Source organism: Astyanax mexicanus, chromosome 1 (genome assembly GCF_023375975.1).
Source record: "Astyanax mexicanus isolate ESR-SI-001 chromosome 1, AstMex3_surface, whole genome shotgun sequence".
In the NCBI taxonomy this organism is placed as follows: domain Eukaryota; kingdom Metazoa; phylum Chordata; class Actinopteri; order Characiformes; family Acestrorhamphidae; genus Astyanax; species Astyanax mexicanus.
In genome coordinates, this window is record NC_064408.1 from 87,134,442 (window position 1) to 87,188,646 (window position 54,205).

Sequence of the window (54,205 nt, forward strand, 5' to 3'; positions counted from 1 at the left end):
AGATGCAGAATTGTGTGAGTGGGGAATCTTGTTTGTTACTAAAATGTAAGCATGTATAAAACATGTTAATTGAATGTATATTGTGTGATAGCAACATGAATTGTATGAACAGTATAGTCCCCAACAGACCGACGTTGTGTTAAGTGTATTTAGAGTTTTGAAAATGTGACTACAGATTGGACAAAAGCATGTTAGCGACTGTAATTTTTTTTTTAATGAATTTTTCAGTCCCATAGCAACCACCTAGCAACACCCTAGCAACCACCTGGTATACTGTAGCAACCAACTTGCAACACCATAGTTATCACCTAGTAAGTGCCACAGAATTAAATCAAAGCAACGACTAACTCCTCTACAATACCACAACACTTAATACTTCTTAACACCATAGCAAAAGTCTAGTAACAACTGGCTGGGATACCGTAGCAACATCGTAGCTACCATCTATCAACACCATAACATCCACCAAGGATACACACTAAGACAAATAGGTACAGATTACTTAAAAGAGTACAAAGCTTATCACTATATTGAGGTACAATAGAGTACTATTCAGTGAAAGTATTTTTTGTACCCATGTTTTTTTGTACCAGTAAAGATTATAAACATTATAAACATTATTATCAACTGAATATGTGTCAAAGACTTGATAATCCAAAATTGTCTGGCAAGTCAAGTCAAGCCAAGTCAAGTAGTTTTATTGACAATGCTGCATATGTACTGGACATACAGATAATTGAAGTCACTCTTTTCCCCAAAGTTACAAAAAGTACAGCAAGGTAAGATTAAAATAAAATAAAATATAAGATAACAAATAAGATATAAATGAAAGAATGTACAACATGTACAATACAACAAGGTCAAAGATATAGACATACGAGAGACAAGAGACACAAGACAGTGATGGAGGATTAAAGAAGGAATGGCAGTACCAGTATTAACAAAACATGTACAAACAGTTGTCCAAATATAGGGCTAACATGTATATTTATTAAAATGTAAAATCATAACGAATTTATATATTATAATATACTAATTATAACAAATAAAAATGTATAATTAAAATATATATTGTTTATTAATACAGTAATACAGAATACCAAATATAAATTTTGGCTGGTTAAATGGTACAAATATGTACTTTCTGCTGTTAGTAAAGACTTTGTACTTTAGAGAGAACACATCTGACCCTGTAAATATTATACCTTAGAGTACAAGAAAGTACTTATATATTACCTCTCTTTTTTAGTGTGTAGAAACCACACATTTTGCTCTTTTCTTATGTAGTATCATAATGTCATAATGGACTAATCTGACTATTGTAATAAAGGTGAAATAAGAAAATTATTGTTCCGTTGTTGTGTTTATTAATGTCTTATAAAGGGCTCTGGTGTTGTGAGAGACACTGGGTCCTGCTCAGGGAAAACACATGGTCGTGTGCTTCCTGGAAGTAAGGAAAATAAGATCACTTTAATTACTCCACCAACCACATCTGGCAGCCCGGTTGAGGGGCAGATCTGTGTGAATGGAGGACGGCGAGCGGGTTTCCTTCACCAGCATTCGGAAAAACAGGAAAGCTGTCCGACTCTTCAAGGTGGAACTCGGAGATGGCTTAATATTCCTTTCCCACAGTCAAACAAAGAAACAAACAATAAACAACAAATCTGTTAACAGAAACACACACGCGAGGGCAAAGGCACACACGTTAGAAAGACGAGCAACGCCTCAGGACACAGATTCAAATTACTGAGTACAAAAGAGTTACTGTTTGTGTGAGGGGGTATATGTGTTGTACATGTGCAAAATGTGTGTGTGGAAAATGAAAGAGCAAAATAAAGACAGAAGCCAAAAAAAAGCAGAGAAGCAGAGTGGAGGATAAGAATTGAAAGGAGATACTGTACTTTGGTGACAGATTGTGAGATGTTTTAACTGCAAATGTACATCTTTGTATTCATGCAAACCATAAACTCATGCAGACACAGTCCAGCATCTTTAGATTTAAATGGTAAAATCAACCATCAGAAAGAAGGAAAACATTTGATTGATCAGTGATTTAGCATGAGGTTTGTTTCCTGGTGTAAGATGGGTCAAGGGGATTTTCTGACCTACTTATATCGATTGGTTAGGTTTATTGATTTTAACACAAAAATATTTTATGATCAATAAAACAATTAAGTAATTTGTACTGTGATAAAGCAGGCCGAGTGTATGTAGCTCACCCTCATCCTTAGCCATTTCCACCTTTTATCAGGCAGAGATACATGTGGTTTTAACAATTTGTTTATTTTAAACAAAACGTTCAGTTAGTAGTTAGTAGTAGTATTAGCAGTAGTGGTAGAACTAGCCAGTAGTTGTAGTTGTGGCAGTATTGGTAGTAAGAGCTACAATAGTAGTACTGGAAGTACTAGTAGTAGTAGAAATCGTAGTCATAGTTTCAAAGGTGAGATTATTTGCAGTAGTGGTGGTAGTACCAGGATTAGTTTAAGTATGAAATGTAGAAATAATAGGAGTAGTTAGAAGTTGTAGTATTGGAAGTAATACTTGTACTAGTTGAAATAGCAGTGTAGAAGTATTAGTAGTTGTTGTAAAGGTGGCAGAGTATTTGTTTAAGTGGTAGGAGTAGCAGTATTAGTACTAGTGTTAGTAGTAAGGATAGGAGCAGCTGGTGGTTGTAGTAGAGGTAGTTTTATTAGTAGTTGTTGTAGAAGTGAAGAGTATTTGTAGTAGGAGAAGGAGAAGCAGTATTAGTACTAGTATTAGTAGTAATGATATGAGCAGCTGGTAGTTGTAGTAGAGGTAGTTTTATTAGTAGTAGTTGTAGAAGTAGGGAGTATTTATAGTAGTATTAGTACTAGTATTAGTAGAAATGATAGGAGTAGCTGGTATTTTTAGAAGCTGTAGTTTCATTAGTAGTAGTTGTAGAAGTACAGAGTATTTGTAGAAGTATAAGTACTAGTGTTAGTAGTAATGATAGGAGTAGCTGGTAGTTTTAGTAGAGGTAGTTTCATTAGTATTAGTTGTAGAAGTAGGAAGTATTTGTAGAAGTATTAGTACTAGTATTAGTAGTAATGATAGGAGTAGCTGGTATTTGTAGTAAAGGTAGTTTTATTAGTATTAGTTGTAGAAGTGGGAGTATTTGTAGTAGTATTAGTACTAGTGTTAGTAGTAATGATAGGAGCAGCTGGTAGTTGTAGTAGAGGTAGTTTTATTAGTAGTTGTAGAAGTGGGGAGTATTTGTAGTAGAATTAGTACTAGTGTTAGTAGTAATGACAGGAGTAGCTGGTAGTTGTAGTAAAGGTAGTTTTATTAGTATTATTTGAAGAAGTGGGGAGTATTTGTAGAAGAATTTGTACTAGTATTAGTAGTATGATAGAAGTAGCTGGTAATTGTAGTAGGTGTAGTTTTATTAGTAGTAGTTGTACAAGTGGGGAGTATTAGTACTAGTATTAGTAGTAATGATAGGAGTAGCTGATAGCTGTAGTAGATATAGTTTTATTAGTAGTAGTTGTAGAGGAGGGAAGTATTTGTAGTAGTATTTTTACTAGTATTAGCTGTAGTAGAGGTAGTTTTACTAGTAGTAGTTGTAGAGGTGTAGAAGTTTTAGGCACCTAAGCAAATTACACTAATCCATTTATCTTAGCAATACAAGTGTTTTTGTCTGAGTAAAAAAAAGCATCATGTATGATTTAAAATAAATTCCAAATAAACATAAATACAGTAAAAGGTAACAAGAATTTCTCATTTTTAGATAAGTGGGTTGTACCTGAGCCAAGCTGTAGAACAAAGTTTAGTTCCACACTTCTCCTAGATGCCCTGAGCCAGCATGTGCATGTTCAGTTCCATCAGCAGCTCACCCAATTTACCAAAATTGGTGTTGATAGGACAAGAACTAGAAATAACACTTTTAAACTCAGACGAGAAGAGATTAGGAGATGTTTTAAGTGCTGTAAAGCACTGCTTTTTGTAAATTGCTGTTTTTATTGTAATGCTGGTGTTTTACTGAGCTTTTTACTGTTTTACTGCCCAGATGAGAAGCTTTTTCTTTACAACAAATTTCCACAGGTGCCTAAAACATTTGCACTATACTGTATTTTTAGTAGGAGTGGCAGTATTAGTACTAGTATTAGTAATATTGACAGGAGTAGCTGTTAGTTGTAGTAGTTTTATTAGTATTAGTTGCAGAAGTACACAAGTTGTAGCAGCAGTTTTAGTGGAAGTACAGTGTCTGGCCTTGTGCTAGCAGTCTGGGTAAAGCTGTGGGGCGTGTTCAGGCATGTGTGGGTGTGGTTTCTGTGTTGTGTAGTGTGCTGGCTGCCTTTGATTGTGGAAAGTTGAGCTGAGCAGCTGGATGAGTTTACTGATCCTGATCTCTCCCTCAGAGGAACAATATTGAGGAAGTCCTGATTCAAAGAAAGATCATTACTTTTTTCTCTCAGTAAAACTTCACCTGGTTCCACAGCCCTCCAGGTGAGGAGGTGTCTCCTGGGGTGGATCACTCCTGAGTGGTCGGCTCTTACTTGTTCTTCAAGACTTTTCCAGACTTTGGTTCACATTACCAGTCTGACCAGAACACGTGCCTCTATCTTCACGCTCCCGCGTTTTAAAAGGCACATAGGACACGAGGAGTCGCGAGGAGCCGCGCAGCCTGGCGTCAACAAAGAGTAACGAAACTTTCCCCGCAGTGGAGAGAGCAGTTCACAGCCTCGATGGTCTTTAGGGGTTCTGAGCTGGTCAGAAAGCTCGTGGCATGGCTGATAAAGGCTCGGTTCTGACTTCAGTCATCATCTTCTACCTATCCATCGGAGCTGCTATATTCCAGATCCTGGAGGAGCCCAGCTGGAAGGCTGCAGTGGAGGAGTACAAGCAGCAGAAAAACCTTCTCCTGCAGAAATACCACTGCCTCAGCAAGCAGGACCTCGACAGCATTATTGAGGTACTTAAAGCCACGGGTTTTGAGAATGAAGATTCCGTTCCACCTTAAACGGTGCTGGAAAACTTTGTTGGACAGCCTTCAAAAGTTAAAATAGACTATTTTAAGGAGTGTAATTTCCTCACGCATTTTAAGTTATATGTAAAAAATATATTAGTTATGCAAATGTCACCCTGAGGGCCAATGTAGCACCGCTTTTTTTTAAGGTGGAACAGAAATTCCGATTGAGCGGACTTTAGTTAACTAGCGTGTTTAGACTGTGTGTTGGCGCTAGTTAGTTAGCTAAGTTAATTAACTATTTAGCTAGAGTATTTTCTTAGAAGTTCTTTAAATAACGACATCTTAAACAATGAATCTTTTTTGACTATATTAAAGTGAAACAAAACATTAAAAAATAGTAAAAACTTAATTTAATAGATTTTTATAGTTTTTTTTATTATGTAATAAAAATAAATAAATTAGGTTGGTTTATAATTCGTTATTAATTTACATAAAATTACACCTAATTTTCTCATAATTCAACATAAAAATAATGACAGTAAGCTAAGTTATCTAAAATACGTAAAAAAAAAATTAAAACGTTAAAAAATATTAATACATGCCAGATCACTATTTTTTAAACAAAAAAAGAAAATAATTTCTGAAAATAGTAACGACATTTTCTTAAAAATTAAATGTAGCATTCTAAAATGTCCCATTTTCTAAAAAAATATGTATAGTATCTCAAAATAATGTTAAATTTTCTCATAATTAATGTAGTATTTTAAAACAAAAACTTTCCTCATACAATCTGTGCATTATATCACAACAGTGATTTATTTTATCAGAAAGTCTGTGGATTATTTTAAAACAATAACTTATTTATAAAATGTAGTATCTCAAAGTTGGCACATATTACTGACAAGTCCAATTGTTACTCATTTCCTCATACATTTAATGTAGTTTCTTAAATCAGTGTCTAACTTCTATAAAAATTCAATATAGTATCTTAAAATAATGACAAGCTAATTTCCTTACCATAATGCTTACCAGTGTATCTCGGAGTAAGGACTATTTTTCTCAAAAGCTCTGTGTAGTTTCTCAAAATAGATATTTGTCTCAAATATTTAAGTTATTATCTCTAGAAAAAATATATGTTCTCTGTAAATTAATTTTCAACATGATTTATTGTTTTGATATAATATTGTCATAAATATTTTGTTCCAGTGACCTGAATAAACTTGAATGAATAAACTTTAACTTATTGTGTCTTAAAACTTTTAAAGGTGCTGAGTTAAGGTAGGCTTGGGTAATAGGTCTTATACTGTGAGTGTAGCTTCATTTTTGTTCCCTGCCTGATGATGCAACCTAACAAGCTGGGACACAATCCTAGTCCTACACACACAAACCTGTAATTATAGGGGGGCAGGGCAGGAAAATGTACCCAGAAGGCATAATTGGTAAAAATTAGTTGTTTACAATTACTGGAAATGTAACACTAGAACACATGCTCTGCACTTACTTGAATGAATAGAATACTTAGAACAGTAGAACAGAATAGTAATAAAACTCGAACTTGGCTAAATAACATAAATCGAACACATGCCAATGCAATGGAGCTTCTTACTCCAACTACCACTATGACTGATGTTTGTTATTGTTCTTCTATTTTATACAGAACTCAATTTCAATCAGGTAGGAGGTTACAGCAGCTATATTCCAAACAAAATAAACATTGCATTATTTCTTTAATATTTAAATACAAGTTTACTTTTTTCCTGTTTAATAAGTTTAAGTTGTTACTATTATATTGAGGCTAGAAAATTACAAAAAACTATTATCCAAAAATAATTTGGAAACTAAATAAATCATATTAAAAAAAATTAAGATAATACATTGTTAGATTGAAAAAATCAACATTCATTTTTAGACGCTCAATTCAATTTTTAAAAGAAAATAGTCATTATTCTTTTATTCTATTATTTTTTAACCAGTTTTTTTTTTTGGGGGGGGGATTAGTTAAAAATGAAAAAGTGTCAGGATTTTGAAAATCTGTTCTTTTGAAATACTGTGTAAAATGTTGGACATACTTAATTATCATGACTAATATGGGACTGAGGACAAAGTCCTGACTGATATACTGGGGTTGGGGTGAAAGCTTTACCATTTGAAAAGACTCAGGAGAGTACTGAAGATAATACACATTAATGTGAAAGAGATAATTCACACGTTCACACGGAGTCCAGACTCCTGCTGCATTAATTGCAGTACACTTATCAGTGTGTGATTAACACAGAGTTTACTCTCTCTTAAGGGAGGGCCGCTGGCAGATGTTTAAATTACTTTGCACAGAGGTATTACGTGTGAACTGGGGTGTGTGTGTGTGTTTTGCCACCTAACAGGTCTGGGTTTGAGTTGTGACGTTGCTGGGAGCTTTCGGTGGAAGAATGCTTCTTTTAGAAACAGACTCTGCCGGGGAGGAAGTTGTAAAAGTCTGAGATCATAAATGTGATTCACTTTCCTCCTCCCTTCCTGCTGCTGCTGTTGTTCTGCTGAAATTGTAACCGCAGAGTGGCATGACCTTCAATTAGCTTCAGTTAATCTGAACCTGTCCTCTGTTCTGCACTTCAGACTGGACAGTGCGAATCTGCTCCTCTCTAGACAAAAGCACGTCTTATTCATTACGTGGACAAAAGAGCCGTGCCAATTGCAGGGTGGATCCCACAGATCAAAACACACTAACCACGCAGTGTACGATAATGGAATGTCCAGGCTGAGTGCGCCAACCAATCAGTGTATAACAGCACTGTTGACTGTGATATGATTCATCTATTCATCTAAACCATGTGTAAAGCAGAGCAGCACAGAACCTAATTCAATCAATAGTATAGTTATTGTAGCTCCTTAAAATGCAGGCATTTTGTTCATTTAATGTTTAAACATATTTAGAGTATGAATATGTTAAAATACAATATTAAATATCTTATATATCAGTAATTAACATAAATTACTCTATATCTACAATATACTATTATTCTCCATTATTTGTTCAGTGTCTGTTAAAATTTTTGAGTATCTAATATGAATTAATAAATTATAATTAATTAACTGTTTATAATAATTTCACAGCAATACAACAAAATTCAGCTTTTTCCACCTATTTAACCCTTTAATTAAAGACTAGCACACACACACACTTGTGATTATGGGCAGTAAAAACACACCCAGAGCAGGAGGCAGCCACCTCAGTATACAAGGAGCAATTGGGGGTTATGCTCCCGGCTCAAGGGCGCCTCAGCCGTGACCATTGAGGGCAGATAAAGGGCTGTTTGTTAATTCCCCCACCAACCCCCCAAACACCGCTTTTCTAACCTTTATGCTACTGCTGCTAGAAGTCTAGTGTGTGTTAAGAATTTTTAAGCTTCCACCATAGATTCAACATCCACTAGGAATTTATTTGTATATACCATAGGTTATTCAGTAACAAAGGTTTTTTTTCTTTTATTTATGCTAAATTATTTTGTGCTCACTATAAATTCTTAATTAGTAGGGGTGTGCCATATCATATCGTACTCGATAATATCTGGAGCATTTTTGAATATTGTGAACGATATATACCCTGAAATATCGTCCCATATCATCCACCCCTAATAATCACATCAGGGTACTACTTTTTTCTGTTTTTAGCAAATAAGAAAAATTCACACTATTCTCATTTCTTATTATATATCTACTAGAGACAGATTATATTTGTCCAGTATGATTCATTTTACTTTAATTCTGGATATATAGAGATATGTGGAGTGCATTTTTAGTATCATGACTTTGTGGATTATTGACTTCTATTACAAATCTGATAAAATTGTTGTATTTTTAGTATCTCAGTTAGGGGTGTGTCATATCATATCATATGCCATAATAACATTTAATTTTCATTTTGTTTCAGTAGTGTATTGAATAGATTGAATAGGTATTTTTAATTCAGTGTTTTGTCGTCAAGAGTATCATTATCGCAAAAATACCATGAAATATTGTGATATTATTTTGTGGCCATAACGCCCACCTCTACCCTATAGATTACTCAATATTCACTTTTTATTCAGTAACTACTATGATTTTTTATTAACTACTAACTTATTCAGTAACTAATGTAACTATCATTTTTTCACCATCTATTTTAAATCATTCAGTACTTTCTGTCAGTTATGAACAAGAATTATTCAGTACCCACTATGGATTATTCAATATCGCTTTAGGGTTACTAAAGATGAAGGTAATTAGTGCACATTTTTTGTGTGAAATATTCTGCATCTACAATTAATTATTTATCTACATTAAATTATTTAACTAGTTTCCACTATTCAATAGTAAGGGTTCAGTGTTCACTAGTGTTTTATGTGTGAAAATGTTGTTGAATATTCCGATATCGATGTGAAACAGGATGAATTAAAGTTCTAAATTAATTTAAGAACCTCAATTTTTTTTCAGGGACTGGTTTGCCTGCAGTAATTTTCCCTCACTATGCCTCACTCTACCTCATTTTACCTTACATTGTCTCCTCTGTTGCTGCTTGTGGATAATGTTATTGTAGCTTTTTTGATGTATGAAATGTCAAACTCATATCACAATAATGTTAAAAAATATTCTTTATCTCAAAGCCCTAATGAAATATTTCTTGTATGGCTCGCATACCCTACCCCTAACAGTGAGCCTGTTGTTTCTTTCAGTTGTTTTTACACATACAAACACGTTATACATGCTAAACATTTCCACAGAACAGCAAACACGAATGTTTACATGAACCTCCTCACCCCCTCTTCCTCTTAAAAACTTATAGAGCTGCTATATTTACACTCAGTTCACATTTTATGAGCTCCACCTGCCTTATAGCTCCAGTATACACTGTAGGGTGTACAGTTACAGGCTGGAGCTCCACCTGCTACTGCAGTTTATCAGCCCCCCCTCCACCCTATTTATCACGGCTCAGTTTCAGTTGCACAGTTCTAGCAGTGATACTCTAGCAGCAGTAATCAGTACGGCCTTTAAAACAGACTAAACAAATAAACAGTGAGTAGAAACAGGCAGGGCTTGATATCTGCCCACTCTAAAGGCACACCTACAGGAAACGAATACAATGTACAACTGACTGACCACTAACAGATTTACATCAGAGGAATCCAGATTTAGCTTCAGACCTTCAGTCTCAGACATTATCATCATCATTCACATCCTGTGGAAATGGATAAATCAGGGATGATAACTGTGTTTACTGTGTGTGTGGGAGGGCAGCGAAGTCTTAAGAGTTTTTGAGTTGTGTTTGTTTACTGATAATTTTGTTGATTACGCACACACACATATTGTCAGTCTCTCTTAGAGTTTGTGAACTTGAGATTGTAAGAATTCATAGTAGTTCGGTAAATCCTCACCTTATTCACAAGGGTAGGTAATTTGTTTTTGACCTCCTTTGCAATTAAGTTTTCAAAAAAAAACCTAAAAGTCTGGACCAGAGTCTAAACCATGACTTATGTGTTTGTTGTATTGTACACATTTAATTCGGTTAGTTTTGGTTTCACATCTTTTGAGTTGTTAGTTGTGGAGCTGTTCACACCACACAATTGGTTGTGCTGTAATTGTGAGTCCTTCGGATGTTAAGGCTTTCACACTACATGACTGATCGGCGAAATGTGGTCCCAAATGACACACTTTTTTTGCTGTGGGAAATCGCAGACTCACCGACTGCTCTACAGAAACACGTTTATCACTTCAGGACTAAACACACAAGAACTAGCAATAGAGGGTGAAGAATACCACATGCCCCCTCAAACACATGTGAATTCAGCCACCACCTCTTTTCGAAGTAGCATGTACGCTCGGAGGAAAGCGCAACAACTTAATACCAATACATCAGGCACCTTGTGCTGATTGACATCACCCCAGATAGGGCAATCGTACTTTCTAAACTATGAAGGAACTGATCGATTCAAAAACTGATGCTTTAATTTATGTAAACATGAAGTGGAATTGGGTGTGGCTTGCCATAAAAGTGAGCAGGAAGGGGTGTGACCTAAACATGTGAGGTGGGCCTGTGCGTAGGGTCAAAACACTTTAAATATTGAAAACCAAACTCAGTTTTACACATCAAAAGTCACGTTTATTCCTGGCAATGTTAGACTCCAGTAATTGCTATTCTCTAATTCATTCTACACCCTTTTTACTGCAGGTTGTGGCTAAAGCAGCAGGTCAGGGTGTGACCATCACAGGAGAAAACCATTTCAACAACTGGTCATGGCAGAATGCTGTAATCTTTGCTGCAACAATCATCACCACTATCGGTAAGACACCTGGGCTTATATATTACATTTTAAAATATTATTAGATTATGAGTCATTAAAACATTAGTTTTAATGACTCACCACTGTCGCACATGATTATTACATAATGACCTGGTTGCAATAATTTCAGCTGACTGTTTGTTTCACATCCATTTTTGTCAGGAAATCAAGAATTGAGAGCATTGTCATTACCTGGACTAAAATAAAGTTACATGAAAAAACACAAATGTCTAATGAATATGACATTCTGTAAATATGCCCATAATTACAGACACACTAGTAAATGTTATTGTCCTATTCAGTAAATATATAAACAAATAAATGTTAAAAGATTCAGGTCAACAAATAAGTTCCCATAAGTTTTGTTTAATTGTAATATTATACAAGTTGGCTAATACTGCAATAAATAAGCAAGGCTTTAACAACATAATGTCATACAATGAACTGAGGATAATTTGTGTGATGACTAGTGATCTACATTACCCAAAACGTGTGTGTTTTTCCAGGTTATGGAAATGTTTCTCCAAAGACGGTGGGAGGACGGGTGTTTTGTATCCTGTTTGGGCTCTCCGGGATCCCGCTCTGTCTCACCTGGATCAGTGAGCTGGGCACATTTTTTGGAAGCAGAGCAAAACGCCTTAGTCAAGTGCTGCTCCATAAAGGTCTCAGCGTGGTACGTCACCCCAATCAGGCTAAACACTCGCATCCCTGTTTGGACTATTACCACCATACACACTTAACAGATCTAAAAGGGTTTAGAAGAAGTTTTTATTCAGGATAGACCATAAATAGACAATCTGTTAGCTAAATATTTTTGTATCTATAGGTATATAAACCTGCAGGTGCAAACACAACCAAGCCCCAATTAAATTTGATTTAAATCTGATCACTTAAACCCTTTCAGGATGTCTGAGACACATTTAGCCAACCAAAACAATATTACAATCCAAATACCCCTCAGCACAATTATATGTTCTTTCCTATACAATCAAAATGATTCCTGCTTTGACCTAAGTCCCAAATTTATACAAACACTACAAATGTGCACATGCTGTAGAACCAAAACCTTGAAAAATGTGGGTGTCCCCTATCAAAGTAAAGTAGACTATGACAACAAGGCCTGCGTGTAGGATCAAAACAAAACAAAAAACAATACAATCACAGCACCTTTGCTTGTGTTGTGCTGCTGCTCATGCTGAGCGTCACCTGCTGATAATGAGTAGGGTTTTTGAACCCTGGTATGCTGTGAAGCTACAGCATCTTTTTCTCATCGTCAGAATTAGGGCTGCCACAAACGATTATTTTTATAGTCGACTAATCACCGATTATTTTTTATGATTAGTCGACTAATCGGATCATACGTTAATTGAATATAAAACACAGTTTATCACAATAGAATGCAGCTGCTATTATACAACCAACATTAGATTTCAGCTATATGCTAACTAAAAATAAAAACAATTAAAATCATAGTTCATTAAACCTTTAATGAAATATGCAGCTTGTTTACTTATTTTACTGTTTAGCATAAAGTGTAAACAACTGTGTAAAATAAGGATAAGGCACTGGCATTTATGAAACATCTCAACCGTGAGGTTGTTTGAACTATTATGAAAAAAAAGTGTATTAATAAAAAATGCCTCTCTGTTCAGATATTGTGTACATTACACAGGGCAGCGGTCTGCACAGATCTGATTGGCAGAGGAGAGCGTTTGGTGATTTTACACCACACATGACTGATCTGTGAGTTTACTGCACCGAAAAGCACTGAAAACAGAAGCCACTGTCAGAATGAAATCCTTCTCTGTAGTTTATCGGTTTGGGACGGCATTTGTGACAACGTCTGGGTCCGGATCCGGATCGCGGTCCGCCTATTAGTGACCTCTGTTTTAAAGCTATCAAGATGAGTAAGTTAAGTACTAAGTTAACGCTCTGTTTACGCTAATTTTAGCAGCTAAATAGCAATTTAGCTTCTTCATCATTTAATCAGCCACAACATGCCTCCTTTTCAGGTGCTTGTGCATCGCGGTTGTGCTGCCGAGGAAGGCAAGTTCTTCATTGCAGATATTGCATTGCACGCGTTTCACTTTTATTTTCTTGGTGATCCCACACTTTTGAGTTCTGTAGCGGGGTAGCCATGAAACCAGAGCCTGTCTGTATAATGTCCTGAGATGTCGTCCACTACCTACCCTGGTTTCCACTACTGCGCATGTGCGTCCAGGACAGAAAGGCAGTCGCAGCAGTTTGGAGAGAAAAACAAAGAAAAAAAAAAAAAAAACAACTAATCGACTATTAAATTAGTCGTCGACTATTTTAATAGTCGACATAATCGTGACTAGTCGACTAATCGTGGCAGCCCTAGTCAGAATAAAGATTCTTGTGTTCCTCCCCTTACCTCTTAATGAGTGTAGGAAGTGTTGTACAGCTCAGGGTGTTCACTAATCATTAATATTAGGCGTTTGCATATGGATTTTGTTGATTTGACTACAATTTTTCCTTTGTTACATAAGTTCAAGTTCTGGGTTTTTCTGCCCTGCAAGCCGTAGCATGGCAGAAATGTGGCTATGGGCTGCTCTGGTGCTGGGGAAAACATTAAATCCAATAGGGATAAGCGTACAGCAGCGCTGCTACTGCGTGCAATCTGAAAGCACCTTAATGGGAAATGCTTATGAGTGCCCAGTATCTTATCTGGTTATAGCCCAGATACTAGTTACATAAATCAAGCATTTGTAATGGATATCTAAAAATGATGTACTGATCTTTGCTTGTACTTGTCTTTTAGAAAAAAGTCCAGTTTATCTGCACAACTGTCTTCCTGCTATGGGGTCTGCTGTTTCACCTGTTAATCCCACCCTTCATCTTTATGGCCGTGGAGCAGTGGACATACCTGGAGGGCCTTTACTTTTGCTTCATCACTCTAACTACCGTCGGATTCGGGGACTATGTAGCAGGTAGCTGTAATATCTAGCTGCTGATTTATAGGAGCACAATGATTGGACAACAGTGTTAATTAGGAAAAACTGTTAAATTATAGGAAGTGTATTTAGATTTAGATTTATTTGTACTGGATGTAGGATATCAAAAGGACATTTTTGGAATGACATTAATTGGATTTCCATAGTAGTTACACCTTTCTCTATAAAGTTTACAAGTGTAGAAAACAATGCCACTGGAAATTCCTGAGCCATTTGTTTTTTTTATGAAGTCACATTTTCCTCTACTCATTCTTGTTTATCTAATCACGTTTTCTGCAAGCTAGGAGTCACATTTCTTTACTATATTGTCCCATCAAAACACTGTATAGGTACACCTCTGTTCACCAATGTAAAAACAGTTCAAATGTAGCCTCAAAGGTACAATATGATCCTTTAGGCCTGGAAGGCATATAATACAAATATGTCTCTAAACTGTCCCTAAACTGAAAGACATTTCTTTGTTGGTAGCGCCCCAGTGACAGTTTTGTAAAAAGAAATTCTGAGAGTGTACAGTAGAGACCTAGGAATGCACGCAAATCTTCATCCATCTGAAACTTTTCTCTTTCTCTGTGTGCAGGCGTGAACACAAACATCCAGTACCAGGCACTGTATCGTTTCTGCGTGGAGATATGGATCTGCATGGGCTTGGCCTGGCTGTCCCTGTTCTTCAGCTGGAACGTCCACATGGTGGTGGAGGCCCACAAGGTGTTGAAGAAAAGGAGGCAGATGCGCCAGAAGATCTCTCCGTACAACATAGACTACGTCCACAAAGGCCCCCTGCCCCATGTCAACAGCATTGTGGATATCTTCAAGTTCATGTCTGAGAAGGGCGAGGACTACAGTGATGTCATCACAGCCATCGGTAAAGCAGAAAAAATGAAGAAGCAGCAGGAAGAGCTGACCCGCTCTAAAAGCTGCAGCGACCTTCTCAAAGAGTTGGTTGTACCACTGGATCAATCTCCTCGGCAAAAGCGACGGTTCAGTATTGGGGACAACGTGTACATGGTCATCTCCCGAGCTAGGGGATCCACCGGTAACCTGGAGGAAAAGCATTCCCTTCCGGAACTAAATAGAGATCCAGAACTTGGATTGGAAAAGACGGAAGCTTTCGAAAGACAGAGGCGCTGTTCATGGAACTCCAAAGAATCCTATACCCCCCTTTTCCAGAACCCCAGGATAATGCTCAACTCTCAGGAGAGCTTAGCAAACCAGAATGAATCCAGATTTTCTGTCATCAAAGTGGAGGAGGCTAATTTGCTAAAAAGTGGCAACGGCCCAGGGTGAAGAAGATTCAGACCAGTGACTAAAAGGCTGTTAATGAGTGGGTTTTCCTCACTGCTAAAATAGCCAAATTAGTTATTCTAAGTTTTAGCTAATTCCTTTAACCCTTAGAAATCACATTTATCGCTGGCGATAACAAGTGCATGCTGTAGTTCTATGGAAATGATTTTTGACTCATAGTTTTACTTAAGCGAGAAGAAACTGTGTGAAAGTTTGAGACTATAAGTGTTTTGTCCATGCCACATTAATGTATGTTGGTCTATAGGGAAGTGCTTTGGTATGAATTTGAAAGCATTATATTGCAGGTAAGAAAATCATCCTTGATATTTTTGCTGGAGTCAGAAGTACAGACTCAAACCGGTCCATACAAAAAGAAATTTAATTGTAAATGTAATTTACTGCATAGATATACATAGTATAGCAATGCAAACATCATAGTTGATGACTTTATGTCTGAGGGTTAGTTAAGTAGATAGGACATAACAGTAGGTTACCAAATAAATACTATTATTTGTTTATTGTTTTTATATGGTATGGAGCCTGTTCTTAAACAATGGGGTACTTGACAAACTGATATGGGACGGGGATCTAGAGTGCGCAGTTTAAGTGTTTACACACTGTTGATCAGGTTCTAGCTTCTAGTCACCAGCAGCGAGTACTAGTCCACATGCTGTGAAAGCAGAGAGCCTTTTAGAGCAACACTGGATTGAAAAACAGTTTTGATGTTAACAGAGTTTTGGCAGAGCCAAAGAGGTTGTTTTGTATATCAGTCAAATGTTCTTTTTCTGCTGATAGGCAAAAGTCTGGTTTATGAGATAAGCCCTGTTTCAGTACTGGTTTCAGTGTGTCCTTGTTCAGATGTCCTTACCATTTCTTTGCAGCCATATGCAACCGTAAAAACTGTTCAGTAATGAATTAACTGAAGCAACATTAGTTAAATAGGAGGTATGTTGACTTGAGCATCTTAGAAATCATTGCAGTCTGACTCATTTTCCTTTTCAGCATTCATTTTTTTCTGTTTCTTAAACATAGTAAGAGAGTGTGTTTTAATTAGTATTTTTCTAATGACTACCGTACAATTCTCCGTACAATTGCTATACTAAATGCTAAGAGCCACAATATGCATGTCCACATTATTAGTGTGTACTATTCACTGTAGAAGACATGGATGACTATTCTATAGAAATGAAGGTGAAATTATCTGCCATGTTGTCAAATTGCCATTAGTAAACTCATTTGGTAAACCCACTCACTACAAATCATGTAATTAAAAATGGCACAATATAGGTCCTGATGTTCTTTTTCAGTCAAGTCTGTCAATCGCGCCATTCCTAAGTCCTAATCTTATAATATAGCATATTAACATTTTAAAAACTGATTTGTGGGGGAAATTATAAAACTGTGGCAATAATAGTGTTGACAAAACTAACTGGGAATTAGACACTGGAGATAGAAAGACAGATGAAATGTTTAGATTACGACAATTAAAACATATGAGGATGAGCTACACATCATCCTGTACCCAGCAAGGAGAGGTTCTAGACCTAATGTGGTTTTACTTTTGCTTTGAATTTTCTACAGTAATTGTTCTGTACCTTTTATATTTATATCATCCATGTATTCATATCCTCCATCCTCTAGTTTTAATCACAGAGAGACACTATTTTTGCACTACATGTCCTTAGTATTTCCTTTCCATGTGTATTGAGAGTACAGAGAGCTGGTCAATCTGTTCAGCCCACTCAAATGAATGTTTGAGTTACCCATGTTTGAGTTTGCTGGCCAACGTGACTCAGCATTCAGATTCCCCCTCTGAGTCAATATGAACATAGATATGTAATACGAGTGCTAACTGGAATTAGCAGTGCTGGGTAGAGTGGCATAGTCTTAAAGGAGAGACACTCTCTTCTGGAAAAAGTCAGACTGAATAAAAGTGACGTGCCTCAGAAAGTATGAACTCATTCTTGTAAATATCCTATTTCATGCTGTAAATACAGCTGTGCAACTTCTCCTTTCTGAGTCAGAACTTTCAGCTGCCGTGATTTATCCTCTTGAAAATCTGTGCTATGCAAGGAAAGCCTAAGGCCAGAAACCTTGTTATTTGACTGACCGATGTAATGCAGTATTTGTGATTTGTTTTACATCCCATGTGCCTTGATTTGTAATGTTAACTAATAATATTATCAACCTAATAAAAAAACAATACATAAGGTTTCACTGTATCAATATTGCCATTCTTTATGTTTATAGTAAACAAGTGTTTTTTACTACTGTTTCTTTTTCATTACACGTTTAGGATTCACCCTGTACAACAGTGAAAGTGTAAATATGTACTTGTGTGTTAAAATGTAGTCAGACTTAAGTTCAGAATCTACAGTAAATAAAACTTTTACAAATAACTGACTTTTTAATCTCATTTAAATATTCTGCAACTAAAATCGTATATCCCTATGATCCTATATTGCTGCTAAGCACTTTAGATCATTATTACAAAAAATATGATTGTCTGAATAATAAAATACACATAATAAATCATACATTTGTTTTATTAGTATAAGAAAGTGTTTTAAAAGTAGACTGATAAATCTGCTTATTCCTGTTAATTTATGTTACAATAATGTTTTTGCACTTTGTGTAAACTGCAGATTTGGTCTGAGTTGCCGACTTTATTTCTTATTTTAAATCCTAAAAAGGCAACCAGAGCCACCTCACTTCAGTTTCTATTTGTGTTTAATCTGATTGGCCAAGCTACTTGAAGCTGCTGGTGTAAAATATATAAGAAAAAATACATTAAATCCAAAACAGATCAGAATGAGCTTTTAATTATGTGTTTTTATAAAAAAAAAAAAAAAAACACTACCATGTCCACTATGAAACAAAATGTTTTGTACCTAGCTACTACACAAAAATGTGTGACAGGTTATTGTGTTTTTGAGTGAGGTACTGCTGTGGCATTACAAAGTGAGGGAGAAGACGTTGTTTGTCATGATGAGATAAACACACTGCGTTCAGGAAATACCAGCTATTTCCCCTTAGATGCAGCATGACGCGCACATCTGCACACCACTAAAGTAAACTGGGAAAAGCTTTTGTGCCACAGTGGGGAAGCATAAAAAATACATATCTTTAATTTGTGTTTGATGTATTGTGTAAAAGCACTGTAGTATTACAGTATTAGTGTAATTTGATATTAAGACTTAGTGGCAACAAAATTATTAAATCTCAACATGCAGTCTCTTTCACAGGCTTGGAAAGATCAGATTTAATCTAGAAGAAACATCTTAATGTTAAAGGTCATTGTTGTTTTTTGGTGCTAACATGGTATTAGAAATGCATTAGAAAGCTAACAGAAATTAGCCTTAACAGACAGGTAAATGTCCAGTCCTTTCAAGCTAGTTATATATAGTTATATTGATATTTGTGAGCTGAAAAAGAAGGCTGAGCTTTGATACGGTTTAACATTGTTGTGTATTGTATTTCACTTATTACAAACCACAACAGACTAGATTGTCCAGTGCAAACTTTTTATTTTTAGAAAACATTTTGGAGTTGTAAGAGAGTGAAATCCAGTTTTTTTAAGAGAAAATCCTCAGTCATCACTTTCTCAGACCAGCTCACACCAGTTTGTTGTTTTTGCATAGACTGGCCTGATGCAGGAAAAAGTTTTTTTGTGAAGCTGCATACTGGATTCATACAGTAGATAGCCCCATATAATTAGTATACAGCATGGACTCCACTTGTGTATACATGTAGCTGCAGTGCTGGTGTGGTGTACGGTGAACACATCCCTTTTAGAAGAGTAAGAATTAAGTCACATGCTTGTTGGTCCTACGCTGGCTGGTTTGCGATAAAATGCTTATCTCTGTTTACAATGGCAGTAAATTTCATGCATATTGGAAATCAAACCTGAAAATCATGTTTCCTCACTTTGCTTAGCCAACTGGCTCAAGGAGGAAGTGTTGCAAGTCGTTAAACAGTCTCAGGTTTCCAGCAAAGTCATGGTGCAACTTGGTGGCAGGTTGTTGGTTTAAGTTCAGATGCATAGCCTTCGTGAAAATGAGGTTGTTCTTCAGTGCCACACCAGGGCTCCTATTTTTCTCTTCAATTGTTCAGTTCCTGTGTAAGGACGCTTTTCTCCACGCCGATATCTTGCAGGGCAGTCCATTTCTAATGCTGATTATGCCAGAAATTATCCCTCTGCACACAGTGCTTTTGATACTTTTCCACACTATAAAGAGATATTCTCCTATTAAAATGTAGCATTGTAACAGTTAACTTTAGCAGTGTCCTGATCATTCCAAGCCATTTTCCACTGAAAGCTGGGTTGACAGGTTAGCTAGGTTAGCTTTCCAATATGTTTATGCTGTCTAATACCAAAACCTTGGTTCTAAAGAGCAACTTAAGCAGCTTCTCAACATGTCTGTTACTCAACAAAAAAGCTGTTTGTCCTTATTTTATGTTGTTTTTACCAGAACAGGTTAGCAAATAGATTTAGCTGTTTCTTGTCATTTTAGCCCTCTCTCCGACAAAAATGCAGGAAGCTGGCTGTAGCAGTTTTCTAAACTTTTCATGGCTTCACTTGGCTTATTACAACCTAGGGTACAGGCTATATTTAACGTATTTCTGACATTTTAATGCCCTTTCCCATCAAACCTACATAAGTTAGCAGCTTACTTTAGCAAAACTGCTCTTTATGTGCCTTTTCCCAACCAATCATAGGTCATCAACTAGTGATAGCAGTTTTTCACCATTTTGAAACATATTTTAACTGTTGGAATAACCCGTTTTATGACACTTCTGTGTCTTTCCCTACTTAAGCCAACAGATTGTGACTCCTCTCACCTCTACAATCCACTCTTTCGAGTCCATTCTCCATCCTAAGAGTCCAGGAGTGTATGCCACTGGCACACCTGCCGGCCCTCAGCCTCCTTCATCTGGGCCCAGTGCTCCTCCTGCTCCTCCGTAGTGCTGTTGAGGCCGAGCGAAACCCAGCCCACCCGCTCCCTTCGTCTCATGCTGCTGCGTCGACTGTACACCATCACCTGTAGTGTCACCTCTGACAGCTGAAACAGCGCCACCTGGAACATGAAGGTCTCCTTATAGGTGGGGTTTGGCTGACCACGGCAAACAGACGTCTTACACTTAGACATCTCTTTTCCCTTCGAGTCCAGCATGACCAGCTTCACATATGTGTCTGCAGGGGGGAAAAAGTGTTGCTTACATAAAGTTTATATAACCAAGAATAAACAAGATGCTAACTGCATGCCAAACTCATTAACCTTTTAAGATCCTGTGTGCTGATATTTAATTTTTTGTTTCATGGAGGCCATCTACAACATTACACTTAATTGATTGGAAACAAAATGGAGAGAATCCTAGTCATAGGTTTCTACAGCCAGTTCACACAGAAATAATGGTTAGATAGGGGTTAAATTCTGCGTTTTGTGTTTGAAACTAGTTTATTTACTTATTGTAAAAGACAAACATTTTGCATTTGGATAATTGGGTCCTTCTGATCCCAAATGTAATATTATAATAAACTACTGTCTCCATATATAGGACACTGTTTTTGCAAAAAACGTAAAAAAAAAATAGTTTAAATTTACAAATGGGAACTGTTCTCTGCAATGTAATAATGGCTCATCAAGGCCCTAGCTAGCAAAAAACATTACAAGATTTTTTAGCAAAATATTGAAAAGGCTAATGCAGCAAATATATTTATTTATATATGTTTATTTTGATAAAGTTTATCCAATAATTCCTAACACACTGACATTGAGTGACTCACTGTTTTAAATTAAGTATGGAGCAGAGCCACAGTATTAGATTCTTGAAATCTAGAAAGGGAACATTAATTATATTTATCAAAAATATTTGTTTAAAGTCAGCTGTAGCAGTTTTTGTATTTATTCTACAGTAGCAGTAGCAGGAAGAAAAAAAACTCAAGTAAAATATGCAGTCCAAAATATTAGACCTAAAGGGGAACCCCAAGCATTTCTCAAAATTCTCTCCACAGGTATAAGATAAATATTTATTCAAAGAAGGCTCATTATACTGATTATATTTACATTGTCCGATAAGCCCTTTTTACATCATACCTTCCAGTGTGGACAGAAAGCTAAAGGGCAATAACTTACCTCGCATAATATACAACTGCCCCCCAATAAAGCGCTTTATACAGCAGAAGAGGCCACCTACAGGCCGGGGAGTAGGGAAGGGAAGTTGGAAAGATAAAGTGAGAGAAAGAAAGGAGCATGTGTCAGAAAAAGAACAAGAAACAGGAAGTAAGGCCTTATCAGTGCCCTGCAGGAAGAGCGTGATGAGAGTGTTAGTTCTTACTGGGCGGCTGGTCAGTGGCAGAGTTTTTAAAGTGGCTGCCTTTGATGACCTCAGCAGCGAGCCTGCCGGTGCTGGAGTTGTAGAGTAAGCCAAGCAGCAGCTCTGGAGTGGATGACTCACCGGTGGAGTGATAGGACAAAGCACCCACGCTGCGTGACACACTTACCAACGACCCACAGCCCTGCGGAACAACCACACAGATAACGCTGCTAATAAACACCTTTTAAAAACACACGTTCATGAATTCTCCACTGAATTATAGTAAACATTGCATCTCTAAACTAACAACATTTACAATTTACGTATGTCATAGTGTGGCAGGATATCTCAAATACGGAAACAAAGTATTTCTAAATCACACTTTCAGTCAAAACACGGTGGGATTGTATTGTGTGGTTTCAACAACTGCTGGACTGTGATTGGTTCGAATAATAGTAATAATAGTAATCTGTTGTTTGTTCTGAACCTTCACTCTGACTTTGATTGGTTCTAATTACACACATTTTATTTTTAAAACAGACTGCAATTGGTCCTTTATTGTTTATAGGAATTTAGCAGTTTGCAAAGTACAGTTTTTCAATATTCATTCAAATTTCATCATATTAAAAACTTGAAACAGACACCAAAGCAATAGCATAAAAATCCAATTGGAATTGCATAGCAATCGTCCTGCCATCATCTAAGATTCCAAATGCTTTGCCACCTCATCACCACATCAAGTAGGCCTGTCACAATAATTGCAATATCAATTTATTGTACAATAAATTAACATGACCTCAATTATTTTTGATAATCGTGATATCGTCATGCTTTAGTAACTGTGACTCCATACACACAGTGTGGACTAAAGTAGGTGAAGAAAAAAGTATATAATTCCCAAACTAATTATAATAAATGATTCATTCAAATTTTGTTGTCTTTAAAAAGTGTATAATTGCTTTTTATGCTATTCTGTTATCATTATTTCAAAGGCATTTAATCTTAAAATTACAAAAATATTAAAAATAAAAAAATATATATTGTGTATCGCAATATTTTCTGAGACAATATATCGTCCACAAAAAAATATTATCGTGACAGGCTTAACATCAAGTATTACATAATATTTGTGAGCAGTATATCAATTTGTAATATATTTTTGCACACTCAATATAAACACACACAAAGACACTCACAGGGACTGCGGATCCAGGCTCCAGTGTTACAGGCAGTGCTGTTTTGCCCTGCAGATTGAGTTTGGTCAGGTAAAACACCTTTTCCCCAAGAACTTTTTCCTTCTTTCTGTGCCGGACGCTGTAGAGGCGAAACCTGACAGCATACTCTCTCAGTGCATCCTGCTCCACCGGGGAGAAACGGAAAGTCTCAGTGAAGACAGGGCACGGCCCCTTCTGCACCCCAGTCTTGGCACGCTGCTTCTTTGTGGGCAGCAGCACCAGGTGGACCTGCCAGGAGATGTTGCCTGTGGTCTTTAGTGCTGGGATATCAGTAGCAGCAGTTACTGTCACAGCCAGGTGTTGTGTACTCGAGTCGTATTCAAATGCAACGTCCAGCGTACCATACTTCCCTAGAACCTCTGGCTCATAAAAATCTGGCACTCGGGCCACTGAGGAGTCCTACAGGAAACAGAGGGAGAGAAAAAGAGAGAAAGAAACAGTTAGAAGGGGAGAGAGGGTGAAAGTGAGACTTAAGGTAAAAGAACGAAAAAAGTAAGAGGGATAGAAAAAAAGATTAAAAAAAGGTTAAAAAAATTGGTATGGAAGAATAGAGAAATAGAGTAAAAGGAAAAATCAGTGACAGCTCTGTACAGTGCAGCATAGCAAGCACAAACCATAGAACAGAACATGACAAGTAGGCCAACACTCAATGCTTCATCAAAAGTAGTGCCCATAATAGTCAATTAGAGAAGACATGTTTGCTGTCTGGTTCTTTACTAGAGCAACAAGGCTAATGTAGATAAAAATGTACAGAAGCCTATACTCTACCAATTATAACTGAAGCTATGAGTCTAATGTAGTTCACACCTGAAAGAAACTAATACTTTATCAAAAAGCATTGAAGCATAGGTAATTTATAGCCGAAACTGAAGCCATGAACCTAACACACCAAACATGTAATAGAAGGTTTATACTCCACCAATTACTACAGGAGAAAAAAGGTTATTCATGCTGCATAGTGATGTATACTTAAACCCCACAAATTAGCACTGAAGCTATGTGGATAATGTAGCTAATAGCTAATTAATAGAAGTTTACACCTAAAATTAGCACTGAAGCTATGTGGCTAATGCAGCTAATAGCTCATTAATAAAAGCTTACACCTAAAATTAGCACTAAAATTAGCAATGAAACTATGTGGATAATGTAGCTAATAGCTAATTATTATAAGCTTACGCCTTAAATTAGCACTGAAGCTATATGGCTAATGTAGTTAATAGCTAATTAATAAAAGCTTCTATCTAAAATTAGCACTAAAATTAGCAATGAAACTATGTGGCCAATGTAGCTAATTAATAGAAGCTTACACCTAAAATTAGCACTGAAGCTATGTGGTTAAGGTAGCGTGTAAATACTAAGCCATCTTCTAGGTCTACAGGTATGCAGGGGCTAAATATTTTGTTGAAGCAAAGCTTGCTAAACATACATTCTGTGGTTTCCAATTTCAGGAAAATATGCTTCCATGAATATATCACAACAAACTCCATGAGGGTGCCCATGTTGGTGAACCGGCTCATTTATTCTTAAAGCATTTGCAGCTTCTGTAGATTTATGTTGCACCTCAGGAGTCCAGACTGTTTTTGTTAGTCCTGAACTGATCCTAACTCCCACAATTTTGAAGCTAGAGCAAAAGAAAATGCTGTCAGGATCACCAAGCAGTTTTGGACACCCTCAGGGACCAGACTTACCAAACTATGCCAAAGTGAACATTCCTCTGGCTGAACTTCCACCACACCGTCCTCCTCCACTCAACTCACAAACTCAGATGAGTTCCCAACAGTCTCCAACAGAGGGCAGCAAATAGTGCAGTTCTCAAATGAGGTACAAATTATAAAATGATAAAATAATAAAAAATAAATAGAGAGGTGAATGTGTAAAATGTCATGTTTACTGAGTTCAGGTGATGACAAACAAAACATTTGGCCTTTAAAAAAGGTACACACGCATGATGATGTCTGATATGAAAACAAAACAGAAAGAAATTCAAAGGCAACAACAGAAAATGTAGAACAGAAAGTGATATCAAAACAAATGAACAATATTTTCACACTGCAGATATCCCAGTCCTCGGTGTCCGGTGCTGATGTGAAAGAAAGTCAGTGTAAGAGACGTTCTTAGGTGCACAGTGAGTGTCTGTGGTCAGTGGTCAGAGTATTGTGCAGCGTTTGACACGGCGGGGCTGCTCGCTCACCTCCGGGCCCAGCACGGCCGTGCTCTCGCTGGGGGCATCCTCATCATACCCCTTGTTTAAGTAGCTTTCCGTGTCTTCCTCCTCCTCTTCTTCGCTGCCCTCAGACTGACCGTGCTGCGGGTCGTCCTGAGCCTGGTAAGGGGGCGGCTGCAGTTCGTTCAGAGGACTGGGGCGTCTTGTCCTCTGGGTGTTGGTGCCTGAGTTTGGAGGCAGAAAAATGAAATAAGTAAGTTCATAACAACCTCAATTTAAAATGCTGTGCAGTGCAAGACTAGGCCTAATCCTTGTCTGGGAAACTGGCCCTACATGTCCAAATGTTTGTAGTCACTCTTTCTAATGAATGTGTTGAGATACTTTAGGATGCACCCAATGCACACACAGCTTGTTTTCTCCCTGTAAAGAAGTACTGCCAATAAAATAGGCCCCTCTGGAGCAGATAGACATGAATCTAATGCCAGGTGTGGGCTAGAGGCCATTGAGTTGTGTTCTTTGAGCTTTATCCAATATTTTGGGATGAATCAAGAACTGGGTATAAGGTAATCATCCAACATTCTGACCTCACTAATGCTGAATGCAATCCATCATAATATATTTTTTAAGAACTATTTTGATAGAGACAAGGAATAAACAGGTGTCCCAATATATTTGTCCATAAAATGAATGTAATATGTAAATCTGAAAACATTACTTCTGCAACTACAGCCATTAGTCTCAGACAAGAGGCAAAGTACACACAATAATTTGGTGTAATTGCTGAGGGAGATTTAAGAGGCTTTAAACTCTTCAGGTGGGTCCATTCACCACCAAACAATACAATTCACACCAAACAAAATCATCAATACTGCAATTACACCATTATAATGATTTGACTAAACCAGTGCCAGCTTCTCTCTCACCCTGCTCTGCAGAGGCCTCGCTGCTGTAGCCCTCGTTTTCAGCTGAGTACCGGTCCCTGTTCTCCCAGCCGTTGGCTTTTGGCTTCTGGTCTTTCAGCTTCTTTGGTGTCTCGTCCTCGCTCTCTGAGGAACCTCTTTCCAAACTGCTTCCATCTGGGGGAGAAAAGAGAATAACACTTTACTCATCTAATTAGCACACATATCCTCTTTGCTCAGAGTGACTAAAAGTACGAGAAATACTAGTAATACTTCAAATGAGTTCTTTAACTCACATAGATACCATAGATCACGTAGATAGATTTCCACCTATGTAAATGATTTATCTTAGTGTAATGATGGAAAACCTTAAAAATATGAAAAGTAAACCAGTCATTTTCAGTCCTATCATTTAAACAAAAATTATTTAATATTATGTAGGACCCCTGAAAAATGGGCTCCTTCATTCACAGTGATAGTAGAACCATATTTGGTGCTATATAAAAGCCAGAAAATAGTTCTAAAAAAAGGTTATTTGACCTCCATATGTACTATATATTGCCAAATCAACAATCTACAAAAGGTTTTCCATCATAGAGAAGAAAGATTCAAGCCGATAGTTTGAAAAGAACCATTTAAGAACAGCTGTTTTGTTAATATCACATTCTTGAAACGAGTGAACAAAGTGTAAAAAAAGAGTGAACACTTTACTGTGTGCCCCATATACCCTGTGTGTTTATTCTTGGCCTTGGCTTGGAGTCTATTTCTGCAATGCTGCTATTCTATTTAGTTTGTCATCTAAATGTGCTTTTCTACTGGACAATGCAGTACAGCATTTTATGGTATATCTTGAAAAAAACCGAGAACAATCTGTAACTTGATTGAGAACAATGTCTGAATAAAGCTATAGAGTACATGTATATTCTTTCCTGATGTGGTGTTTCTAAGGGGTTGCTTGCAAGTTTCTATGGTATCATAAGTAGTTGCATTGGTGTTTTTAAGTGTTTACAATTGTTTTTAAGGTTGTACAACATGGCAAGGTGCTGATGTTGATGATTGGGTATTCCTAGTGGTTTGTATCACTGTTGCATACTGTTGCTGTGCTGAAATCAGGTAATCAATCAAAAAGCACAACCTTAACTCAGCATACCAGTAACCCTTTTATATAGCATAGTTTTGTCATTCTTAGGGCTAAATTGGCTGTGTTTCTTGTCCTTTAAGCCATCCAATTGGATTGGCTATTATGATGGATACAAACAATTAGTGATTAACATTATTTAAACCAATTGTTTTAAGCCCAGCTCCATATGTGTCCCTTTTCAGTGGAAATAACAACAAAAGGTGTTATCAGGGATCAGTAGTAATACCGCACTGCAATGCCTGGTGGAAAAGCACTTTGTCAGAGATCATCATGAGCAGATCTCAGCACTGCTACAAACCTTGCAACAACTGTTGCTTAAACAGTGTTTAAACACTGACACCCCAGCATTGTTGTGTGTTGTCAAAATATTTTGTGGTAAGACAGCTCTTATCCCATATGCATGTCCTGCCAGGTCACTTGAGGAGACACAGAGATGGATTAACTTACAGTGTAAAGTGAGTCAGAAGGATGAACAGACTGGGGTTAACACTCCCCAGGTTATAGCACACCAGAGAAAATGCAGAGATAGAGTACACACCCTCACCTTTACCGTCTGTTCTCCTGGATTTAGAGGATCCAGAGTTTCTACAGGTTTCTTGGCCACCTTTTTTGTCCTTGTCTTTGCTCTTTCTTCTTTTGCCAGACTCATCTTCTTCTTCATCTTGGTCTTGGGTGGATCTCTTGCATGTTTCTGGACGCTCCTCTTGGTCTTCATCATCAGATAAGGCTTTTGTTTCTGCAGAGGCTTTGGAAAGACTGGCTTGATCGTTTTGTTCTTCAATTATGTGCTGTTTCTTCTTTGTTTCTTCATCTTGGGTGGATCCATCTGCATTTTGTCTATTATTTCTCTTTTCTCCTCCAGGTTCCTCTTCTTTAGCATCCTGATTCACATTCTCAGTGTTCTGGCTTTCGTTTGGGTCTCTTTTTTTGCGATACCATCCTTTGGAAGGGGCATAACACCACTCCCACTCCTCTTCCTCATTCTTCCTCTCCTGCTCCTGCTTCTCTCTCTCTCTTATCTCCTCCTCCTCATCTATAAAGGCATTCCTTTTGAAGTTAGACTGGCTCTTGTCGATCTTGTGGCCTTTCCGTCCTGTTCCGTCACCATATTCTGCACCATATGCCTCAGTCTCCTGCCTCTTTAGTCTGCTGTTTCGTCTTTCTTTCTGCTTTCCTTCAGGTGCTGAAGACTCAGACTCTTCCTCCTTCTTCAACCTTTCCTCTTCCTCAGTCTGCACCTTATTGATGATGGTGTTGACCTGCTCCGTCAGCTGGTCACTCACTGTGTAAGTGACATCACTTACGGCAGTGGCTAGGTCATCCACAGTGCTGGACACAGTGTTGGATACAGAGTCAAGGAGGGACGAGACGGAGGGGAGGCTCTGCTGGAAGCTTTTGAAGAACGCCATGTCTGCCTTTGCTATGAGTCTCCTGCTTCACCTCATACTATTTTCTGATGAAGAAACCAGTCCTTTCATAAGTTATACTTATACTGTTCACTCTTAAAAGAACACTCTTTCCTCTAAACTCAAACTGCTATATCTGTAGCATTTGATCATATATACCGATCAGACGTCATGTTATGTCCTTGACACCCAGTATACATTTTTTAGCAATAACTGCAGACTGTAGTCCTTGTGTTTTTGTATATTTTGTTATCTTCCTTTCACTCTGTTCGATAAAGACCCCACAGGACCACCACAGAGCAGATATTATTTGGCAGGTGGATCATTTTCAGCACAGAAGGGAAATTGGTATGGTGGTGGTGTGTTACTGTATGTTGTGCTGGTATGAGTGGATCAGACATTTTAAACTCTAACTCCAACTGCGTTCACTCACTATCCACTCTACTAGACACTCCTACCCAGCTGCTCCACCCTGTAGAATTAAAGTCTGTGTAAAGTCTGTACCGTTTGTGTTTGTCATTCTCTAGTCCTACACTGTGACAGGACGCTGCCCACAGGACACTGCCTACAAGATGCTCCCCGCAAAGATGCTGTTGGTGGACTATTCTCAGTCCAGCAGTGACACTAAGGTGTTTAAAAACTCCAGCAGCTCTGTTGTGTCTGACCCACTCATGCCAGCACAACATACACTAACACAGCGACACCAGGTCAGTGTCACTGCAGTTGGGAATTGATGGTGTGGGGTATTTTGGAGCGCAGTGCTCGTGGTGATTCAGTTTTGGGTGCGTGACTGACTATTGATTTTAGACGCCGTTTCACCGGATCAGTCGCGCAATGCTTTTTTCTGCCGCCAAGATAGAAACATGCCAGGAATTTACCTGAGCACCTCCTAATTAGTTAAGTATTTGGATTCAGGAACAGATTCATGAAATGCACCACCAACTATGAGGAAATGGGTCTGTGACCGAAATGAATCCCTACTCCCTTATTAGTTTTGCAATATTCATGGAGAGACTATTTAATTTACAAAGTTGCACTAGATACACAAGTGAATTCGAACACTTCATTATCCTCAACATGCGTCAGCACCGGCTGTGTAAACAAACATGTGAGTGGCTGAGCTGTGTTTAGATCCCCAAACAGACAAAAAGCCAGTTCTGAATTTGAGTAAGTTAAATCACTGTGTTGTTAATGGAATAGTTTTTGACTGATATGCTATTTAGAAACATAAGCTTCTCATTAACAGACTACATGAATAAATATGTGAAAATTATAAGTTATAAGTTTATAGTGCCTTCAAAATCACATTCAAATTTCACTTCACGATTCAGAGAAAAATAGACGACAAAGTCATTAGTGCTCTGAAACATAAACAAAGAGCAGCCATGGTCATTGTAACATTTCATTTATAAATGAGGATTAGTGGCCTGATTTACCATTAATGAGATATCCTGCCAGATTTCTGCCAGAGTTGCTTCCCTTTCGTCACAATCATTACCACCTACTGCAATTACCTGCTTTAATGATCACTACACTACAGATACAGCAGATGGAGATTACGTAGACTGTAAAATAAGTATTCCCAGTATTTGCTAAAATCTCTGTGCATAAATAAAATTGAGCACAACTGACATATCCAGACCTGTATGCTACTTACTGTATGGCAAGATCTTCTTTAACCCACTACAGAAAATTAGATCTTGACACAAAATCATCTGAAATCTATTCTGAATGTCTTATATTTATCATTTTAAAATTCAGACTGTTGTATGAATAGTATATGATAATTAAAAACATTTTGAGACACATCTAGTGAGATTAACATATTCCATCATTTCGCAAAAACAATACCTGAACATGTAATTAACAACACTTTCACAAGAGTGCACTGTCAACAGTGGACCCATTTTTAGCAGTCAATTTTTTTTTTTGTCTATTGGACAAAACATTGGGCCAGTAAAATGTTTTAGATTTACCAAATATATCTGGTTGCTATATAATAATATATTTTGTCCTATATGAGCTTCTTTTGTTTAGATCACTTAACAAATACATGTCTCAGATAGACAAGTAATAAATAAATAATTATAAATACTTAATTTATAAAGTTTATAAAACTACACATATATTTACCTTTCAGCTCCGTCTTATACCCTTCAAAACAGGCCAGGCTGTCCGAGGGCTCCACTGAGAGCTGGTTACTGAGGTAGAGAAAAAATAAAGCGATCACAGCCATGAAAACCGCGATGGAGGAGAGAACACCCAGCAGCTCAGGAGACACTGAGGACAGAACGAGATAGAGAGACAGAGGAAAAAAGGAGGAAGACAGAAAGAAAGAAAGAAAGAAAAGAAAGAAAGAAAGAAAGAAAGAAAGAAAGAAAGAAAGAAAGAAAGAAAGAAACAGGGTACCAAGGTTAAAAATTATGAACAGAAAAAGCAGTTACACTTTTGGCAAAAAGGGTTCCTTATTGATTCTTCATTCTATATAAAAATCATGACAACTTAGAGAACCATCGAGATGTTCATATTGATTAATTCCTGGTTAGCACGATATTCAGACTAGTGGAAAACATTTGATAAATGGTACCGTTTAAGCATTCAACTGTTTTTTTTGTTTTTGTTTTTCAAATTGTCATGGTTTTATATAGATCCACTGGGTAAAAGAAGCCTTTAAAGAATCCCTTTTTATGAAATAGAAATATTAGCTTTTTGTCATACATGAATATATAAAATATGAGTCTTTGTATATTTATTTATTTATTTCTGTGTAACTATAAACTAGTATAGAGATGAAACAGCAAACACAACAACAAACATGGAGTTAGCTAGAACTCTGTTCGACTGCATTACGTAAATTGTAAATAGGTCAAACCTGCATGCGCAGAGTGCAGTTTCGCCCTGTAACCCTCCTCAATCTGAAGATTTCACTCCTTTTTCAGCAGCACTGCAAATATCCAGGGTTTTTTTTCCATGTGTTTGTGCAGTTTAAGCTAATAATAATACCTGCTTTAGTTGCAACAGCAGGTGAGTCCCGAACACTTGTCCCCAATCTATCTCCTCCAGTGGTGAATAATTCACAAGCCTAAGGTTAACCTGACACCCCTCCATACTCCACACAGCACAATACAGCCAGCCACCCTGCTCATCCTCACCCACTCCACACTTACGCTACACATAAAAAAACCTAAACCAACATGATAACGTCTACACATCAATGCAAACGTATGGAAAGTCAAGATAAAGGCATTTTAAAAACATATATTTTGTAGTTCACATCAACTTGTGCGTATCTTCCAGATAAATAATTTAAAACATCAATAAACACAGCCTACTCTATGTTTGCAAGGCCTTGCCCTTTCTATAGTACACTTTATCTACGTCTAATCATTACAATTCTTTAAATCCTTAAATTTTTTTGCAAAATCTATTTTTGTGCATTGTGTCAAAACATTTAACAGTTCTTTTAATTTTTTTTTTGTAATAATCACTTGCAGGATATAACCAATGTGCATTTTAGTGTCTCAATTAATTTGTTTAAAATGAACACATTCCCCCTATGAAATATTTGGATGATGCAAATCATTAAATTTATCTCAAAATAATAGGCTAAATTTAACACATTCAACCAAATGCGCATATGTCTACTCTGTCTTACCATTTTATAGAGGATAAACCAACCCCAAAACATCCTAACCCAGAGAAACAGGTTTTAGGTTCTTAAGTTCTGGTAAAGTGGGTTTACTGTGAGTTTTATCTGCTACACTCTTACATTAGCACTAAATCTAACATCTTCTTCCACAGATTCACCTGAGCTTCAGAACCGAGTTTCCCTGTACAAAGCGGTAAAAGCAGACATACGGATGCAAATGTGTGAATATGTTAAATATAGCTCCTTTAACCACAGATGCAGCTCCTCTTCTCTGGAAGCAGCGGATATAAGTTAGTTAGCTAGGTCAGCTAGAGAGCTAACTCCATACAGCTCTTTTTTCTTTTTGTATGTTGTGTGTGAAAGCTGGTTAGTTTTGCTGTAAATAGCTGTAAATTAGGTCAAATAGCTTATTGACATGCTTGGTTAGCTAATCTAGCTTCTCTATGGGTCTCTTTGGGTCACTTGATTATTGTATAATGTCATGACAGAGCAGGCTATGATGTATCAAAAACAGAAAGTTTTTAGTTATATTATTAATATTGTGCAACTCCATAACAACACCCATGGATTTTGTACCAACTGCTTAGCAACTGCATGGCAACCAACTGGAACAGCACATCAAACACCCAGCAACCCCACAGCATTCACTTGGAACAGCATAGATACCACCTAGCAACCCGAAATCAACAACTGTAAAATCTCTCTGTTACAGCATAGCAATCACACAGCAACCCTATAGAAATTGGCAACAGTCAAGTAACCCCAGAGAAACACCCTAACAACCATTAGCAACAGCACTGCAACCAAAAAGCAACTCCACAGCAATCTTCTGTAACAGAGTAGAGACCACTTAGCAGCCAGAAATAAACACTTGTAAAATCTCTCAGCTACAGCATAGCAATCACACAGCAACCCTATGGAAATTGCTCAGAACAGCGAAGCAACAGCCAAGTAACCCCAGATAAACACCCTAACAATCATTAGCAACAGCATAGCAACCAAGAAGCAAATGCACAGCAATTGTCTGTAACAGAGTCGGAACCACCAAGCAACCATTAAACAGGTGTCATTTTGCAACAGCATAGCAACCAGTTGGAACAATATAGAAATTGTCTATTAACCTTATAGCAATAGCAACCACCTAACAAAAACCTAGCAACCACCAGTGTATTGGTCTGGGTGAACAATCATTATGCACTTTAACAATCATACATTTACTCAGTATTAAATATTATTAATACATAATATAAAAACATAGCAACAGACTAGCAACCCCAAAGTGACACTGTAACAATCACTTAACAACAGCATAGCAACCACCCAGCAACCCCACAGCAATCTCTTGGAACAGCACGGCAACGGCCTTGCAACCCCAAAGTAACACCCTAACAATCACTTAGCAACAGCATAACAACCACTTGGAACAATGTAGCAACTTCCTAACAACCCCATAGCAACCACCTAGCAACCAACAGGGAGTTGCTTTAGATGTACTGTTACTCTTTTTACAGTTATTACAATTACATTTTTACAATCAAAACACTTTAGTTTATTATTGATGCTCTGATCTTCACAGCCTTCTGCTCTCTGCTGTAATTAAATGGCAGTGTTACGTAATTGGCCGATGTGCTGCAGGACACACCGGGCGGATGTGGAGGAGAGAAAGTAGGACATGATTATTTAAATCTGAGCGGTTAAGCGAGAGAAGCCCTGCACTGTTTACACACTGCTCCCTCCTCCAGAAACACAACCTCTGCTCTGAATTAATCATGACACTTGATTTTGTTCACCAAACTCGATATGGCATTTATAATTCAGAAGCAGGGGGCGGGGTGAGGGGAATTTAACCCCCCTCTGATAATTTCATTCACTGTAACAGTACTAACACATGCAGAAGGCCTGACCTCATAAAGAGACTCTTACCTCGCCGGACGCAGATGAGCTCATGAACTCCACAGCCTCGACCTCCTGCTGGACAAACACATAAAAACAATATATAAACATAAATATTTTTTATAATATACATATTGTAGCTGCCCAAAGAAAAACTTGTCTTCAAAAGAGTTGCTTTACAGGGGAAGGAAAAAAAACTTTTAAATGAAGTCACTGTATAAAGATTTTATTTCAAGTAATTTCTGTTGATTCATTCATCATGAAATTCTCATACATGTTTAAATTATGTAGTAATCCACAAATCGACAAAAATAGATATACTTTCCTTTTGGACAGAGATAAGGTATACAAATTCTTATAAACATATATGAACAAAGGTATACAATATTTATAACACATTTATAACCTTTAACATGTATCAGTTTTAACTTTTTTTAAATTCCAGTCATGTTATTTTTCCTTTAATTCTATACACATATTTTAATAAAAACAATATGATACAGCGCTGTGTAAAACATTTGTTTCTTAATTCATTCTAACATTGGGTAATCAATAAAAAAATATATATAACCCATTGTGGTTTAAGGGATATGAGTAAGGGTTTTAACCATAAAATGCTACAAAACATCTAGTTTCTACTTGGTACATTAGAGTATCAAAAGTTATCAGAAGAATAAGATGTTTTATAGGCTTTTAACTTATTATTAGCAGTTCAGTTATGTCAGAATAATGTTTTAGTGCCTTTACAGTGTACAGCTAATATATTGTAATAATATACTGAAATGTACTTATATATTATTTAACAGTATATACAATTCGATTATAGACTATTTTATGGTATAAACTCTGTTCTAATTATGTTACAATATGTAAACTTTAAACCCTTTGTCACAACTGCATGGCAACTGGCTGACTCTCTCTGTCCCTCTTTCTCTGACTCTTTCACACACATACACACACACACACACACACACACACACACACACAGGCCTGTTCTGAGGTGTGACCCTGTGTTGTGGTTAAGTGTGTGTTTGTATTTAGTGTTGAAGGGTCAGTGCTGTTTCTTCACTCTGTGACATCTGAGCTGTGAGTAAGTATCATCCCTGCATAACAGTCTGTTACATTACTTTTGGTCAATATGCTAATGATACAGTATTAATAATATTGTAATCAATATTGTGATCTTTTCAGAGTGTGTGATGCGGTATGGTCAGCATGTCTACAAAACTGACCACCTGCATGCATGTAAATGACAGTACAATAACCACTGGTGCTGCATTATGCTGCATAGCAACAATCATTATTAATGATGGTAGTAGTAGTATCAGTAGTTATAGTAGCAATAGTAGTACTTTGGTTTTACAAACATCAGATGTAATCAGCAGCAGTAGTAATTAAAACAGAGTTAGGGAGTGTGTGTAAATTACTGAATGAGTTCATCTGCAGCAGCAACAGTTTGGGGAGCGTCTGTATTTTACTGACTCTGACTCTGAGCAAAGCATCAGCAGCAGTGAGTGAAGCAGGGAGTTAGGGAGCGTCTGTATTTTACTGACTCTGACTCTGAGCAGAGCAGTGAGTGAAGCGGGGAGTTAGGGAGTGTCTGTATTTCACTGACTCTGACTCTAAGCAGAGCATCAGCAGCAGTGAGTGAAGCAGGTAGTTAGGAAGCATCTGTATTTTACTGACTCTGACTATAAGCAGAGGCTCAGCAGCAGTGAGTGAAGCAGGGAGTTAGGGAGCATCTGTATTTTACTGACTCTGACTCTAAGTAGAGCATCAGCAGCAGTGAGTGAAGCAGGCAGTTAGGGAGCATCTGTTTTTTACTGACTCTGACTCTGAGCAGAGCATCAGCAGCAGTGAGTGAAGCAGGCAGTTAGGAAGCATCTGTATTTTACTGACTCTAACTCTAAGTAGAGCATCAGCAGCAGTGAGTGAAGAAGGGAGTTAGGGAGTGTCTGTATTTTACTGACTCTGACTCTGAGCAGAGCATCAGCAGCAGTGAGTGAAGCAGGGAGTTAGGGAGCGTCTGTATTTTACTGACTGTGACTCTGAGCAGAGCCTCAGCACCAGTGAGTGAAGCAGGTAGTTAGGGAGCGTCTATATTTTACTGACTCTGACTCTAAGCAGAGCATCAGCAGCAGTGAGTGCAGCAGGGAGTTAGGGAGCGTCTGTATTTTACTGACTGTGACTCTGAGCAGAGCCTCAGCACCAGTGAGTGAAGCAGGGAGTTAGGGAGCGTCTATATTTTACTGACTCTGACTCTAAGCAGAGCATCAGCAGCAGTGAGTTAAGCAGGTAGTTAGGGAGCGTCTGTATTTTACTGACTCTGACTATAAGCAGAGACTCAGCAGCAGTGAGTGAAGCAGGTAGTTAGGGAGCGTCTGTATTTTACTGACTCTGACTCTGAGCAGAGCATCAGCAGCAGTGAGTGAAGCAGGTAGTTAGGGAGCGTCTGTATTTTACTGACTCTAACTCTGAGCAGAGCATCAGCAGCAGTGAGTGAAGCAGGTAGTTAGGGAGCGTCTGTATTTTACTGACTCTGACTCTGAGCAGAGCATCAGCAGCAGTGAGTTAAGCAGGTAGTTAGGGAGCGTCTGTATTTTACTGACTGACTGTAAGCAGAGGCTCAGCAGCAGTGAGTGAAGCAGGGAGTTAGGGAGCGTCTGTATTTTACTGACTCTGACTCTCATCACAGCAAATCACAGTGCAGGATAAACCTCACTAACTACACAGCACTGCAGCTTCATAAACACAAACAGCACACAGCAGCCCCGCATCTCCATACTGCAGCAAAAATGTACTGTGTGAGTGTGTGTGTGTGTCAAAGAGAGGAGAATGTGTCCGAGTACATCCGCGATAACCACATACACACACACTCACACACACACAAACGCACTGCAGCAGTGAGTAAATGCAATAAAATCGAAACAGAGAATTCAGAAACAGAGCACACTGTTCTGTTTACTCACCCTCTATCGCCATGACGCTCCGATCTCTCTCCCAGCACTTTCACACTCTCTCTCTGTGTGTGTGTGTGTGTGTGTGGTGTACTGGCACGTGCTTCAGTGTCCCATTCAGCACTGCCCTCCCCACATATAAACACACCAGGGTTTAGATGGTGGAATGTGCTATCCACATTTTAAAGTAATTAATTTATGATACACATTATATAATAATAATAATAATAATAATAATAATAATAATAATAATAATAATAATAATAATAATAATAATAATAATAATAATCATAATTAAATGACTAAATGAATAATATATAATATATAATTAACAATAAATAATTTAGCTATAACACACATTTGGATTATGGCAAGTATGTATATTTGTATGTGTTTATATACAGTAGTATGCAGAAATATGTTACTGTAAATAGATAAACCTGATGTATTGTAGTACTGATTTTTACAGTGTTGGAGCCAGATCTGGACCACATCCTTTAGTTGTATTGTAGTACTGATTTTACAGTGTTGGAGCCAGATCTGGACCACATCCTTTAGTTGTATTGTAGTACTGATTTTACAGTGTGGGGGCCAGATCTGGACCACATGCTTTAGTTGTACTGTAGTACTGATTTTACAGTGTTGGAGCCAGATCTGGACCACATCCTTTAGTTGTACTGTAGTACTGATTTTACAGTGTTGGAGCCAGATCTGGACCACATCCTTTAGTTGTATTGTAGTACTGATATTACAGTGTGGGGGCCAGATCTGGACCACATCCTTTAGTTGTATTGTAGTACTGATTTTACAGTGTTGGAGCCAGATCTGGACCACATGCTTTAGTTGTACTGTAGTACTGATTTTACAGTGTTGGAGCCAGATCTGGACCACATCCTTTAGTTGTACTGTAGTACTGATTTTACAGTGTTGGAGCCAGATCTGGACCACATCCTTTAGTTGTATTGTAGTACTGATTTTACAGTGTGGGGGCCAGACCTGGACCACATGCTTTAGTTGTATTGTAGTACTGATTTTACAGTGTGGGGGCCAGATCTGGACCACATCCTTTAGTTGTACTGTAGTACTGATTTTACAGTGTTGGAGCCAGATCTGGACCACATCCTTTAGTTGTATTGTAGTACTGATATTACAGTGTGGGGGCCAGATCTGGACCACATCCTTTAGTTGTATTGTAGTACTGATTTTACAGTGTTGGAGCCAGATCTGGACCACATCCTTTAGTTGTATTGTAGTACTGATTTTACAGTGTTGGAGCCAGATCTGGACCACATCCTTTAGTTGTACTGTAGTACTGATTTTACAGTGTTGGAACCAGATCTGGACCACATCCTTTAGTTGTACTGTAGTACTGATTTTACAGTGTTGGAGCCAGATGTGGACCATAACTGTTCAGTCGACTGAGAAAGCCATAGCCTGAATAAGCTAATTAAGGCAACAGACTTTGGAAAAAAGTTATCAGAGAGCTCATATAATATATTCTTTAATGTGGAAAAATCTCTTTTTGGCCCACACATATCTACAAATATATAGGTACATGTATATGTAGATACACTAACAGAGAGATAGATATACACAAGGTATGTGTTTCTAATAGAGGGCTCAGTGAGAGCAGTCAGTGGAAGTACACGTTTCTAATAAAGTGGTTGAAATATTTAGGTCTCCAGATTTCTCCCCCATGTGGTGGAAAAGTGTAAAAGCCTGGATTTTTATCTGCTCCTCCTCCTGCTCATTTCCCCATCAGATTTACGCCAACGAGGAAGTACAGGCGAAGCTTCGGGCTAATATTTTCAGGTGATAACTGGACAGATATGAGTGAAATTAAGAATAATGAAGCCTCTCCGGCCAATGCAGATGGTGCGAGTGGAGCAGAGAAGGACTGGGCGGAGGCTAAAGCGGCCTTTGACAATTTAAAGAGTAAAAAACCGAGACCTGTAAGTAGTTTTGAGGGCTGGGAGGAGGGGTGATGGAGGGCTTGTTGTTTAACTTTTCTGTAGTTTAGGTTGTCAGAGACGGTGTATAGTGATATTCTGTGAAATAAACCTATTTTAAACCCCTCAGCACATTTGTAGTCCTTAGTGTGAAACTGAAGTTTGGCTTCTGATTGTTTGAATTTGCTGTTCCACCTTAAATAGAGCTGCAGTTGTAGGTGTGTTTAATGTGTGTGAGTTGAATGAAACTGCTGTGCCATTTAATGTGGCCTGGATTATTATTAATAAACTTCGATTAAGTCGAAGTTTAGCTTGTGTTTTGGGGAAAGTAACTCTTTTTAAATAGCAAAAAAACTGAATGGACTGTAATTTAATACAATGCACAATAAAAACAGAGCACTGTTCAATTCATACAGCATTGCAAGTTGTATGTGTGATAATCTTTTATGCTGATATTTTTCTCATTTTTCTGCCCTGTGTGTGCGCTTTTGTGTGTCCAGCCCAAACCTCACACAGCCGTCACCATAGCTGTGTCCTCCCGCACCCTGTTTAACATGGTGGAGGAGAGGAAGGTGTGGGAACAGGAAGGACTTGAAAGGTATGTGTCTTATCAGCAAGAACATGAAGATCAGCCTCTAAAGCCTGGAGCAGCATTCCCTTTTGTTAAGGTGTGTATTAAAATCATGTATGTGCTTATAAAATGCTTTCTAGGGCTGCTACGATTAGTCGATATAATTGACAATGTTGATTATTTTAATTTGGCGACTACAAATTCCATTTTCGACTAATCAGTACTTTGTAACTGTACCACATTACACAACGTGCTGGTGACAGGAACACAATGGGAGATAGTTAACAGGCTCACTTACATGTTACACTCAACTTAGTCTGTGTGCCCAAACACAACAGATTATATTTTAATTACTAATATCAGTACTTTCCACTTTTAAACAACATCTAGACATTTAAATGTCTTTTAAATCTCATGATCAGCTGTTTCTGTTGTTTTTACAGATGGAAAACATGGCACAAATAATCATTGACTAATCAACTAATCGAAAAAATAATAATCAGTTTAGTCGACTACCAAAATAATCATTAGCAGCTTTATCTTTGATTGCTGCACGCATTCGCTGTGGCATTGTTCCAGTAAGCTTTTTATTTCAATCCAGTTTATTTTTCCATCCAACATTTTTTTAAAACAAGATCTTGCATCATTGATGATGGAAGAGTCTGACCTCTGCACAAAGCCTTCTCCAGAACATCCCAAAGATTCTCAATGGGTTTAAGGTCTGGACTCACAATTCCAGCCCAATAAATTCTGGCATTGTAATCTTGGAATATGCCCGTGCCATCAGGGAAGAATAAATCCATTGATGGAATAACCTGGTCTATATTCAGTGTATTCAGGTAGTCAGCTGACCTCATTCTTTCAGAACATACTGTTGTTGAACCCAGACCTAACCAACTGCAGCAAACCCACATCATTTACTTACTTAAATCCAAGTGGCAACTTTTTTTTTGACCAGGCAGTGAACTTACATATGTATAACACATATGGGAAATTAGATACTTGCATTATTACTTAAAAACCATGTTAAAAATATCCTATGATTATGTAAAAAAGTATTGGTACACCTGCTCATTAATTGTTTCTTCCAAAATCAAAAGTATCATTGTTGAAGTAAGTGTCTCTACTGTCCAGAGAGGACTTTCTACTAGATTTTGGAGCAGGCTGTGTGGATCTGACCTTACTAACACTTTTGTTGCTGAATGCAACGAACTTCTCATAGCAATGCTTCAAATTCTAATAGACAGCCTTTCATAGACAGCATGAAAAACTCATTTTAAAACTATTGCTTTATTAAAAAACACACAAACTAATAATATATATGGGGTACTATTGTTATAAATGTGTACATACATACAAATGACATTGTTTTAAAGATGCACACTGCTGATGAACACTGTTATTGCAGTTTTAAGACGTATTATTTCTGCAGTTTATTTTTCTTCATACTGTCCTGCAGGCTTTAATGACTGTCAATACTCGACTCAGGGAGCTTTACCCTGAAGGTGAGGAGCTGTTTGATATTGTTCTGATGACCAACAACCATGCGCAGGTGGGAGTGCGGCTCATCAATAGCATAAATCACTATGGTATGCATTATGTGTACACTTACACACTTACACGGCAACTCATTTACTTACTTGCTTTCCGCTAATTAATAGTTTTTCTGTTCTACCAGATCTACTTATAGAGCGGTTCTGTATGACGGGGGGTAAAAGCCCAATTGGTTACCTGAAGGCCTATATGACCAACCTGTACCTGTCCAAGGATTCAGATAAAGTGCAGGAGGCCATTGAGGCAGGTGAGTTTCAGAGGTAGCAATGATTAAATCATCAATAATTCATCTGTTGGGTTATTTTCAAAAAGTCTCTGCCAAAGCTATATTGATATGCACTTGTGGGGAATTTCTGGGCCAATTCAATAACAAATAATTATTTAAATAAAAAAAGTAGTGTAACAAAGAAGACTTTATTAACTGAAGTGTAATTTGTGTTGTGTAGGTAAAAACTGTAGCATATTATAATCAGATTTAAGTTTTTCACACTTCTCAGATAAATGTTCCTGATTTTCATGTCCATCGCACACTAAATTTATAAGTATTATTCAAGAAAACTACTTCTCTTAAGTTTTTGTGCTTTATGTGACAGCTAGAGGTGATCATTGTATTAGCGCACAAACTGTTACAACTGTGTTTATATATTTTTATAATTATATAAGAACTATTTTTGTGTTAATGCACATATAAATAAATACACAAAAAATCAAGATGATAGAGAGAAAGTACTTTCAAAAACAACTGGGACTAAGGCTGATTTTTTAAGAGCTATTTTTCTGGGTTTATCAGGAATCGCAGCAGCCACCATGTTCACTCCAGACATGGAGACGGAGTTGAGTGAGACACAGCTGCGTGTGGCATTTGATGGTGATGCTGTGCTTTTTTCTGATGAATCGGAGATCATCGTCAAGCAGCACGGCCTCGACACATTCTTCGAACACGAAAGAAAGAACGAGAACAAACCGCTTGCTCAGGTTTTGCATAACTTTACTAACACACCTTTTCTCCTGTGTAACACACCCAGTGACTAATCTAACGTGCCTATTGCCTAATCTGTTTTTACAGGGTCCTCTAAAGTGCTTTCTGGAGGCACTTGGAAAACTCCAGAAGAAGTTCTATGCAAAGAATGAACGTCTGAACTGCCCAATCCGGACGTATCTGGTGACAGCGCGCAGTGCAGCCAGCTCGGGGGCACGAGTGCTGAAGACTCTGCGTAGCTGGGGGCTGGAGATAGATGAAGCTCTGTTCCTTGCTGGAGCTCCGAAAGGACCTCTGCTGCAGAAGATCCGGCCACACATCTTCTTTGACGACCAGATGTTCCACATCGAAGGAGCGAAGGAGCTGGGCACCATTGCGGCCCACGTGCCTTATGGTATTGGGCAGAAATACCATAAAGGTAAACTGATTGAGCAGCCGGCCAAGAAAAGCTAAGAGATACGGTAGAGAATTATATCCAGCTGCTATCCCCAGAAACACATCACAAGCACTCTATTTAACTCAGCACATTGAAAGATTATGCACAGATGTTTTAACAAGTTTATTAAGTGTAAGGTTGGTGAAAAACTGTTCCCCTTTATCTAATATGTAGTCTTTTGGCCAAGACATCTTAGCACCATGTTTGTTTGGGTTCCTTAGGTTTTGTCTGGGTTTTGTCAGCTCCATTTTGATTGGCTGTCTGAATAAACACACATTCATGTGTGTCTAATGAATAATGAACGAGAAATTACACTTTTTGAGATTGTAAAGCAACTGAATTCGTCTATTCCGAACTGATTCAGAGCATTCAAATCTCCGCACACCGAACACTGGTACCACCTGCTGGTCAAACACATGCAAATGCATGGCAAAACTTATCAGTGTATATTTTCATTAGATTTGTTTTGATTAATGGAGCCTATTTTCATTACATTCGTTTTACATTGCTATTAATGTTTACATTCACAGTTCACATTTATATTAATAACTATAGCTTACATTTTATTAGCCTCAAAACCTAATAAAATTACAATTGTACATACCATCAGAAAACACAGCTAGAGAATTCTGCTGGATTTGGAAAATGAAGCAAACTTAAGCTTGGTCTTGCCTTAAACATAAACCTATGAGCTGTACATTACACCTTGCAGTGTTGCAACTGTTATATCCTGGCAACTTGGGTAATTTTAGCTTATAGAATGTAGACACCAGCATGTAAATTGTGCACCATTAAAAGTAAAACATCTGTCAAATAATAGAAAAAAAAAGATTTTTAGCTGTGTATGTGTGTATGCATGTATGACATTTGTGTGTGGCACAGAAAATAGAACATGTTATTAGCAAAACTACATTAAATGTACTTTATAATCTAATTTGGATTTTTTTGGGGGGTTTTATACTCTTGGCATATAGTTCATGGTGTTGTAAAAGGTGTTTCTGTTTTGTATCCTGAGGTATGTATTTTTATATAATTTTTGTAAATGTTATGCACTTCTTTCTGTAACTTTTATAATGGAAACTATGGAAAAATAGGATTTTATAGATATTTTATTATAGGCAAATATTTTGGGTATATATATTATTTTCTATAATTACAGTATTTCCAGGTTTACATTTTTGCAAATCCTAATTAAAGATTCTAATAAAAGTATGTTGTTGTGGAGAGGATGGGTAAAAATATTCACTGTTTAGTTTTCTCATTATCAGGGTTGTTAATTTTACTGCATTGTGGGACTACAGAATTAGTTAATAACAAAAAACAGAAGTTTGCAAAAACAATTTACACGACAGAGAGGTTTACTGGGGATTGTTTCTGAATGTGACTGAACATTTAAAATAGGAAAATGTATAAAATAATAATGTATACATTTATTAAACATTAATAAAAAAACAATATACACTGTACTTCTTTCTGAATGTTAGTAAAATGAAGAGAAAAATATTTTGAAGAATTATATTGCAACAATGTAGAATCAATGGAAACATTTGAAATAAAATAGTCTACAGTTAAATCCCCACAGATCTCATGTTCATATGTTTCTGAGATTAGATCACTAAAACCTTTTTTAACATTTATAAATATGTGATGCTTTGTTCTTGGAGCTCTTGTGTTGTTTGGTATGTTTTTTTGGTATATTGCCCAATAAACTTGGATACTCACTTTTAAACTTGTGTCCAGGAGTGCTTTGCTTCAATAATAATTAAGTACAGAAGAATGTGTTACCGCTCGTTCTTATTTCTTGAGCTATGTAGTAAAATACTGGTTATATGTTCTGTTGGGCCACTTCCTCCCATTCTTTTGACAGTTCGAGTTTTATTCCGGTCCCCCACAAACCTTATAAATCTGCTGGTTGTTTGAACTATATCTGAGGTCTAATATTTTTTTCTAAATCAGCTGGGTGTTTCTCGGAATCTTTACTTCAAAGATTTTTAATCTATTAATTATTATTTATATGATCATTACTATGATATAAAACAAATATAAAAACTCTATTTTTTAAATGTGCTGTATAGAAGCAAACAGTAAACATGATTCCATTGGTCATTATATTTTCAAATAACTATATTTTTTTATATAATATTTTTACAAGATACATTTTATATAAAACTGGAATTTTAAAATAGTTTATTTTTCAACCCCGACAAACCATTAAGTTGACACCCTATAAAAATAATAGATCAGTTTTTTGATATGCTAATAAGAATAAATATGAAGTAAATGTCTGTTAAAATGTATGTATAATTACAGGACAGTCAAAAAAAATAAAAGCCATTGACATTAATGCATGATTCTACGTAAAATATAAAGGTGAAGACTGAAAATAGTGAGCGTTTTTTATCATTAAAATCTACAAAGAATAAGTGATCATATAAATCGACTTCTTATGATTTGGATTCTACAAAAGTAAAGACTTCATGTAAATATCTAGAAAAGGGTTTTTAATTTGGCTGTATTAAAAGAATGACATATGTAGGAATGTCCACAACATTTCAGTGCCAACAAAGGTAGACCTATTAGATTCTAATCATCTAATTGTAGTTTGTAAGTGGTTCACAGGTGGTTATTTTAGATTTCTTGTAAACCTGTCTTAAAATATAAGGGATACTGAACCTCCGTTGGGCTAGTGGGATGTCTTTAAGTGGGCAGTGGAAAATTTTCCTTATTTTTAAATCCATAACTTGACAGGTATGAGCTGCAGTTACATAAACACTGTTTAATTAACTGCAGAGTGATGAGGAGAGGTGGGAAAAAGGTGGTGTAAAAATTTATTGTGACTGTGGTTTTATATACCCACACTAGCGTAGTAAGTGGAGCTTAATGGGAAATTAAGTAGAGAATAATTTAGGCTATGGGCTGTTTAAATTGTAAATGTGGAGGCTTTTAAAGAAAATGGCAGCATGTATTTGTGTCTGTGCTGCATGTAGTTCCCCAGTAATCCAGTAGATGGTGCTGTCTCTTAATCTCTGAAACTGGAGGGAAAGCAGTAGTGGTCTCCCAGCAAGTGCGCTGTTTTTCCTCCAACATAAGGATAATGATGAGGTTTAGCTTGATAAACGTTTTTAAAATTAGAGTCGAATAACATGTATTTACATTATTGTATATGGCTCGTGTGTCTTGTTTGTAATCTAGTGAATGTATACATAATAAAGAAAAACCCTTTTTTCTTAACAAATGCATTTATTTATTTATTAATTGTTAATCCGTTACTATGATTTTTTTCTTTAAATGGCCATATACAATACTTATATTGGATACTACTGTATATTAAATGAATGATCATTTATTTGAAAAAACTCAACATCCTAAAGAATTAAGCAAATCATAGTAGACTACAAGGACAAGAAATCAATCATGAAATAAGGTATTGACTTTTGGTCATTACTGTACCAAATACATTTTTGAGATGGGTGGCAAACTTAGTTGCTATTTAAATGGGTTGATATGATATTTCTTATTGGTTGTACTGGCTGTTGATACAATGAGTGCCAATGAGTTGCAAAATTCACAATGCAACTAATAGTATAATAATAATAATAATAATAATAATAATAATAATAATAATAATAATACATATTTATTTGTTTATATTAGGAATCAACAGAGATTCCATAGCAACACATAGGAACAGCATAGCAACAGTCTAGCAACATTGCTTTGCTATTGCTTTGCAACACATTTTTTTATCAGCCTCTTAGCAACCACTTAGCAACCATAGGAAAGTCTTGGATAACATAACAACAACTTAAAAAAACATTTAGTAAACATTTATCATTGTCATAGCAACCACCTGGGATACCATAGCAACCAGCAAGCAACCACTTCGCAACAACATGACAACCCCATTTGGCAACTGCCTTGCAGCCCATAGAAACAACCTGGGATACCATAGCAACCACCTTGCTACAACAAGCTAGCAACCATTTAGCAACAGCCTCGCAACCCCATAGCAACCACCTGGGATGCCACAGCAAACAGTGTACCCTGCTGTATAAGCACGTCCACTTTGCATTCCCTTCAGGAAGTGCACTTTTCTGGTTTTAACTGTGAGTTTCTCTGGAGTGCAGTGCTGCTCGGGTCCGCATGGCGACGGCAGCACTGCGGTGCTATAGTAAGGAGTGCGGGTCCGCTGTGGGCCGACAGACTGCCGCTCCCTGTGAGCTCTGCCTGTCTGCCAGTTGCCATGGATACTTTAGCACTGACACTGGGAGAAGTGGGTAGGCTCACTGTTTCTGAGACATAATTAATGACAAAGGATTAAAGACACGAGCGCCTCCAGCTTCACTTAAACAAGCGCTTCTGCACCCAGCCACCTATAATTAGGGGTGCGCAACCGAGAGCAAACCACAGGTTCACTGTTTGGGTAGAACCATGAACTTACAGCACAAGAAAACATCATTTCTGCAGTGTGTGTGTGTGTGTGATGTACTGAGCTTGGTGTACTAGCACCAGTATGAGGCACATAAGGACTGTAGTTCCATACTATATGTTCTGTACTTTACAGGAATTAAAAACAAATGCCTGGACATTCAGATGTCTCATGGTTTGAGTAAAATCACAGTGCTGTTATTTTATCCACTGATCTACAAAACACACTCACTAATAATGTGTCTAATTTATTTACCACCTTCCTCATGCACAAGGAGGATCTGACAGTGTTACTATAAGAACTGTACAAACACACCAAGGCAGAAAGAACAAACACAAGACAGTAGTTTAACATAATGCACAAAAACAAAACAAAAACAAAACAAAAAAAACCTTGGAAGACGGATAATTAATATCAACACATAATCATAAACTGACAATAAGCATAACATATCAGAGGGAGGAAGAGTCACAGTACAGGAATATGTTTAGGGCTGGACTTCTGAGGGCAAGGCAGCACATTTATTCCATATAAAATCACACAAAGTGCTTAATATGAATAAAAGCTAATAATATATATATATATATATATATATATATATATATATATATATATATATATATATATATATATATATATATATATATATATATACATATATTTAAAAGGAAGAATACCAAGACAGGGAATGACAGTACTAATGAAATAGACAAAAATAAACCTTGGCCAGATTCATAAAGAATGCAACAGATTTAAATAAATGGATGAATAAATAAATAAAAAATACATTTAAATAAATATATTGTACGCATTGATTTTAGAGGAAAGCCAGGAGGCAGTGGTGGGTAATGGATTATATTTAAAAAAAATAATAATGTAATTTGCTACAGTGAGAAAGCAGGTAATAAGATTACAGTTACATTAAAATTGGGTGATTAAGATTACATTAAAGCTTGAATTAAAGTCTGATAATAAAAAGGTTTGTTTCTAATCATGAGTCAGCATGCTTTTATGAGCTGTTAATAATGATGGAGGTAGTGTAAAAAAGCTAGTGTAACAGATTTAGTGTAACAGCGCCCCCTGTGGAGAACTTCAGGTCGCCTTCCCTGCAGGGCTTTAACAACACATTTATAACATACTGGACATTTCTAAATGACCTAAAAAGCGAAAAGGAAATCAGCAGGAACTGTTCTCTTAGCTTCACAAGACTGCAGTGTAAAGAAACTGGAAGGTAAGAACTGTATCCATGTAGACAAGCTAGTACAGTTAGCTAAATAGCTAGGTAGCTAACCTAGCGTTAGCAAACTATATGATTAGCACACTAGCTAAGCTAGTTAGCTAGTTAACCGAGGAGAGTAACATACTCTAACACTTAAATGGGATGCAAAAATAAAGCATAAATATGAAAAAAATATATGTTCACACAAAACAATCCTGTGCTCACACAAAATACAAAAAAATCTTATATCTTAATAAACAAATCAGCTTTTCAGAAAATTTTATATACCATCACTGCTGGAACTTAATCTCCACAATGGAAACTAATTTGTAGGAAAAAATACATTTTAATGTTGAAGAGTCTTTATTAAAAATATTTTATTACAAATGCTTTGGATGATAAATATTGGCCAGTAAATAAAGTTAACCTAACAAACTTGACTATAACTTGCAAACTAAAGCTTATATATCCGCGCTGACACAAATATACCTTCTTAAATCATATATTTGAATGTTTTTTTTTTATGTTTAAAAGAGACACAGTCTTGCTAGAAATATGGAGCTTTTCAGCCAGATGTCTACACATTATATATGCTGGTCAGTATTTTTCATCCAAAACATTTGTTTTAAAATCATTTTTTATTGTTTTAAAAAAAACTTTAACATTAAAATATTTTTTTTTCTTCCACAATGAGTTCCCAGTTGTGCACGTGCACACCAAGGGGTAGGGGTGTCCCGATTCTTGTTAGGCTGGAGGGGAAGGGGTAAGGGACAGGGCTTGTTAGCCCCTCGTACATAGATTTTTCAGAGACTTACATCAAACCGAGGGCTATGAGAATCACTAGTAAGACAAAAGGATGTTTAGCACTATATTACCATATTTGTATTTGTATTGTATTTGCATATTATGTGTATTTTTAATGTTTTATGGTCGAATTCTTCAAAACAAGCATAAAAAAGTTAGTTAGGTAGCTAACTTTCCCGTTCCACCTTAAATGGTGCAGCAGACAGCAAAAGCTGCAGCATTTAAGGCAAAAAGGAAAAATTAAATAAAATAAAAGTTAATCAAAGCTAATTTCAGCTCCCCATCACAGAGAAATTAAGAAATGGACAATAATAATTCATTTCTACATCCCCTCCCCCCTTTCAGAAGACATACGATGCCCTAGCGCTACTGATGTCATATCGGGTGCATAAAGGGTTGTCCCAATTCCTAGTGGGAGGATTTCACTCCTTCCTCTCGAAAAGTAAGGGGTAGGTGTAAGTAGTAGGGCCAAGGGGTGAAATTGGATTGGGCCAAAGTTCCAGCAGTGGCGGTATATAACATTTTATAAAAAGCTAGTTTGTTTTAAAAAGAAATTTGTTTTTTTTTGTATTTTGTGTAAGCACAGGATGGTTTTGTGTGAATATATATATTATATAATTTTTTATAACCTTTATGCTTTACTTTTGCATCCCATTTGAGTGTTATTGTGTGTTATTACTCTACTCAGTAGAATTCCATGTCATAATAATATAATTTATCTATTATTAGGGATGCACAATGATATTCAGACTGTCTCGGTATCAGCCGATAATGGTTTACATCTAGATATTTCTAATCGATACTTGCTCATATATTAATATATTCTGGAAAAGGACCAAGCTACGCTGGCCAAGCTACTACAGCGGGCCGACACCGGCCACGCTACTTTATAATCTATTGATTTAAGGTCATTTTTATTAGTTTCAGTAGTCTCAACAGTCTTTCAACAGTCTATGTAAGGACCAGTTAGCTAAATAAATGAGAAACTAAAAAATGGAAAACAGATTTCTCAGGAGGCACCTTTCATCTTATTGTTTATTTAGAGTTGGCTGAAAGCTAAAGGTAAGGTATATAAATGTAATTTTTTTAAGTGTCTAGTCTCTCTGTCTAGTTATAAATATGTATATGAGCATCGGCCCAGAATTTCCACATCAGTGCATCTCTATCTAGTACATTACACCAGAAGTTCCCAACTGGTTTCAGCAACTCAATGTCAAACATACAGTCCTGGAACTCTACGTTTTTTCTGAATGCTTTTACTTTTCATTTGTATCTTATTTTTTCTGCTGTTTATTTCTTGCTGTAACAAACATTTACCAATCAGCCCTTCTGCTTCTTTTATTAGAATATACGGCTCTAATTTCTAAGACTCTCAAAAAGTTCTCATTGTTGGTTATTAATATGCAATATGCAATGTTAATAAAGCCATGTTTAAAAAACACTGCAGTGTAAATTACACAGCTGTGTGCTTTAAATGTCATCTTGAAGTTGTGAAGATGGGAAGGATGAGCAGATTGGAATCCGATATTTATCTGTGAGTGGGATATTTGTAAAACTAAGAGCAGTGGTTTGTGAACATGTGCAGGCTGAATAGTCCTGTAATATTTCTAGATGTCGGGTATTTCTACTAGTGAAGGTATGAGTTGTTTGAGGGACGATCTGCTCTGAGGGTTTAGAGGGTGTGTGTAGAAAGAGATCAGGTGTTTATAATGAGTATTAGTGAGTTACAGTAGCAGATACACACTGAGGTGTGAGATAATGGCTGGTAGAGGAAGGAATTCAGTTGGTGTGAGGATGCAACACCCACCCACAGCCCCAGATCCACTGCCAGAGAAAATGTAAACAACAGACATTTTTAAAGAATGGAAAAACTGAAAACACTGACCGTTACCATGGCTACTTCAGGGTGGCTTTTGATTGGACAGAAATTCAACCAATGCTGTTCACTTTTCAGTGTGGAGCCTTAATGGAGTGTAATTGGTGAAAGTGTGTGATCCTTCGGTTCCCTGATTACAGTCTGGATCAGATAATCAGAACCTGTTACTGACCTGTGCATTTGAACTCTATTAGCTGTGTGTGTGTGTGTGTGTGTGTGTGTGTGTGTTTGTGTGTGTGGAGGCTAAACCATCTGTGGTACAGTAAGCTGTTTGGAGTAGTATACAGTAATGACATGCATTCAGGTCAGAGCTGTCCACCCCTCAGCAGAACACATACACACACATACACTGAGCAGAACTGAGAAATCAAGTCAAAACCCACCAGCCTGACATACTGTACCAGTTTACACCAGCAGCTTAAAGAGAAATGTTTGATAACATCATTAATGTCCAGGCTGAAGTTCTAATATCATAAGTATACAGACTGAAATTCTTATATCATTAATATCCAGAATTATTCAGAATATCACACATTTTTAGACGTAAGTTCTAATACGTTAATATCCAGAGTTAAGCTTTAATATCATTAAAATCTGGTATAATGTTTTAATAACATTAGTTTCTAAAATGAATCTTGCATATCTTTACTATCCAGAAAGGATCTCTAATAACATTAATATCCAGACTGAATCTCTAACATAATTCTTATCTATAAAGATTCCCTGTTAAAATTAATACCCAGCAGTGTACCACACTTTCCGCTGTTGTGTTGTGCCAGTCAGTCCTTAACCTTTCCCCCACTGCTTTTCTGTCCCCAGCACTTTGTGTAGTGCATTGCACTTACAAATTAATGATTAATGATTTATATTTTTTATCATTTATACATCGACTAATCATTGCAGCCCTACCTGGAATACTATGGCAACAACCTAGTAACAGACTCGACTGCCTTTGCAAAAATGCATTTTACTAGTTAATAAAAAAATAAACACTTGATAAGAAGGAATGCTTGACTAACCATAAAGCTATTCCTGCCTCCTGTTGCATTTATGCAAATTTCTCATACTGACATAATGCAAACTAATGCAAACAAATACATTGCAAACTTTCTTATGGTTGCGTTTTGGTTAGAGAGTTTTGGTTCTGGTTCTTGTTCAGTGTGTTTCTGTCTCTCAGGGCATGCTGCTGTTCCTCTCCGCTGATCCACTGCTCGCCCTCAGCCCAGAACAGCCTGAGCCTGTGTTTCCTACTGACGGATATTTTATTAGTTTACCCACTGAGTTTCTGAAAAAACCTAAATAAATAAAAAACAACAGAAAATATCTGCACTAGTTGACAGCAGAGCTCTGAGCCAAAGCCGCTCAGAGGGGGAGGGGGCATTGATTTAACTCTCTTTCTCTCCTCTTCTCTCCCGCTTTCTCTCTCTCGACTGCTGGGAAGAAATGTAGTGTAACAGTTCATTTGAACGGTCCACTAAAACCCAAGCCTCACCCAACACTCGCTGTAATCTATAACAACTGGTCCTAATTTTAAACATAACGGCAAGTTTAATATCTTCCATGATCAAAAACCCTATTAGATAATGGAAATGACCATTTCTGCCCCATTAATATCCTTTCCTTTTTTAATAATGTGATGCTTCTTTGTTATTGCTGCATTTGCTTGATACATAACAAAGGTGATCTAACAAAGCCCAACATGCAAAGATGTTTATTATGTTAATGTCAAACTCTCACTCTGAACAAGAAAACATATGAGTAGGAATATAGGTCACACTCACGCTTTTCACTCTAATTAAAAAAAAAAAAACAAGCGCTAAATGATCTAAATGATCTTTTATACAGCAATAAAAACATGGTAGTTCAAAGAAAGCACTGGTTGATATTCTCACTTCCTGCTTTCACAGAGAATCTGTATGATTCTCGGTCATACTAAACCTAAACTGCAACCTAATCTTACCATATACCTCAATCTAAACCTAACCTTAACTTACATCTCAAGTTAAACTTAACCTACACCGACACCTAAACTTAACCTACACCTCAAGTTAAACTTAACCAAGACGACACCTAAACTTAACCTACACCTCAAGTTAAACTTAACCAAGACGACACCTAAACTTAACCTACACCTCAAGTTAAACTTAACCAAGACGACACCTAAACTTAACCTACACCTCAAGTTAAACTTAACCAAGACGACAACTAAACTTAACCTACTCTGACACCTGAACTTAACCTACACCTTAAGTTAAACTTAACCAAGACGACACCTAAACTTAACCTACACCTCAAGTTAAACTTAACCAATACCTTAAGTTAAACTTAACCTATACCTTTAGTTAAACTTAACCTACACCTCAAGTTAAACTTAAACTTCACCGACACCTAAACCTAACCTAGACCGACACCTAAACTTAACCTACACCTCAACCTAAACTTAACCTACACCTCAAGCTAAACTTAACCTATACCTTAACCTAAACCTAAAATTAGCCCACATTTCAGCCTAAACCTAAACTTAATTTAACATACCCCTTAACTTAAACTATGCCTCAACATAAACCTAAACTTAACCTACATCTCAACCTAAATCTACACTTAACACATACCTCAACTTTAACCTAAAATCCTAAAATCTAGCGACTCTCAAAATAACCATGTGATATTCTAATGCGATGTCACCATGAAGCTTTGTTAGATGTTTTTCATGTGAGTGAACAATAGGCTACATAGATGGAGTCTACTTTATCTGCAGCCTACTCATTGGATTGCAGCTAATATTTACAAGTATCTGCAAAACAGTGCCACCTACTCTTGTAAAAGGTAAAATATTTATAAAATACAGTAGTGCAAATGTTAGACATTCTTTGGGGTACACTATTAGGCTTATATGCATGAAGAGGTGTATCTGAAACCCTGCTATAATCACGTTTCCCTTCAATCAGAAATCAGGATTACTAAATACTAATGACGTAGTAAACAGAATCATTACAGGGAGCTAAACTATGAGGGCAGTGAACAATTTGGGACACTGCCTTATTTGGTTGTTCTTGTTACCATGGAAGAGGACATTCACAGGGACACATGGACCGTCCTGCTGTCAGTCTGCTGTACTCGAGCAATCTGACAGCACGTCTTCACACAGCGGAGAACAGCGGGCACACACTCGCTTATAGAACACGATCCAAAAACAAATGTGTTTCTACAGTAAATCCACTACATACAT

The 54,205-nt window shown here is 37.1% G+C and overlaps 3 protein-coding genes across 6 annotated transcripts; 2 read left to right on the forward strand and 1 right to left on the reverse strand.

Moving 5' to 3' along the window:
- The first annotated feature begins 4,299 nt into the window (after window positions 1-4,299).
- kcnk5b (potassium channel, subfamily K, member 5b) lies at window positions 4,300-17,711 on the forward strand. The gene is made up of 5 exons (XM_007252922.4): window positions 4,300-4,933; window positions 11,130-11,241; window positions 11,748-11,914; window positions 14,024-14,192; window positions 14,794-17,711. The coding sequence occupies exons 1-5, from the start codon at window positions 4,748-4,750 to the stop codon at window positions 15,498-15,500; spliced, it is 1,341 nt and encodes a 446-aa protein (XP_007252984.2). The 5' UTR covers window positions 4,300-4,747; the 3' UTR covers window positions 15,501-17,711.
- A 1,213-nt stretch (window positions 17,712-18,924) lies between these two features.
- Window positions 18,925-37,247, reverse strand: syt14b (synaptotagmin XIVb). Of its 4 annotated transcripts, XM_049485255.1 has the most exons (11): window positions 37,172-37,204; window positions 34,233-34,277; window positions 30,794-30,861; window positions 27,799-28,707; window positions 26,138-26,290; window positions 25,242-25,438; window positions 23,012-23,449; window positions 21,837-22,017; window positions 21,635-21,691; window positions 20,340-20,691; window positions 18,925-19,725 (listed from the first exon to the last, which is right to left on the reverse strand). In XM_049485255.1, the coding sequence occupies exons 4-10, from the start codon at window positions 28,661-28,663 to the stop codon at window positions 20,375-20,377; spliced, it is 2,208 nt and encodes a 735-aa protein (XP_049341212.1). In that variant the 5' UTR covers window positions 28,664-28,707; window positions 30,794-30,861; window positions 34,233-34,277; window positions 37,172-37,204; the 3' UTR covers window positions 18,925-19,725; window positions 20,340-20,374. The 4 variants fall into 4 exon arrangements, with proteins under 4 accessions (XP_049341212.1, XP_049341209.1, XP_022539864.1 ...); XM_049485252.1 differs by having other exon boundaries at window positions 18,928-20,691; window positions 34,233-34,280; window positions 37,172-37,214; XM_022684143.2 differs by lacking the exon at window positions 27,799-28,707 and having other exon boundaries at window positions 18,933-20,691; window positions 30,794-30,940; window positions 34,233-34,280; window positions 37,172-37,247.
- Window positions 37,248-38,904: 1,657 nt separating this feature from the next.
- nt5c1bb (5'-nucleotidase, cytosolic IB b) lies at window positions 38,905-44,377 on the forward strand. Its single transcript, XM_007252923.4, has 6 exons — window positions 38,905-39,111; window positions 39,609-39,776; window positions 41,139-41,268; window positions 41,358-41,480; window positions 42,024-42,208; window positions 42,300-44,377. Exons 1-6 carry the CDS (start codon window positions 38,989-38,991, stop codon window positions 42,663-42,665), a joined length of 1,095 nt encoding a protein of 364 aa, XP_007252985.3. The 5' UTR covers window positions 38,905-38,988; the 3' UTR covers window positions 42,666-44,377.
- The last annotated feature ends 9,828 nt before the right edge of the window (window positions 44,378-54,205 follow it).

Bases quoted from the DNA above. Each gene is read 5' to 3' on its own strand.
- kcnk5b (XM_007252922.4), top strand. From the start codon at position 4,748: ATGGCTGATAAAGGCTCGGTTCTGACTTCAGTCATCATCTTCTACCTA. The intron at 4,934-11,129 runs GTACTTAAAGCC...TTTTTACTGCAG, and splicing joins ACCTCGACAGCATTATTGAG to GTTGTGGCTAAAGCAGCAGG. The intron at 11,915-14,023 runs GTACGTCACCCC...CTTGTCTTTTAG, and splicing joins TCCATAAAGGTCTCAGCGTG to AAAAAAGTCCAGTTTATCTG.
- syt14b (XM_049485255.1), bottom strand. From the start codon at position 28,663: ATGGCGTTCTTCAAAAGCTTCCAGCAGAGCCTCCCCTCCGTCTCGTCC. The intron at 23,450-25,241 runs GTGAGCGAGCAG...TGTTTCCTGTAG, and splicing joins CGGCCGTGCTGGGCCCGGAG to GACTCCTCAGTGGCCCGAGT. The intron at 22,018-23,011 runs GTGAGTGTCTTT...GTTGTTCCGCAG, and splicing joins AGCCTGGATCCGCAGTCCCT to GGCTGTGGGTCGTTGGTAAG.
- nt5c1bb (XM_007252923.4), top strand. From the start codon at position 38,989: ATGAGTGAAATTAAGAATAATGAAGCCTCTCCGGCCAATGCAGATGGT. The intron at 39,112-39,608 runs GTAAGTAGTTTT...TTGTGTGTCCAG, and splicing joins AGAGTAAAAAACCGAGACCT to CCCAAACCTCACACAGCCGT. The intron at 41,269-41,357 runs GTATGCATTATG...CTGTTCTACCAG, and splicing joins CAATAGCATAAATCACTATG to ATCTACTTATAGAGCGGTTC.